The 68974-nt window shown below is 39.4% G+C and overlaps 7 protein-coding genes and 1 pseudogene across 21 annotated transcripts; 3 read left to right on the top strand and 5 right to left on the bottom strand.

Annotated features, from left to right (window-relative positions):
• The first annotated feature begins 18102 nt into the window (after positions 1-18102).
• LOC115745719 (auxin transporter-like protein 4) lies at positions 18103-22367 on the top strand. 2 transcript variants are annotated; one of them, XM_030681283.2, is made up of 9 exons: positions 18103-18584; positions 18818-19053; positions 19165-19350; positions 19431-19543; positions 19643-19826; positions 19937-20034; positions 20481-20688; positions 20984-21241; positions 21816-22367. In XM_030681283.2, the coding sequence occupies exons 2-9, from the start codon at positions 18850-18852 to the stop codon at positions 22032-22034; spliced, it is 1470 nt and encodes a 489-aa protein (XP_030537143.2). In that variant the 5' UTR covers positions 18103-18584; positions 18818-18849; the 3' UTR covers positions 22035-22367. The 2 variants fall into 2 exon arrangements, with proteins under 2 accessions (XP_030537143.2, XP_030537142.2); XM_030681282.2 differs by having other exon boundaries at positions 18813-19053.
• A 4773-nt stretch (positions 22368-27140) lies between these two features.
• Positions 27141-28386, bottom strand: LOC115745720 (CASP-like protein 1B2). The gene is made up of 3 exons (XM_030681284.2): positions 28110-28386; positions 27760-27883; positions 27141-27554 (listed from the first exon to the last, which is right to left on the bottom strand). Exons 1-3 carry the CDS (start codon positions 28343-28345, stop codon positions 27315-27317), a joined length of 600 nt encoding a protein of 199 aa, XP_030537144.1. The 5' UTR covers positions 28346-28386; the 3' UTR covers positions 27141-27314.
• Positions 28387-29123: 737 nt separating this feature from the next.
• On the bottom strand, positions 29124-35784 carry LOC115745721 (protein LSD1). The gene is made up of 7 exons (XM_048271206.1): positions 35531-35784; positions 34245-34366; positions 33517-33638; positions 30137-30247; positions 29759-29836; positions 29572-29640; positions 29124-29461 (listed from the first exon to the last, which is right to left on the bottom strand). Exons 2-7 carry the CDS (start codon positions 34354-34356, stop codon positions 29420-29422), a joined length of 534 nt encoding a protein of 177 aa, XP_048127163.1. The 5' UTR covers positions 34357-34366; positions 35531-35784; the 3' UTR covers positions 29124-29419.
• A 5866-nt stretch (positions 35785-41650) lies between these two features.
• LOC115745791 (histone H4) lies at positions 41651-42264 on the top strand. Its single transcript, XM_030681395.2, has one exon. The coding sequence runs from the start codon at positions 41746-41748 to the stop codon at positions 42055-42057; it is 312 nt and encodes a 103-aa protein (XP_030537255.1). The 5' UTR covers positions 41651-41745; the 3' UTR covers positions 42058-42264.
• A 1391-nt stretch (positions 42265-43655) lies between these two features.
• LOC115745742 lies at positions 43656-46244 on the bottom strand (annotated as a pseudogene).
• Positions 46245-48576: 2332 nt separating this feature from the next.
• LOC115745787 (clathrin light chain 2-like) lies at positions 48577-51433 on the top strand. 2 transcript variants are annotated; one of them, XM_048271188.1, is made up of 4 exons: positions 48577-48996; positions 49298-49451; positions 50818-51204; positions 51246-51433. In XM_048271188.1, exons 1-3 carry the CDS (start codon positions 48584-48586, stop codon positions 51187-51189), a joined length of 939 nt encoding a protein of 312 aa, XP_048127145.1. In that variant the 5' UTR covers positions 48577-48583; the 3' UTR covers positions 51190-51204; positions 51246-51433. The 2 variants fall into 2 exon arrangements, with proteins under 2 accessions (XP_048127145.1, XP_030537243.2); XM_030681383.2 differs by having other exon boundaries at positions 50818-51433.
• A 792-nt stretch (positions 51434-52225) lies between these two features.
• Positions 52226-55984, bottom strand: LOC115745785 (putative serine/threonine-protein kinase). 3 transcript variants are annotated; one of them, XM_030681382.2, is made up of 7 exons: positions 55750-55984; positions 55502-55647; positions 54651-54763; positions 54356-54566; positions 53954-54191; positions 53377-53527; positions 52226-52891 (listed from the first exon to the last, which is right to left on the bottom strand). In XM_030681382.2, the coding sequence occupies exons 2-7, from the start codon at positions 55584-55586 to the stop codon at positions 52532-52534; spliced, it is 1158 nt and encodes a 385-aa protein (XP_030537242.1). In that variant the 5' UTR covers positions 55587-55647; positions 55750-55984; the 3' UTR covers positions 52226-52531. The 3 variants fall into 3 exon arrangements, with proteins under 3 accessions (XP_030537242.1, XP_048127143.1, XP_048127142.1); XM_048271186.1 differs by adding an exon at positions 54847-54935 and having other exon boundaries at positions 55502-55975; XM_048271185.1 differs by lacking the exons at positions 55502-55647; positions 55750-55984 and adding an exon at positions 54973-55492.
• Positions 55985-61523: 5539 nt separating this feature from the next.
• On the bottom strand, positions 61524-65338 carry LOC115745790 (mitochondrial inner membrane protease subunit 2). Of its 11 annotated transcripts, none has more exons than XM_048271207.1 (6): positions 65162-65338; positions 65006-65056; positions 63469-63717; positions 63249-63321; positions 62562-62724; positions 61524-61931 (listed from the first exon to the last, which is right to left on the bottom strand). In XM_048271207.1, exons 3-6 carry the CDS (start codon positions 63614-63616, stop codon positions 61806-61808), a joined length of 510 nt encoding a protein of 169 aa, XP_048127164.1. In that variant the 5' UTR covers positions 63617-63717; positions 65006-65056; positions 65162-65338; the 3' UTR covers positions 61524-61805. The 11 variants fall into 11 exon arrangements, with proteins under 11 accessions (XP_048127164.1, XP_030537246.1, XP_030537251.1 ...); XM_030681386.2 differs by having other exon boundaries at positions 63469-63689; XM_030681391.2 differs by having other exon boundaries at positions 63469-63625.
• Between the last annotated feature and the right edge of the window lie 3636 nt (positions 65339-68974).

Below are 68974 nucleotides of genomic sequence, written 5' to 3'. Positions count from 1 at the left end.
AACAAAAACTAATTTCAAGCAACATAAAGGCTCCGTTTGTTTAGCGAAAAATGAATAATTTGGAGAACATTTTTCTATAAATGATCGCTTGAATCGTTTAAAATAATTAGCAAATAAAAATTATTTTACTATCAACAACAATTTATCTCCAAATATTTTCATAGACACTGAAAATATTTTTCGTTCATTTATTTTTTTAAGCGATATAAGAGATCATTTTCAAAAAAATATTTTTCAAATAATTTATTTTACACGAAGCAAATAGAGCTGTGTTAGCATGATAGCCTCTCTTAGACTCGCCGCCGGACCAATATCCCCCTTTTCATCGAGATCATTTACGATGCATGGCTTTTCAAATGGATCGTACTAACTCAGGATCAGTTAGGTCAAATTGATCTACTTTCTAATCAAGCCCCTTCAACACTAAACTTGGCTAAATTCAGTTGGCATGGCTGTCGTTCCGACGCCAAAGTACAGTGTGGATAACATTTAGCCAACGCATGGATCCCCACGTGAAAAAGTTCAGCCAATGTAGATAACATCGGTGTATGATTCGGATAAAATTGCACCAATGCGGATGCCCACGTGGATGTCTGTATTGGAAAAACTTTATCCACGTCACACTCAGACCTTGATCGATGGCCACATCACTTACATGTGATCGGATTTGGTGTATGAGAGGATCTTGATTACAAAACTTATGAAAGTAGAAGGCTTTACTTAGATAAATTGAAAACACAAGTCAATTAGAAATAAGAACATGAAAGTAATGGTATGAACATAGACTGAAAATGGCTGCAAAGTTTGACCAGATGGCTCATAAAAAAACCGATGGGAACATGAAAATATTTCTTGGGGAGATAAAAATGAATGGAAAATCTGAATGCTCGAGATTGCATTCCAAAGACCAAGACATGGGACTCTGCGAACTCCTGAAATCCAAACCAACGACGCAAGCAAAGCGTGACGGGTTACAACATCGAGGGAGAACATTAATTTTAGAGATAATTTTTGAATTTTGAATCAACGTGTGATATGATGTATATATTTATAACATATTCAATATAATTTATAATTTATAATTATTATTTAATCTAGTCCCTAAACTATATGAAAATATTTAATATTATCTTTTCATTTAAATATTTAATATTATTCCTGAATTCGAATTAATGAAAAAATAATATATTGAAAATTTTCATATAATTTAGGGACTAAATTAAACATGTACTAAAATTTCAGGGATCGTATTGAACAAATTAAAAGTTTAGAGATTATATTGTACATTAATTCATAATTTAAGAATAAATTCAGAGGTTATATTACATGTGATGACAAAGTTCACAATTTAAAAAAAAAAAAAAACTAAAACCAGCAAAAGTCAAAAAGGTGTATGTATCTGGATTCTGCATGGGTGAAAAGCTGCAAAATAGTTTCGACACTGCACAAAACAAAACAAAAAAAACAAAACAAAAAATCGAAACCCACTTTTTGTCGGCTTAAATTTCATTTTTTCCGTTTTTTTTAATTGTAAGTGTCGGCTAATTTTGCATGGGGAGCTTCGCCGTGGTGACAAAACCGGTGCCATTGCCGCCGCAAATGGTCTGGGGACAAAGCACAAAAGCATCATGGTCACAAGTCGTTGTAATGAGAATTTTGCAAAAAAAAAGAAATATATCCATGACAAAGACAATCATTTGATTAATGAATCGATTTTATATAGTGATATATTACAGTAATTAGCGGTTCAAATTCTATCATATTATTTTTAAGGGATAATATCACCGGCTGTCTTTACAAAATCTCTATAAAATGAAAACTGTTGATGTATTGCTTGTTCAAAAAAAAAAAAATTATGAGTTTGCTATTATTAGTCCTTCGGTTAAGTTGCTAAAAGTCAAAATACTAACGTGAACTCTATCGGCAATGCCTGCCAAGAGAATAGGCTAGGGTCACCGGCTCTCGTCCAACACCAATGAGATGCAAATCGTGATGGTAGTATGTGGCGAGAATAAATTGCTGGCACGATCAAGGACGTGAAACCTAAATCTCGACGAGTTGGTTTTTGAAACATGAATTAGTTGCGATTAGGACTTTAAAAACCTAAATGGTGCGTGGAACTTTCGAATTTAGTCTTTTTGGGAGCATTTTGAAAATTTTTTCTTATAAGAAAAAAATTTCAACGGTAAATTAAGGATGTCCCCATCACCAAACTCCTATACCGAAAATGTTCCAACAACGAACGCATACCTTTCCTAAAAGTGCATGGATTAGCATGAACAAAAGAGCATATAGACTACTTTAAATTTTGAGCAAAAAGTACAAAAATGGCCTTTGCGCTATTGTTCGTGTTTGTTTTCAGTCCTCGGACTTTATTTTGTGACCAATTTGATCCCTAAACTGATCACCATCGCGATTTGAGGATAAATTTCATATTGCCGTCCAAATATAGACAAATCGTTACTAAATTCGAGAGATTAACATGAAGCATCGACCTTCAAAAAATAATAAAAAGTTGGTGATCTAAGACTACTATTGTGATTTCATAAAGTTTAATACTTCACATTCGAGATCCGAGTTCAGTACCTTCGATTGGGCTTCAAATCTCATACCTTGCAACTAAGGTAATAGACACCCACCATTACCGCCCTTCCATCCTCAACGCACAAGCTGCCACGTACGCCGTATCCGATTGCAGTCAAGAGATATTAATAGCAAGAATGTCTATTGCGCCACATACGTCGTCCATGCGGTATGACCAAAAGGTTTAGGATTGAATCAGCACCAATGCGATAGGTTTAAGACTATCTTTAGTACTTTTCCCCGACATTTTTCCCCCCCTTGAAATCAATTATCTTACCCTTCAACTAAATTCTAGTTGTAAATCATTAATTCCCATGGCAGATCCACTACATACACCCACCCTAATGTTGGGCATAATAATCAAGTGGTATCAACCACGATCGAACCTTTTAATATTTCATCTTCTCGACAAAATAATGTCATAGGGTTCTCCTCATCCCCCTCCAACCAAAGGGATATCTTAAAAGGAAGCTCCGAAAAAGATGAGCAAGAGACGCACACTTTCGACTTCTTTACTCATCCGAAAGTTAATCATTTCATACGAAACCGAGGGTCGAACCCTTCCTTCTTAAACGAAACAACTTTGCCAACTTTTACGCACTTTGGAAAGCCACAAGTAGGGTTTTTCAACTTTTTCCAATCCCACCGAGCAGCCATGTATATCTCCTCGGTGGTGGCATAAAAATTAGGGTTTCGGTTGCCCTCGCAATCATGACAGTTTCGCAGCTAATTGTGATGTTACTATGGATGGTCCGACGTTGGTGAATCGTCATGCTGATGGATGCATGCAATTGGGGAAGAGTTTTTAGGGTTTTTGCTTTGGAAGTGGATAGCAGTGGATCGATCACATGGCCTTGTTTTGATTAACTCTCGAGAAGTCTGGGGCCCCATTAGATGGCCATGGTCGATTGACTAAGAGATGAAGGACATAGACGTATCCCCGTCTAACAGTTTAAATTTTTAGAAGGAAAAAGAAAACGGTTCAACACTGCCCTACTTTAAGTTGGCATCAAAGTTGGAGATCTCTATATAAAGTTCGATAGCCACAGACTACCTTTCGCTCGTATATCGATTTCCCTTTCATCATGCACATTGTTTTCCAAAAACAATCTTTCATTTGCATGCATCGTCTATGCATACTTAAAAGCTTCTTCTCGAATCGGCTTTCGTGTGAGGAGAGCGTTGAAAACTAAAGGATACGATATTGACTATCCTCTAATAGCTTAAATGTTTAGAATGAACGATTGATTGCTCGGGGTGATGTTGTTACGGAGAACACTTCATTATAAAGGAAAATCCTTTTCAGAACGTCATTTTCTAAGAAGATTTTTTTCCCCTCTTTTAGGTTAGGGAATTCATTTTTCTAACTTTACGCATGCATATTTTCTTTGACTACCAGTGATCTTTCATTGATTGGTCATTTTCAACAAACCAAATGAGTAAGAGTCCAGAAAATTAATTCGAGAAAAATTCTTTCGCTCAAACAAGCACACCCTCCATTTCAATATGTTGAAGCATGGCAATGAAATGGAATCCCATCGAGCAGGAAGCAACAGTCTAACATAGACACATAATGATGCAAAGCATGAAGTTGTCCTATTGACATAACAACAAAGGAAAAAGAATTGGGGAAATCAAAAGGACAAAACTTGGTGGAAAGATGAATAATGATTGGCTCAACCCTCATGAAAACAAGCATACGCTTTTATAAAAACAAGACAAACTCTATCCTTATCCAGAAAATTGAACTTCTCAACACTTAGTGTCATTGTGTTTATTAATCGCTAATTACATACAACTTAGTTAATTGCTTTAAGTCAAAAATTACTTAATGTGATAAGTAAGAAGAACTTACTTAATTGGTGAAGTGATAAAATAGACGGTGAAAAGTAAAATCTTACTAATTATATTGTTAAAACATTCCAATAATGCTTGCTTATCGACGTCAAGAGTTTGAGTTTGAGTTTGAGTGAAACTTTGATTGAGTACTCCCAGCATACGTTATCTCGCTCCACATAAACCAATAGATCACGTGAGTCTCGAGTGATAGTCATTATTAGGCGCTATATTTCCGAAAAGAATAAACATAATATAGTCATAAGCCATTGTCATACAATTTAACATGACATCGAATTGTGGGCTAATAGGAGGTCCCACATGATAGTTTGCTGCTTGTAATATATGCCGGGCCTCGACAGACATCAATTTTCCCAGGGTCCATGCATTAAACATCCAACTTATCCAAATTGCTATCCTAATCCTTTCCCATTTGGAGTCCAATTGAGCTCTAAAGGACATCAAGACCTCCCGACTCCGAAAGCTACTTATCCTCCATGCTCCATTAAGAAAAATGGATCTATGTAGGGTTTAATGATTTGAAATTGAGTCTGCATCCGTTTAAGTTATTATGAAGAAACACACAGCACACTATATAAGGAAAATTATCCAAAAGATCCTAAAAATATTGTACGGCAGACAATTTAGTATTACACATTTCAATTGTGCCAATTTAATTTTAAACATTTAGATAGCTTCCTTAGTCAGTCCTATAGTCCTAACCATTTTGATGATTTACCAATTTAGTTCTAAACATTTTAAAGATTTGTCAATGTGTTTGTTTCGTAATTTCTCCAAAAATTGTCGATGTGGCAATTTAGTCAACGTTGTCCATCCTAGTTAATACGGCCAGCACTAACATGTTAATTCTTTTTTTAATTTTTATGGATTCCTATGAGTTGTTTGAATTTTTTTTCTTTTTTTTTAAATTTCCTCTTCCTTTGGCGGTTGCCGAACCTCGGTGATAGCTAGCTACAGGCAAGGCTCAACCTCACCATCGATAGGCGAGGCTCACCCTCGTCGAATGTGGTGAGGGTCGGGCCTTGCTAGTGGCAGAGCAAGGTCGACCTTGTCTGCCTAGCCAAGTGTGGGCTAGGTTCGCCCTCGCCGGTGGCCGGCAAGGGCGAGCCCGCACGAGGCCACAACAGACCAAAGGAAGAAGGAAAGAAAAAAGAAAGAAAAGAAAAGAAAAGAAAAAAATAAAAAAATATTATAAAACATTCAAAGAAATATATTTAAAAATGTAATAAATTGTCCATGTCGGTGGCGATTGTGCCATATAGGACGGTTGGCATTAACTATACCACCATATCAACAATTTCAGGTAAAAAATGACCGGAATAACTAAATTAGCAAATCGTTAAAAGGTATAAGACTAAAGTGGTGCAATTAAAAGGTTTACAACTGAATTGGCTATCATACAATAAGTTAGGACTCCAAACAATTATCTTATTGATGTGTCTGATCTTGAAAGCAAAGCAGCCTAAATCCCATCTTGTAGCTGTTAGATGACTTGATGTCACCTAATTGATTGTCAAAATCAAATCATCTTACGCACTTCAAGCACTACCCTCTCTTTACCCTAACCCAATCAGGTCGTACATTTCTAATCCCTAAGATTGACCTATAACTAAAAATTGCCAATGTTAATCATAAGCATTTAATGACTTGATGTCACCCAATCAGTGGGGAGATCTCATCTAATTAAATATGACTTGGTGCATTCGATCAGATGCCACTTTGATATATGAGACATCAATCTCGATATGCCCATGTGTTTAGTAATGATCTGATAAAACGTGGTCCAATCATAATATATATTCGAATCGATCAGGATCCAAAGGTTCTTATCTAATATAAGTTTGGCTTGTTCGGATTGACCCACGATCTCTCCATTTGACCAAGTGTCGATAGGAAGGAATCCGGCTCCTTTTCCTTAAGGTAATTCTCTCTCATCACGTCTCTTGTCCATCTTTCTTTTAAAGCAAATAAAATGTCCATCATTTTCCATATTTACTAGGGATGAATACGGTTCCAGGACATGCAGGATATACTTTAAGCTCTAAAAACTGGAGAGCCGCTTTCGATGAGTAGATTCCAAGTAGGTGGAACTTAAAACAAGTTTTTATGTTTTTCATGGTATATATCTTCGTGCAATCCAGCGATATTCCATAGCGTTCGATGATGAGTGTGTAATTTGGATTATTAGTATGAGCTTCCTTTCTAGCAATATTTATGACTAAGATTTTTATTATGTTAATATTTCATATTTATTTGTATATCAAAACATGAGTTGATGTCGATGGATTGCAGCAGCAAATGGTGGTCATTAAAAGTGATGATTTACTGCAATCGTCCAATTAAGAATATGAGTGGAACCTGAGTAGACTCCGAAACTTGTGACATGGTAGGTTTCAAGTTCCATGGTATGCAAGATAGATTTCGAGTTTCAAAAAATGAGGAACATGTCTCGACGAGTAGGTTTTAAGTTCCTGTACGAAATCAGAAACCGCTCATCCTTAATATTTACTATATGAAATCTCATCTTAGGGTTACCTATGGTCAATGATGTGTATTTGTTAGGACTTGTAGCATGCATTCTGCTCTTTTTGTTTTATCTTTATTTTTTGGTCCAAAAAAGGAAAAATGATTAGATCTCATTTTAGGGCTACCCATAATTACGACTTGTGGCATGCATTTGGACATTGAATAATGCTTGTTACTACATGATTATTAGGCGTTCTTTACGTGGAAACGCATCTAAATTAGAGGCTAGGGTCTTCCTTGTGTCAACCCTCGTAGAGATATAAAAAGGCTCGCTTGAGAGTTCAGCTACATTTTGCTTCTTCACTCATTATAAGCTTGTTGATTAGGACCTAAATAATGATAATAATACATACAATAACCTCGCATAGACTTTTGACCTCCTACTCTAGGCAAAGTCAAAACCCTAAGAGATTATTTTGCAATGAATTTTATTGTGCTTTCTTTTCTTTTCTTTTCTTTTCTTTTTTTGTAGAAACTGAGTTCTATTTCAAGGGAACGTAATTTCTCTTATTACAGGCGAGAGAAGATTTGGTCGTGTCATGCGTTGATACTCGATGTGTGTTTACGTAATCTTGTCCCGATCGGAGCATAAATAAAGAAGCATTATTAGTTGCTCATTCCCTCAATTCTCCAATCTTACACGAGATTCAATCTCGTCACATATCTATTTATGTCGAGAAAAGTTATTAAACGTGCCTTATAACGTTTCATTTTCGAGTTTTTTTTAATCACTCACCTCACAAGAAAAATTAGTGGTATGAAAATGTAACATTCTTCTTTGTCGACTATCCGCGTGCACAAGTGAAGCTCATATCTCAAAAAAGGCACCAAAATTTGTGTTTAATTTTCCCAATTAATGGTCCTCAAATTGCAAATTCAAATGGGACTTGGAAACTAAGGTTACCTCCTTAAACAATAACATTTTTTTTTTCCAATTTCATGTGCATGGAATCGGGAAATAGGGAGAAGGGGACCCACGTGAGGAGGGGGCATGTAATGGGAACATAATTTCCAAAGTTTGTTCCTCGTGACAAAGAAGTGTGAAGAGAGTTAGTGGCGTCGAAATCCATTCGCTAATCATTACTTCCCCCACTAACTTAACCCCTAAAAAAAAGAGAAGAGAAAAGAAGCATAACATAATCTTTTCTCTTGTGATCATTCGTGGGGTTTGACAAAATCCGAACGGCTCTCTCTCTCTCTCGATTGATCCCAACTCACGTTTGTGTCCTCCCCCTTTATTGATAGTCAAAGTTGCCTAGTCACTCTCGCACAAAGGATCATCTACGGTTGGTAACAAAGATATCATCTGTTTGCGCTTTTCTCCAAAGATTTTCGTTTGGGAATTTCTATCTGTTCTGTCAAGGATTATGAAATATGGAGAATGGAGAGAACGGATAACTGTAGAATCAGTAAAATTAGGCGAAACAGCAGGTTCTACCAACATCATATCGCAGGCATGCCAAGTAGGGGTGTCAATGGATCGGATGATTGGGTCGGGTTTTTATTATATACCCGATCCGACCCAAAACGTTAGAGTATATGTTTGGCCCGACCCAAACACTATAAGCGGTTGGGTCGGGTTTCTTTTTTAACATTAACTATTTGCAAAATCTAATTTTACATAAAAATGAGATGGAGAATGGCCTATGAATTTAGTTGTTGGATGGCATGTGGGGGCAATTAAACTCACCGCTCATCTAATAAACTGAGAAATAAGCATTCAAAATTGAAGTACATAAAATTAAGTGCTGCGATTTTTTAATCTGGAAATGAAAATAAGGAATAATTCTGCAATAAATGAAACACGAACAACCAGACCCATTGACACCATTTTGATTTAAATAAATTAATTGTCTTTTAACAACAAAGAGTAAGTGTACCTTAAGGTTTCCACTTGCCGAATCAATTTTCTAAATTTTGTGTGGTTATGCCCCGAACCGAAACACGACCTTACCCGACCACAAATCTTTATAACACCCAAAATCTCCAAGTTATTAGCCGGCCCGAACTGAAAGTACTCGAAAATTCGACTCGGGTCGATTCATGTTTCGGTTCTAGCATATTGTTGGGTTTTGACACCCCTAGTGCCAAGGAAAAATGCGGGCGATGACTACATCACCACATTAGCATTTTCAGGCGAAATTGACCGGAAGAGCTATATTGATATTTTTCGAAAAAATTTAAGTCCATATCAATGAAATCGAAAAGTTTAGGGCTATATTAAAATCGGTACAATAAGTTTAGGCCCGAATCGGTAATTTTCTTCTCGTGATTATGCCGACACTCATTTTGATAAAAACCCCGCTTTTCAAGACCATTAGTTTTCATGGGGACAAAAGCTGGGTAGTGCTCGCCTCCAATTTGGTGATTTTCCGACATAAGGTTATGATGATAATTATCCTCAAGGCATTTTCGATAAATTTTATTCCTTTTTTTCCCCCCTCTACTTTTTTCGTTTTCATATTGACAAATTCTAAAGTGGAGGAGAAATAGAAGTGGGAAAGAGAAGTGCGTGCGTGTCTAGCCGACAAATCCCGTTCGCAAAGGGGTCAAGGCGAGGGCTTTTGTGGGGTGCACGAGCAACACGTCTTTCCTCTATTCTCTTTCATCCTTCTTTTCTGTGTTTTGTTTTGACCTCCGACCACGGTGGCTCCGCCATCTGCGCCGCCTCGGAACGGCCACCGCCGGCGCCACTGCTGCCATTGGGTTTTTAGTGGGAGCAGTCGGGTTGTCGTTTTTTGACTATAAGATGAAAATGAAGTCCAGCTAGGTTTCATCGGACGTACGTTATATTCCATGCATGTCATGAGATGGAACTTTAACTTTTTTATTTTTTTTTCACGCCTTTTGTTTTTACCTTTGGCTTTAATTTGAAAAGCAATGATCATCGGCGGCGATTCCTGCCCTTTTCTTCGTCTTGCCTGGCGTGGACTTCAACTTCTTAGTCATACTATTCGCGAGGGAGAACTCCAAGGGATATCCCCATTTGGGAAATTCACTGATGAACTAATGGAGTGAGAAATAGAATCAGATTTTAAGGCGTAAAATCACTTTTTCAAGAAATTATTTGCCCTATAATAATGTTAATGATTATCGACAAAAATAGTTCAAGATACAACAAAATCTCAAGCGAGAATATTAATAGCAATTCTAATATTTATTCAAAAACTCTCAAAGGGAAATAATCGCAAAAGGTGGTTGCTTTTAAAAAAGAAAAAAGAAACGAAAATGGAAGTTGTTCCAAAACATTGAACATAACATAATGTATATTTATTAGCGAATAGAACACAACTATTCGTTTTGAAAACTGTAAATTCGGACATAACTCTTTACATCCAAAACTGGTTAATTCGAACATAAATCTTCATGTCCGAATAACTGTACATTCGGATACATCTATTCATGTCCGAATAACTATAAATTTAGACACACTCTTTCGGAAGTTGTAAGAGCTCATAATAACCATTAAACATAATTAAAAAATTAACAATTTGAATCTAAAATCAACGGAAAAAAAATAACAGCAACTCTTACATGAACAACCGCATTGTTTCGTTGGGACACAACAATGAAGTTGTTACAATAATTTCGAAAATAAAATAAAAAAATAACAATTATTGACTAGTGCCAATTCTGATCCGCGATCACGCAAGCGTGCGAAGTGCACGAGTGAGGTCTAGCCCACTTGCTCATTTCACTGATAAAGTATCTTGCACTTTCCCATCTTCTTACACGGGACACACACAAAAAAAAAAGGGCACCATTTTGTTTGTTTCACAAACAAACATCAACAATCCCACATTGTTTTCATTCATCTAATATTTATATTTTTTGTATTTCACCAATGCCAACTAATTTCCATCACAATTCCATAGATTTCCAATTCAAGACTATGCTCTCCCCCACCCCCTTTTCTTTTTGGCAGAACACAAAATTACGATCATTAGAAAAAAAAAAAAACGTATTCCGTGAAATTTTGTAGTCTAAGCAAGCAAATTCAATCGAGCCCTTTTTAAGTTATATGACTGCCTAATTCCTAAGTATATATGTTAGGACTCAAATAAGACATGTTCGTATTGGATTGCGTTAAATGTGATAATACAAGAAGATGATTAGATAAGATAAAGGACATATTCACTATACGCCCTAAAATTTGTCACGAAAGTGCAATTGAGTTTTAAAACTTGCAAGAAGTGCAATCGAGTCATTTCAGTAATTCCGTCCAATTTGGCTAACGAAAATATTGTTGTGGCTTTTCTTAACATTTTTTCTCTCTTATGTGATGATTACGTGGTTAAAAAGACGTTGTTTTAGTTCAAATCTAATTTTTAATTTAATTTTATAAAAATAAAAGTAAAAAAACCAGCACATCATTGCAACCCCACCACATCCGAGAAGGGCCGGCGATGGTGGGGAAGTGGTTGGCGGCATTGCGGGCCCTTGCCCAACTCCGGCCGAGTGCCGCCACCGGCGGGGGATATGATAATATTAGAAGATGACTAGATAATATTGGGAGATGATTAGACAAGATATTTCATATTTATGTGGACTATGGCATGTTTTAATTTCTCAAAAAAATTTCCCCGTTTGAATGACGCACGAGTGGAGGGATGTGAAAAAAAAAAAAAAAAAAAAAGAAGGAAAAAGGGATAAATCGTTTTTATTGTCTTTTGGGGAGTGGGAGTGGGGCCCACCCGGCTCCGCTTGATGCAGACCGAATCAAAGCCGTTTGATTGGGAGGCACCAACGGCGTGGGATGCTAGGGGAGGATGATGAGCTTTTATTGCGCGCGTGTATTTTGGCGCTTTTCGAGCGTGCGAGACGTGGAGAGCCGCTAGCTCTCGGCTCAGTTAGGCGGCGCGACCCCATTGCTTTCGGGCTTGACTCGAGCCGTCGTGGTAGTCAAAAAGGCGCGTACATGTTAGGTAGCGCCGCGCCAATTTTTTGACCCTCGGCGCCGCGGCCTCTTTTTTTCTCTTTTTTTATCATTAGATTGTAGAGTCAAATGGAAAAAAGAAAAGAAGAAAAAAAGAATTTAGGCTTTGCTTATTTAACGGAAAATTTATTTTTCTGAAAACTATTTTTGAAAGAACTTACTTCCGAGGAAGATAATTTCATTTTTCCACGTTAGCCTCTATTTTGCAAATAGCGTGGAATTTTTTTATTTTTTATTTTTTTACATTTGTTTGGGAAAAACTATGAAACACGTGTGGGAGAAAAAGCCTTGAACATAACCCTAATTCTCGTTCGAGCAACAGGGTTCTCGGGGGCAGGCACCGGGTTCCTAGCCTCGGCCATCGAGGTCCAAGACATGGGCATCGGGGATCCGAGCCCAAACTCGCCGATCCTTAGCCACGGCATAGAGTCCCTAATCCGTGCTCAAGAAATTTGAAGGTAAGCGCATGAGATCAGATATATATTATTATGATTTTTTAAAAGAAGATGTCGTTGTTGAGAATTTTATGATAGGCTTTCTACTTACATGAAGAGGCTAGGAAGGGATGATCAACGGTAGGGACCCCTCCCTAACTACGAAATGGTCAATTTGAGTCTTTTAAGTACTTTCTCAATCTCTCTCAATGCTAGAAGTCGTCCTCAGTTTGTCTAGTCTTGGGTTGGATGGCACAAAAGCCACTTAACTAGTTTTCTAGCAAACTAAAAAAGTTATACCTTAACTCCATATGTTGGTGCAGTTAGTTGGGACATGATTTAAAAACAAAAACAAAATCAGTCTCCCCCCATTTGTTGAACTTATGAAAGAAATACTCATTCTTTTCAACAAAAATTTCAAATAAGGACATAAAGTGTCTTCATTTTCTCGAATAAGGGCCTGAAGTAGATAATATTTCAAATAAGGGCCCGAAGTGAGCTTATTATTTCTAAGAAGGGACTCGCCTAAAGACATTTTCATCCTTTACTTTTTTAAAAATTTGTTTCATTTTTTTTTCTTTTTCTATTTTCCTTTCCTTTTCTTTTTCCTTTTTTCTTTTTTCTTTTTTTTTTTTTCTTTTTCTTTTTCTCTCCCCTCCCCCAGCCATCGTCGGCATTGGGTGAGGGTCGCCCTCGCTTGCGTTGGGCGTGCGAGGCCAGATCCGGCGAGGGCGGCTCTCGACAGCCTAGCCCAAACGCAGGCGAGGGCGGCCCTCGCTTGAGTTCTGCGATCTCTACCGATGGCCCGGGGAGGGAAGAGGAAAAATGAAAAGAAAAGAAAAGGAAAGGAAAGGAAAAAAATTAATAAGGGCATTTCACGCCCTTATTTGGAACAAAATTCATTTCGGGCTCTTATTTAAGAAAACGAGAACACTTCAAATCCTTACATGAAATTTTCCTTTCTTTTGATGTGACATGAATAATGAACGTACTAACACATGACATGACGTACTTTACTTGGATAAAAGTACTTCAATTTTTAAACTTATTTCATATATGTTCTCTATCCAATTAATGATTTAACATGTCAATAATCCTACATGTGCCTAAAAATATAAATATTTCATTTCATATTTACATAAATAAATCCAATATCCTTGTGATTTCTCATTAGATGGCACGGATTAATTACAGTTATTTGATAAGAATTTTCTGTGAAATCTTGTAATATAAACAGTCCTATAATAATAATAATAAGCAAGCTCTTCTTGTTTGTATCATCACCTTATGAGTCTACGCTATGGTAACACCGATTTGCTTAATGGTTTTTACCGAATGATCATATGTGGTAAAACTCTGCTTTTCATAAGTTGCAAAGCACACTTGCTATTTTCTTTTTTCAAAAAAAGTTATATGAAAACGGCGATCACTTGCCGCAACTCGGTTCCGGAGTGGGCCCAAGTTATTCTTTTTTTATTTCTTTTTGGCAAAGATTAGAAAATGTATCGAAGATTTCATTCTTTTAAACACGAAATTTGGTCAAGTGATTATGTGGGTGCATGTCGACGGTGAAGCCTGCGCTTCAAATCTTTGCTAAGTTCAAAACTTGTTCTTTTTTCCCTTTAAATAATTTGTTTTGTTGGGAACCAACCGGTCAAAAATAGTTGGCATGAGAATTGATTACGTAATGGTCTTTGGGTGACTGTTATGCTAACAGTCTATTTTTTGCCACAAAAAATAAATAGAAATTGATTAAAAATTACTGTGAGGTCCACTCTCTTAAGTATTCGTGGTTCACAATGTACTGTTATTCCAACGATTACCCAAAGATTGCTATGCCGGCAAAAGTCCGGATGACATTCGGTTGAGTACGTCCGTTTTGCTTCACCTAATAAAGGAGGAATTTACCAAAAGAATGATTCTAAAGAATAATTGCTAAGCGATTAAGCTCAAAGCATCGGTATCTCTCATGATACGTAATGAACATGCCAAACATCAAATTATTCCCCTACTTTGTACGTTTAATAAAATGTTCCTCCTAAAGTAATTATGAACACGACCCAACAAGCAATCAAGGCCTTCCAACCTATTGCGGTGCTAACCATACTTGTGGAAAAGAAGAATTCTACTTCTAGTCAATAATGGTGGCGTGCAAGTTCTTCTTAATGGTGAAGGGACACGAAGAATTAATGAGCTCTTTTTTTCCTCTGGCCAACAATGAGTAAAATGGAATCGGGAACGCCCGAATTGTTCGCCCGCCGATCTACAAGATAGTTAACGCATTCGACGTTAAGAGGATCGAAAAGGATAAGGAATGCGTTTAATACGGGGCGATGGGCCTAGGCTCTGTTTTGCTTTCGTGGAAACGGCGTGATTTTGAAAGAATTTTCCTCGTAAAATGGTTATTTATATTGCTTGAAGTAATTAATCAATGAAAAACATCGTAAAGATTTTCGCGGACGATCGAAATAAATTTTGATTTTTCAAGAAACAAATGCGCCATTGATATTAATCATTTTTATGTTTTTTTTTTTACCTCAGTGTTTTTCCTTTTTTTTTTTTATAGTAGTGTTTTCTTTCGTTATCCCTCTTTTCCACCTTTTTTTTGTAACCCCCATTATTAGTTTCCACTTGCTTTTTCTTTCCGGCGATCAAAGTGGGGGAAAAAAAGGAGAGAGAGGGAGGGATAATCCATCGTTTCTTAATTGGGCCTCCAGCGATTGGTTCAATAGGGCGGCCCGCTACTCAGTTTCGCTATGGCGACACGCTACTGAGGCGCGTGATCTCACGCTCTCTTCTGTTTTCTAGTTTACTTCCTTTTCTTTGGCCGATTTTCAGAGAGTATTATTTTTCATGAAAGTGTCTAGTTAAGGGTTCGTTTGGTTCGGCTTTCTCAAAGATCCCTGAAGCCCAAAGCCTCTTGGGGGATTATGTGAGGCGTTTGGGAACCAACTTAGGAAGGCTGAAAGCTCAATGTTGGTCTGTATGCTGGGGCTAGGATTTTTGCTTCCAAAATTACCCTCACTTGTTCTTTCAAATTTCGATTTTTCCACTCATCATTTTTGCTACATTACTTTTTATTAAAAAAAAAAAAAAGGAAATATCAAACTCTAGGGCTAAGGCCATTGATGAACTAGATTTGGCGTCGACAACCGTCGATTGAGGCCGCCAAGAGTCATGAGACCACCGGCACCGGTTGCTCGAGGTCATGTAGCCCTCGAAGATGGTCGCTTGGGCTATGCGACCCCAGGCAACCGCGACCTCGGGCGGCCTCAGCTGCTAGCACCGGATCTAGTTTACCAGCGGCCTTAGCCATGGGGTTTGATTTTTCTTTATTTTTATTTATAAATAAATAATATAGGGAAGACCCTTTGCAATTTTTTTTTTTTTGCCAAACACTTGTTAGCCCAAAATTTCTTTTCAAAAGCATTTTTTACCGAACGCCATTTGTATTCTCCCAAAGTCCCTAAGAGTGCCTTCAACGTGCTTATTGAATATATTTAATTTGGTGTAAATTCGAGTTTTAGAGCATTGATTCGGCATGACACTAGAACATTCAGTACAATGAAACCGTAATTTTTTTTTCAATTAATTGCTTCAAAGTTTTTGACACAATACCAAGTACATACAATTATTTACCCACAAGAGGACTTTAGCTTACAAATCATTAAGGGTGAGCATGGTAACACTTATGCTTCAAAAATCAACTTTTGATTGGAAGTTAATTTCTAATCGGAGAAATTCATTTGGTAACGATTGAAAATTGCTACTTTTGAAACATTATTAGCATGGAATTTTCTATGAAAAATTATTATCGGCGGTTGAAAAATTTGTACTTCATTTTTATATTATTTAATTTTTTTTAAAAAATAATTTTTTATTAAAAATATATTATTTACTTTTTAAAATCAAAAAAATATTATTTATTTTCTACTTCGGCAGTAGGGGACAGCGACTTGGTGGCAGCGGCCGATGGAGGGCCGTGGTTGGTGAAGGTCGGCGGTGGGCGATGGTCGCGAGTGGCGATGGTTGGGTGAGAAATACTTCTTGAGTTTTATTTATTTTTATTTTTTTTGTTCCAAGAAGTACTTCTTGAGTTGAGAAGCAATTTTTTCTAACTTTTCAAATTGGGGAAAAAACGACTTCATAAGTGAAAATTCACTTCAGAAATAAAAAGTTTTACCAAACAGATTTTTGCTTCGGAAGTTATATTACCAAACGAATTTACGCTTCAAAATGTTTTTACTCCAGAAGCACTTCCGGAGCAGAAATTCACTTACGAAAGTGTTACCATGCGCTCTCTAAATGACATAAATGTTGCTTCTAGATCCCTCCATGTGAAAATTAATTTATACCCTTATCAATTGATAGTAAACATCTGCATCGGGGAGACGTTACCTAAGCAAATCCTATGTGTATTTAGCTCAAGAACTGCATATTTATGTCCGAGATTTATTAACAGAGTTGCCATAGACTACTAATTACGGCAACTAGAAATGGCGATAGCATAAGTTAGGGCATCACGAAAGTCCGAAAAGAAAACACATATTTAAAAGCTGCCCATATCATATAGAAAAAGCGTAATTACGAAGTAATTAGTGGCTCTAAGTCACTTGTTAAGTGTACTTTATACCAAAAGTTTAAATTTTTGAAACGTTGATAACACATTTTATTAAAAGGATTTTTCTAGTGAGTGCCCTCGGAACACTTATTAATCATATTTGATAAAAGAACACTTTACATTTCAGTGCATGGGTTATGCACACAACCCAAGAAAAATAATCATTCGGAATGACAAAAAATTTCTTATGTGCATATGTTTAACAAGTGTTTCGGAGTACTCGTTAATGAAGCCTAATTTCTTTTCGGATCTTTTTAACAGGAGCTCGGTACACTTGCTAAGTACGATCAACATAAGATAATTCGATTTCTAAAGAGCTCATCACACACAGTACAAGGAAAAAATTGTGCGAAAAATTGCAAAGTCACTTTAAACGACCTGTATTAACAAATACCCACAAGACACTTTTTGAAAAATTTATTCCAAAGTATAGTTAATGGACATCCTAATAAATGTTCTAGGAACAAACCTCTCAGCACTATAAATTTTCTGCAGTCGAGGTTAGTTAATGGTGGGGATTCCCCACTAGTGGTGGGGCGGGGACAGGAGGGGAGCTGATGAAACCTCGGTGAACACAAAACCTCAATATTAAACAAAAATGGAGATAAAAGAATTAAAGAACAAAATTCAGGAACTAATTGAGAAATTCAATTCCTGGAATTATTGACTGAGATTTGGATCGGAGCTGCGTTTTAACCGCTGCTCAATCCACCCCCCCAAATCTCCTGTCTTCCATACCAGTACCAACCCTTTCACTCACCATTGAAACTATGCAGAGTTCATCGAATTTTCTCCAAACGAAAAAATCACCGCGCACGATCGACGAAGATCGAAGGCCATTTTCCGATCGGGTAATCGGGTTTTTCTTTCGCGATCCGACGGTTAAGAAAGAGGCCTCCGGAGAGGAGGGCATCAACAGCAACAGGCTCTGCAACAGTAGCATGGCTCGTGATGTTGCTGATGACCAAAACCGAAAAATAATCCCAGTCAAATTAAGCATTGATTAAAACCGAATTAAAAAGATCTGGTCTTGAACCGTTGAAGCAGTTTAAAATGCTATAAAAACGGGAATCGGCCAGTGTTCTGAGCTCAGTCCTTAAATCGGCCATCGACCCCCAAAGCGCCTCTCTCTCTCTCTCTCTCTCTCTCTCTCATTTCACGCTGTTCCTGTGGTGAGCTGCGTATATAAAAAAGGGTGGGAGGGACTGCTTTTCCCTGAACAACTGCGAAGACCATTGAATTCGATTGAAACGTCCCAGATTTTCGCTGCTTTTGAGACCTCTCTCTCTCTCTCTCTCTCTGTTTCTGTGAGTCTCTCTCTGAGCCGCCGTCTTTCGGGGCTGCTTTTGGCGGAGCGAATTGGTGGCGCATTAAAACGAAAGTTGAAGTCCCCCTCCCACCAACGCCACCGAGCGCAGCAGAGATCTTTTGCTGTCTCTTGTCTTCAATTCTTTCGACCATTTTAAGTCCTCTCCAATCTCTCTCTCTCTCTCTCTGCAACACCCACCCATCTGCCTTTCTTTTCTTCTAAAACCCAACGAGGTCGAAAGAGGAGGAAAGCAAGAAACAGAGTCAGTGAGTGGCCCCTTTTGCTCGCAGGTCAAGAAGGCGACATTTCGGAGACGAGGTACGATTTGGATGTTTTCTGGTTTGAAGGGATTGACGGTGTTTCCGATCTGGGGTTGGGGGGTCTAGAAAAAAGCTGTGATTTTTCAGTAGCATTTTTCTTGGGGCTCGCTGTTTTCTTTTTGTTTTTTGGGTAATTTGTCTGATCGAGAGTCCTTTTTTTTTTCGGTGGGGGGGTTATATATAATCGTGGGTGTTTGTTCGAGATCTCATGCTCATGCTAGCGCAGGACAGACAGAGACGTGGGAGCGTGAGAAACGAAGGAAATGTTGGGTCCGAAGCAAGCAGAATCAGAAGCCATCGTCTCCAACGCGACCGAGGCAGAGCTCAACCACGCCAAGGACGGCCGCGACGGGGCACTCGAAGATGGCGGAGGAGCAGACGAAGCCTCCCCCGTGCTCAGCGTCAAGAGCTTACTCTGGCACGGCGGCTCCGCCTGGGACGCCTGGTTCAGCTGCGCCTCCAACCAAGTAAATAAAAGAAAAAATCAAGAAGAAAAACAACCCATCTTTCCGCTCGGATTCGATCTGACCTGCCCAGAGAAATCTCACATATTTCTCCCTTTTCTCGATCGGTTTCAGGTGGCGCAAGTGCTGTTGACGCTGCCGTACTCGTTCTCGCAGCTGGGGATGCTGTCGGGGATCATCTTCCAGGTGTTCTACGGCATCCTGGGGAGCTGGACCGCTTATCTCATCAGCGTCCTCTACATTGAGTACCGAACCAGGAAGGAGAAGGAGAACGTCAGCTTCAAGAACCACGTCATTCAGGTCCTCCTCTTCTCTTTTAAACTCGAAGATCAAACCCAAAAAACGGAAGAAACTAACGAATCGATGGATCGAGACTGCAGTGGTTCGAAGTGCTGGACGGGTTGCTCGGGCCGTACTGGAAGGCGGCGGGGCTCGCCTTCAACTGCACTTTCCTCCTCTTCGGCTCCGTCATTCAGCTCATCGCCTGCGCAAGGTTCTTGCTTCTTGCTTGCTCTTGAGCATTTGAGAATCTGCAGATGAAGGATCACCCATCTTGAGAAAGATTCTGTTACTGATCATCCTCCTCTTGCAGCAACATATACTACATCAACGACCACCTGGACAAGCGGACGTGGACCTACATCTTCGGCGCCTGCTGCGCGACGACGGTGTTCATCCCCTCCTTCCACAACTACCGGATTTGGTCCTTCCTCGGCCTCGGCATGACCACCTACACCGCCTGGTACCTGACCATCGCCGCCCTCGCCCACGGCCAGGTAACTCTCCTCCCGCTCCCGCCGCCGCCGCCGCCGCCGCCCCCCCTCTCTCGGGGATTCGTTTCATTGTTTCGCTGCTAAGTGGAGAGATTGGTCGAATCCGTTGGCAGGTGGAGGGGGTGAAGCATACGGGGCCGAACAAGCTGGTGCTGTACTTCACCGGAGCCACCAACATCCTCTACACCTTCGGCGGCCACGCCGTGACTGTGTAAAAAGATCTCCCTCTTCACTTTTCACCGTTCTTGATTGCCCTTTTGGAATCATTCCTTTACGATGGGAAAAAAAAAAAAAAACAGAGGAAAATTAATATTTTTCCTTCGATCGGTTCGATCCAGTTCCGAACTCAAACGAGCACCAGCTCAGCTTCCCCGTGCGCTGCTTTTCGCCGGCGAATTCGGAGTCCGAGACGCTGGACGAAGATCATGCAAAAGATTGCATTTTTATTTTCACTCTTTTAAGCTCGAAAGGCAAAACAAATTTCAGAATTATTTTCTCAGTAAAAGACTACAGTGAAAATTTTATTAAAAAATTATATTTTTTTAAAATGGTTTCTTGAATTTCAGAAAATCTATATATTTTGAAAGTTTTCATCGCCTTATTTAAAAAAAAAATTGGTAATATATAATTTTTTTTTTTTGGGTGGTTTTGGTATAGGGAGATCATGCATGCAATGTGGAAGCCCCAGAAATTCAAGTACATCTACTTGATGGCCACACTGTATGTGTTCACGCTGACGATACCGTCGGCCTCCGCCGTCTACTGGGCCTTCGGCGACCAGCTCCTCAACCACTCCAACGCCTTCTCCCTCCTCCCCAAGTCGGGATTCCGCGACGCCGCCGTCATCTTGATGCTCATTCATCAGGTAAATATCTCATCCACCCTCTCTTTTTCTTCTTTTTTTTTGTTTGGGCCGCCGCCCCCGCCCCCGCCGTTAGGGTAAGTATGTACTAATGTCTATATTTTATAAGGTACACACCAAAAGGGTCATTCATATAGTTATTAAGTGGATTCCTCGGTTTGAGATCATGACATATCGCCTAACAATGTATAGAGATCGCGAACAACTAATCGAGTTTGAGTACCGAAAAGTGTATACAGTCCTGTGACTCGTGCTTAATTGCTCGATTTTGATTATCTCGAGTCTGCGCGGTTTGCAGTTCATAACGTTCGGGTTCGCGTGTACACCTCTGTACTTCGTGTGGGAGAAGGTGATAGGGATGCACGACACGAAGAGCATCTGCACGAGGGCGCTGGTGAGGCTGCCGGTGGTGATCCCCATCTGGTTCCTGGCCATCATCTTCCCCTTCTTCGGCCCCATCAACTCCGCCGTCGGCGCCCTCCTCGTCAGCTTCACGGTCTACATCATCCCCGCCCTCGCCCACATGCTCACCTATCGAAAGGCCTCCGCTCGTCAGGTAAACTCTAATTACCCCCCGATCGACCAATCGGCGACGGGAATCAAATTATCATTTGCCTGTCATTAATTATGTTGCACACGATGTGTGATCTTTCATGTAAACTAATCAGAAATTAGTGAAGAGGTCTAAGGTTACAGAAATTGAAATTACCAAAGAGAGGGAGGGAGAGAAAGTGGGCATTTAAGAGATTGGATTTGGCAAGATCTTGGCCAGATGAGAAGACATGGATGGGCATGTCCCTTTCGATTAGTTATATGGTGCAATTGGATTGTTGTACCATGTCTGGCGTGAGCTGTCTTGAGTTGACCCAATGTCTCATCTCATGTGAAAAAAAAACCCCCACCGAAATTTTACCATGAGTAAATAGTCAAAAAAATAAAATTAACCATACTTGCTATTTATTCGATTGCGAAATCTATCCAGACTTTAGAAATTCCCTTTCAATGATTGGCATCAAGAGTGGTTGGTGACTTGGTGGCATCCTAAGTGGAATAAGATTCAAACTTAGGCCGAATTAGATCTTGACATTGACTCCTGCTTCGTTTTTCCCTCTCTCGATCGATCCTTGCAGAACGCGGCGGAGAAGCCGCCGTCGTTCCTACGGAGCTGGACCGTGATGTACGTGTTCAACGCCTTCGTGGTGGGATGGGTCCTTGTCGTGGGCTTCGGGTTCGGTGGCTGGGCCAGCATGACCAACTTCATCAGGCAAGTGGACACCTTCGGCCTCTTCGCCAAGTGCTACCAATGCAAGCCACCGCAACCGCCCGCCGCCGCAGCGCCGCACCACTGAGCCGCCCGCCCGCCCGCCTCCCCGATCGATTTTCCGCCAATCTTTTTCCTTTCCTAATTTCCCCAAGTGGATTGTGTAACATATACATGGGGATAGTGGCAATGATTCTCTTCCCCTCCCCCTGCCTACATGTGATGTGTGCTGGAATTTCCTTCTTTTTTCCCCACCCTTCAATTTTTCTTTTTTTTCTGCTTTATAAAATTTTAATTTCCCTCTCTTTTGGCTAGAGAATTAGCTGGTGATACTACTATATAGTGTGTGAAGATTCCCTTGCTATTATTAAAGCATAGGCTATAACATATATATTAAAAAAAATGAAAAAATTTGAATTTCCCTTCTTGCTTTCTGATAGGATACTATAGAGATACGGTTGGTCCGTCCTCTAGTTGTTGTTGGCGCAATGTCATTATTACAAGCATGTTCCAATTTTAAAAAAAAAGTTAAATTTAAATTTTAGGGCATGGGTGTAATAAATATTGAAATTTTCTTTTTTTATGAAATTGTCCTAAAAGGGTGTATGTATGTGGACATGTTTCCTTTTGGTCTGCCTTCCAATCGCATGGGTCACACGCCCGTCAGCTCCTTGTCACGTGCCGCACCCTTTGCTCCTCAATATATTCTCTCTCTCTCTCTCTCTCTATTATTATCATCTCTCACCTTAAAATTCACATGTGAGCCTACGTGGACCGACCCATCTCTTGACTTTGATTGGACCATGAATTTTTTCCCCATGATTTGTTTTGGGATTTCTCCCCCGTGATTAAAAGTTTAAATTTATTTCTTCTTTTGGTGGGATTAAATTAGGGTTTCTCACTGACCGATTGACTAAAGTTGAGGGGTCGGGTCGGGTCGAGTGCATCCCAAATTTTCAGATTGTCAGATTGATGTCTCTCGATGAGGTCGGGGGGGAAAAAGGGGTTGGGTGTCCTCATTTGAAGTGCCCCCCCACTTGACCAATGAGAAGTTCTAGAGAATGGAGAAGTAAAAATATTGGTTTGAAGAAGAAAGTCATCGCTTGCGCCAATTACTTTACTTCGAGTTGGTTGGTCAATGACTTGTGATTTCATTTTCATGCTCTTCTAGAGAAGGTTACAAGAAGAACGAAATGAACGGGGGGGGAAGCCATTTGGCGAGTTCAATAAAAAGGATTCACTCGGCATACCGCGCGAAACTTGGATCCAAATCATTACGTGCTTGGGCTCGATTTTCCGCATCGACGAAGGCTTCAATGTTCTCTGATTGACTCATACGATGTCGAATTCGGATTCCTTAATCCCACATAAGTTGATATGTCGTTAGTCAAGTCGAAAATATGGACGTAGTTCGATAGGGAAAATATAATCTAAGCACTATCAATTATGCATGCGCGGGCAGTAACATATATATAACCCCATTTTGATGTTATGGATCGGATAGTAGTCAAGCAAATAGAGGAGGAAGTAGTTTCAATTATTTGGCAAATTTAACTTTCTTTTAGGGACTTATAATTGGTAATAAAAATAAGGGTTAATACTACGAAAAACTCCGAATCGATACATCTATGATAAATTTACTCGAGTTGATTTTTTTACCACCAAATACCCTAAACTGGTATACCTATGATAAATTTACCCTTCGTTAAATTTTGCCATTAAAGTACTAAGTTGGATGACACGTGACGCTTGATGGATGTACCAACTTAGAGTTTTTACCCTCCATTTGTCACGTATGCACCTGTTTGGAGTTCTTGGTGGTACCAATCCAATTTAACGAAACCGAATGAATGGTAAATTTGTCATAGGTATACTAGTTCGGAGGATTTTGATGGTCAAAAAGTTAATTTGGGGTAATTTTATCGCATGTGTACCATTTTGGGCGTTTTTTGTGGTCAAAAAATTAGTTTGAGATAATTTGTCACATGCGTGTTGATTTAAGGTTTTTTGTAGTACTAACCCTAAAATCAAATCAATCGACGAGGCTAACTCACATACATGAAGAATAGAGGTAGAGCGTACGGAGCTCATGAAAGCAAAATCTTCCCAAATTTTTTTAAATTTTTTTATGGGACTTGGGTATGTGCAAGCAATATGGTGAGCACATTAGAAGCAATGCATTAGGCCATAAAAGTAATTATTCTCGGATTAACAATACTTAAAGCTAATAATCTATTTATTATACTGATCAAGTGGACCATATGGCTTGCATACTTTTTCCCATGTAAATATACTTAAGAATCAAGGGACCCTAGGATGTGGAAAATTATATGAAAAAAAAGATTTAAATTTGCAATATAAGAGGGGAAAGTCTTAGATCTATACTCAAAAGAACATGCAAATGCATGTGCAAACTTCAAATTTCCTTTTTTTTTTTTACTTTTTAATTGAAAAAAATGGGAAGTGACATGTGGGCCGTTGATTCTCTGATCAATAGTTAATCATGTTTAAGCTGTTCCTTTACCGGTAATCATTGGGGGGGACAAAGAGATTATAATCCCGAGCCAAAGATGACTTTCGATTTGCCATGTGAAATGGTGTCCGAGGATGGTGTCGCTAACGTTATCTAATCTCCCACGGGAACGTTAATCTCCTGTTTTTTGAAGAAAAAATAGACAAATAAATCGAAGTGCACATGACCAAAATTCAAAAAACAAAAATTCATTAAGTCCATAAATATTGGTCAGTAGAAGTAAGCACAGACCAATGTGACTTGACAACAATCGGGAGGGAGAAGCTGACGTGTCATAGCGTGTGCCACGTCGCGAGGATTGCCACGTCCTCGTAAATGCCACGTCATCATAACTTAAGTTGTTGCACGTGTCATTATGGCCGACATAATTTTACCGATGCGTTAATTCACCGTGCATTAGGATTAGGTCTCGATGCTGATCAAACACTTCCCATCATCATTCATTTGATGTTCTAAAATTCGTGCGCGCCCATGTACACATAGAGTCACTCCCATTGCGCGAATGACGGTATTAAAATTGTTAACGTTTTTGAAGTATGGATTTACGGCGAATAATTAGAAACAAAAGCACCATGAATGTGCTTAAAAGATCGAATAATCGGTGAATCAAGAAGTTTAATGGAAGGGACGGGATGCATAAATATCTGTAGGACCTCCGAATATACTATGTCATGAAAGAAATCTGCAAAGTATGAAGTAAATTTGTGATGCATTTCAGTAAAATTGTTCAAAAAGTCATAAATTTTTTGCACTTTTGCAAATTTAGTCCTAAACCTTTTAATTTTTCCAATTGACTCTTAAACCTTTTCATTTTTTGCCAATTCACTCCATCCAATTAATTTTTGTCAAAAATTGCTGACGTAGACTCCGGCCGTCCTACATGACATGGCAAACGTACAGTGGACAATTTTAATTGGAGCCTCCCGTTCTGGAACAAATGCTTCGTTTTCCTTTTTTTCCTTTTCTTTCATTTTCTTTGTTATTTTGGCTTGTGTACTCAAATGCCCACGAATTGCCTGGTAAATTGTTCTCACATAATAACTCCAAGCTTTTTTGCAAGCACTCGAAATGAATTTGGACGAGCCTCACTGAGAGGTCAACCTCCCAACCCGGCGAGGGCGAGCCTTGTCCCCCACGCCCCCATCCTCCCCGGCGAGGCTCGACGTCACCATCGTTGGCCAAGGGTCGGCCTTGCCATCCCGGGTGAGGCTCGACCTCACCGGCTAGAGAAAGAAGGAAATAAAAAGAGAAAGAAAAGAAAGACAAAATCCATAATAAAAAAAAAAGAAAGTTAATAAGAAATTCGACTGATTTTCTCATTCAATCAGATTGAGATGGAGATGAGATGAGATGAATGTTTTTTAATCATATGAGAAGTGGGCATCAATTACTAGGCTTTACGTTAAAAAAAATGTTTGTTTGTTTGTGATAGGTCCATATGTATTGCGGGCTTAATTGCCATAATCCTGAAATTCATAGGGCTTGATCCAACTCAATTTTATAATGTTGATAAAGTTTTAGCAATCTATGTATCTCGTGGGGTGCAAATGCAATCAACGAATGTCCCCGCGATTTGGTAAATGACTTACTTTCGTCAGTCGAATTAGTAAGGCTCCATTTTTTTTTTTTACGGAAATTGAATGATTTGAAGAATACTTTTCGAAGAACGATGGCTTGTGTAGCGTACGAAAATGATATTTCGTTGTCTATGAAAATGTTAGATATAAATTGCTGTCAACAATGGAAATGTTTTTCATTGACTAATCATTTCAAGTGAAGCAAACGATCATTTCTTAAAAATTATTTTTTAAATCGATTATCTTTTGCAAAACGAATGGAGCCCGGATTTTATTTTTAGAAAATAAAAAAATCAAGAGCCTCGAGCCGATAAAGACTGAGAAAATTAACTCAAGAACAAATTTCATGAGGGACTCCATCATAGAATTCAAACCTAACCATTAATGGCGAAGCGATAGGAACGATGTAACCAATGAATACGTAAGATTCTATTGAAAAATGAATCATGGTGGATCGCTGAACGAATCAAAGGCTAATTCATTTATTCCGAGGATTCATGAGCTAACCCTACGACTAAAATAGATGTAGCGGCCAACGAATTGACTATCTTCGTTTTTCAGAATGATGCCTTTGGGAGCAGAATCCGACTGATTTCTAGTTAGGAAAGGACGTGAGCTACACGTGGCATGCCATCTCGACGCCACGTCACTGTCCCTCGGCTTCGCATCTGCGTTTCGCCACCAAATTTGATCGGATTCTCTAGTCCAAGTGCATCAACCATGAAGAAGGATGAAAATTTAGTTTTACGGATGATTGAAATGCTAGTTAGGTTTACCTAATTGTTAAATTCATCAAGTTTAAATGACGACGAGTTCCGACCAAAAAAAAATGACGACGAGTCGAATTTACCCGTTTGCTTGTTTAAACGTCCAGATTTGTGGAACTTTGGGTAGTTTGTACATCCGAGTTATCTCTAAGTGTTTTTTTTTCCCGAATTCGGCCCCCCTCATCGGGGCCCCGACCTTCTCAGTTCTCGCCTACTCCATGACATGCGTGAAACTCATATCGATCGGGTCCGGACGCAACTCTTTTGCTGAGCCCTAGCACTAATTGCACATTACTCTATTCACAAAGACTATTGAAGAAAAGAAAAGCATATTAATAGAACACAAAACCATGTTATTACAACACAAGAAAAGGGTAGAACATCGAAAAGGATCCAAGGTAGGACATGACACTCAAAACGGAGGCCGTCCACACACCAAAGGGAGACAAGTGATCCGAGGAAAAAGATCGATCCACGGTTTACCCAAATCTCTATACAGGGGAGAGAGTGGCGGGTCTTGGCTTCGCCAGCCTGCCGATGGACATCGCGGTGATGATCACCAGGAGGAGCAGGCCGGCGAAGGAAGAGATTATGGCGCCGCTGCCGTGGTCGCAGAAGGACCCGAACTTGTCGCAGATCTTGTTCCACCTCGCGTGGGAGTTCCCGTTCTTCCCTAACTCCGCCATGAACGTGGCTGCGCCGTCGCCTCCGGAGGCTAAAGCCACTGTCATCTGCTCCATAGCCATAGTTTTTCCTCCAATAAATATCGAATTCTAGCTACCCAATGTCAACTGAAAATAATGCATGCTCTCTAATTATAATCTCCCCTCTCAGATGAACATGAATTCTATGTGGGTGTGAATGAAACAAAACACATATGGGACCTAAGAAGAGGACGGTTGATCATAAGATTGGCCAAACATGTATCACGCATACCATGTCAAGAATGGCAATTATCACAAGACGCAATCCCTTGTAATCGAACTTATCACCCCAAATTTCAACGACTATCATAAGCAAGTTATGTAGACTGGCCATTCCATTCGCTATCACGAAGTACCTGCAACGTATGTTTCACTGATAGTGAGAAACACATTGTGTAAAATTAGTCTAACAAATTAAGTCAATCACGTGTAAAGAAACAAACGGGTCTACAGTTCGTCTGTCGCGAAGTCTGCAGATCACTTCACCGTTAGCTTCTGCCGATATTCATAATCATTCTCAGCCGTTTCGCTGTAGCCTCTTTATGTAAAAGAAGGTTTTTTTTAATGGGAGAGACAACTTACACAAACGCCGGGGTGTGTTGGAACTTGGCACTGAGGGTGGCCTTTATCGGCGTACTCCCAATGGTCGCGACTACCATCGTCTTGGTCTGCTTGTTGAGTGCCATGACAACCGTCGCCGCCGCCGTTGCGAAGAAGGCGACCAGCCTCAGTGCCAATAGGACCTGATTTCTTGGCGCCTTGGATATCGGCGTGGAGCCATGCATGGCCTCGGGCTTCGCTTCATTGTCGAGAGCCATGGATGAGAGAGAGAGAGAGAGACAGAGAGAGAGACAGAGAGAGAGAGAGAGAGAGAGAGAGAGAGGTGTTGATGCTTGATGGGAGAGATGGCGAAGTATTTATATAGGAGGGTGAGGAAGACAGGAAAGAGATCACTCAAGAACTTTTGCTTGTGTTCGTGGACCTAAAGCAAAAGCAGAATGTTTCGTGTTCAATGGTAGTCTAACCATTTCCAACTTTAGTTTCTCGTATTGTTGATGGCAGTTGAGAATAAACTCCGCCATCCCTTAGACATCTTTGTGCAACTCCATCACGTTTTCCATTAAGGGACATCTAAACCACGTACAGTCCACAGGAACTCGCCTCGTACATGCTCGGTGCAACCGCTCGGGATAATACCAAAGGGTTAGTCAACTCGTTGGATTTGACTTCTATGAACCAAAGGCCTGAGTAATTAGCATTTGCATCAACAAAATCAAGGCCAGTGTATAGCTCTCCCGATGGGTCTCGGTACTTCAGTGACTAATGAAAGTTAAGCGACTCCGTTAGTATACCAAAATATCGTTTAGATGAATAATAAAGCAAAGACCGACGGTCAGGATCAACTTCTAGCATACATCTCCCCGAAGAGATGACGTGGAAATAATACTTCAGATTCATCAACAAGCGCCTTCGAAGCAGTTTGTGACTAATTAAGGCGAAATCACCATTTTCTAGTCATTAAGCCCTAGTGAAGAACGTAAACTTTCATTCACCCTACAAGTGCATATCTGTGCCAACCAATGTCCCTCCATGAAGTGACTGAATGAGCTTGAAGTGCAGATATAAATGGTATTATCCACATAATGTACAAACCAACATCCATGTCCATATCCAACTGATAAAAGTAGATTACCTTTTTTCCAAGCTCATGCAGGAATATCAAGACTTTTATTCACTCTATAAGTATTATAGGGCCAAACAAATGAGACAAGTTTTTACAAGATCCTCAATACAGTGACAGGAATCTGAATGCACTGGAAGTACTAATGTCAATGTCCTTCTCACATCATATACACAACCAATAATGTCCATATTCGACGGATGGAAATGGATCACCGTTTCTCTGTCGTGACGCCGACAACAACATTAGTCACCTGAGACATCCAGAGTGACCGTTCATTTCGTTTCATCCATAACAAAGAGGAACTCATGCGCTAGGAGTACCAAAATGGGGTCTATGAAATAAGTAGATTTGCACAATTACCAGTTTGCCACTCTCATCAACAGACATGGGGTTCTCAACCACTACAGTTTGAGTAGATTGGGGCATTGACTGGTTGAACCACAAAGAAAATGGGGAATAGTGGTGTCAACAGATCGAAGCTCAATACGTTGCAACTGCAAGATCACACGATTATCTAACCAGAAAGGAAATGGAAGAAAAACCATACCGTTGAAGTAGACGGCGTTGTCCCTGACTGTGGTCCATCGGGTCTTTGTGATGGAACATAAACCCTCGGATTGCTCGCCTGCCAAAATATACGAAAGTGTCAGGGAGCGGGAATTAGGAGAATAAATTGTTTTAACCCTCAAAATGCCCAAAACGACTTATTATTCCACAGTGAAGGTTCAATAGCCCATGGGCAAACAGTTTAATCAATGATACAGTGTCAAATATTAGGTTCACATTAATGAGGAAAATCTCATGCAATTGGTTCCACACTAAAGGGAAGGCAAGAACTCCAATAAACAGAATTCACAGAATAAAGTGAACAATTTGGGACACTATAGAGGCCAGAAACTACTACAAGAAGACTGATGATACTTACGCCAACATTAGTAATGTAGTTACAGATTGCACACTTCACAGATGGAGCTCCATATGGGTACATCAGCATCGTCCGGCAGTTTCCACAATTTATATGAGAAGCTTTTTTGCAGTCACCATGACAATAGAAAACAAAGTAAGTTGCTGAGCAAGAGACAAACTGAGGAAACAGCATCAAACAAAATAATTGCAGTCGGGTCACACAACCATGATAACAAGGCCATTAACATCTTTAAGTGTTATTTAGGGTACAAATCAGCACATAACAACAATGGGGTCTTTGAGAATAGAAGCTCACAGGAAACAAATATTTGTACATCGCTGACAATCGAAAACAAAAGTCAAATATCGTAGCCCAAAACTTCAGTTTTTTATTGTACAAACATCTAACTCGTGATTGCATATTTCAACCTTGTTCACCTACCTTAATTGCTTCTCTCGTATATCTTAATAATAAAAAGAACCCACATACTTTGATAGAACCTAGTAATAAAATATGACTGGAGAAGATGATCCACTCTCAGCAGCAGCCTTATAGAATGTAATTCCTTGCAAAAGTTTGTGCAAACACCAGTTAGGAATGATCTCTGGGTAACTAAAGTACTCATTGATGACTCCAGTGAAAAGGAAAGACCAATGGAGGGAAACAAGGTTGAATACAGGTGAAGCCAAGTGCATAAAAACCGTATATTATTGGATGACCATCTGAAAACCGCAAGTTCACCAAGCTCTAGCATATCTATCATAATTTCCAGTCGTATAACATACTCAAACACTCCAGGGTACTTCCAATATGTACTGTAAAATGACCAACTACAAGCATGGAGACTCCAAGACATTTCACTGTGTCATACATGTCAAATTTAATATTTCTTAACTACCATGATATCTAAGCTAAATATCTCATGAAGCCAGATGGATAAAACAGAAACAAACTAATATCTGGACTAACTCTTAGAGACTTGAGCGATACTTAAGTTATCAGGGAACAAACTTATTTGATAACGACATGTCTCGCTACTCTCCCTGCCACATAAAACATAGATTGATAAACATATCAAACAGCACAAGGACAAAAAAGATCAACAGACATAATGACATCAAGAAGGAGTGCAAACATTAGAATTCTTGACCTAAAACTCTGATACCATGCCTAAGTTGTCAGGGAACAAGCCCATGACGAATATCAAGCATCTGTCTTAACAAGACTGAACAGGGATTAGTCTAGTCCACTTTTCTAAGTAGTATGTCTAAGGTCAACTGGATCGAACAGTGTCTGATCTCAAGCTGTAAAACGTCAACCTGTTAGAGCCATCGATATCTTAAAGACATGCCCATGGTAAAAGAAAAAGCAAAAACCCAACTGAAATCCACTAGAAAGTTTACACAAAGCAGGTGCAGTTTGAGGCTAAAAGCTACATGTACAGAGTCGTGGAGATGGACATGGCCAACGGTCTTGAAAAGAGAAGGAGGAGAAATTAGAAATGTCAGAGGGAATTGAAGGCGGAAGAGATCTAAAACTTGATGAGCAACCGTAGGATGCGATTCGTGTCAAAATGGAAGTCTTTCAGATAGGGTTTGGTGGAGAAGACATTTAATATAAGTGTAACTCAGTAAAAACAATTTCTTATTAGGTCTCTTAAATTGTCAGCCTAGGAAGGAATGTTCAATCCACGGTCAAGATGAGGAATTGTATTTTTGGGAGAGAGCAGGAATCTCAGTTCCTTCAGAATGGGGATTCAAGAATCAATGCACCCCTACCAAATGAAACAGGTGTCAGATCAGAATCATTATACCATTCTAGGTCTGATTCTTTTCAGAAAACAAGGCCTTAGAGTACCTGAATAATTCCATGCTACGGACACCAGAATGTAGTTGATAGTGTCTATCAAATGAATGAAAAAATTATCGTGTGAGGATACGAAAACACCCTGATCTTACTTCTAATAGATCAATGTATGATGCCAAAGGAAGTATTTTTCTCCTTATACTGCCGTTATAATGTCAAGATCTTAATAAACACCTCTTTCATCAGCAGAATATCCAATTTCAAAAACTCAAATCAGCAGCTATACAGAGACTGGTCAGTTCTGCTTGTCTATGTCAGGTTCTGACAATGATCCGATGTGAACTCAACAGGCATAGCGTCCCCTGAATTTCTAAAGCAAAGATATTAAGATGGAGTCATCCTAAAATGTTACCGCTACTAGTCCAATTTCAGTACTACGAAGCTTGTTTTCATCATCTTGCCAAATGTCTATAACAGGTAAAAATGGTTTGTAAATTGTCAAAGAAAATACACAAGCTCAGCACCTAAGCATGTGGCAGGCATGGGGAGTAAAGAGCCCCACAAATTTTAAGCTTGTAAAAATGTTAAAACTAATCCTCCAATTCCAGTACCACAAAGCTCGTTTTCATCATCTTGGAAAACGTTGATAGTACGCTTTATCCGTTGACAAAGAAAATACACTAGCTTAGCACCTACACAGGTGACAGGCATGGGAAGTAAAGAGCCCCACAAATTTGAGTGAAACCCACGTTCCAAATGTTCCAAATGCATTTCGATCTCCAATAATATCTCTCCCTACAACCCCCCCACCACAAAACAAAAAATAAAAGGTGGAAAAAAGTAAGTAGGCACTACTTCCGGAACCAAAAAGATTCTAAAGCAAAGATGAAGAAACTGAAAGGATTCTGAGCATATCTCAACAAACGACAACCCATAGTATCTCGATGCAGAGAGATTACTGAAAGCCTGCACTTCTAATTAGCTTGCCAAAGAAAGCATGAGTGCAAAATCTGAAAAACCATTAGACTCTTTCATAAGATCTCAAAAATCCCGAGCAGATCACTAAAGTTCGTTCTTCATGGTTCCTACTCTTTCTTCAACCAATACAACATCTTGCGCCACAAGAAGAAAACACTTCTCATGTCCGCTTCTTTTCACCAAAATGAATCAAAAGTTTTTCCACTCCAACAAGAAATGGTTCAAGAAGCAAAGTCAAGCATAATCCAGATATCAGATCCAAAAGTAGATGTTGTTATTCAACCTCTTCCAGCAAAATACTAGGATAGGACTCTTGACTTCCAAAAGGCCACTCAAGAGCCAACATTTTATCATCTGAAAATTAGTCATGCAGAATGATATCAGTATTTAAGGTGCAAAACTACTCAAAAGCCCCTTTTGATGGGACCAATAATGTGGCTAAGGAGCTAATAAAACAAAAGAATTAGCTTCTACTCCAAACCAACATCACTATTAGCTTTATATTTGATACTTAGGGAAATTGAACTGTTCAGCATTACAAACAATGATGTGAAGAAAGAAACTCTCAACAGTATTGTTAGAGGAAGTTAATTGTTATTTGGTGGAAAAGTACCAGGTGGTGTGACTGGTGCAAGGTTCACAGTGTGACAGCAGGAGCATCTCACGCTGGAAGCCCCACGGGAGTACATAAGCAGTGTCCTGCAACCTGCACATATAAGCTGGGCCATTTCTGAACCTGAAAAGGCAATATGCAGTCAGCCAAACACAACCACATATAGAATCTAATGAAATCCTTTAGAGAATTGAGAGTTAAACGTCATAATTGGCATTCTCATAAGCACATTAACACAAGTTATGGGACAAATGGGAACGCCACTACAACAATTATTTAGTCTCTATATGCAACCAAGCAGAAAAAAGTTCGGTTTCAGTTGCAGAAAGTGTCAATTCAATATTTCATAAATGATGTCCCAGAAGAATTAAGATAATCAGTCTTACCATCCAAACTTGCGGTCCTTTGTGTCTAGCACCTCTCAAAACACCAGGAGCTCTGGCTTTTACTCAATATGTAAGTGATGAAGACAAAATAGGAGGCTAGGGTGAATTGTAGTATCTTTAAAAGTGTAGTAGACTGAAAAGAAAAATAAATATTGGGAGGTTGAAAAAGGTTGCAGAAATCACGAAGGTCAAAAAGAAGAACATTGGAGAAGGATGTCGCAGACCATTCACAAGGAGATTGACCATGTTTATAAACAACAAAAATAGGTATGTGCTTATGCAATCAATACTAATTAAAACATCAAAGGAGTAAGCTGGAGACAATATAGATCACGAAAGTTACCAGGAGGAGGAACAGAGGTTATTGTGCTACATAATGCACAGCAAACATTTGAAGCCCCTCTTGGATAAAGAAGAAGGCTTCGACAGCCACTACAGACGAGTTGACTCTGCATAGCTGCAAAGTTGAGGACCTAGAATTGACATAAGCAAGCATTAGAAGCTTCTAAACAATTTCAAGATGCACATATGTGATTTAATGACAACAACTGCCTTCCCACTAATGCTTTAGATCAGGGAATCAATAAGAAAATGCCCCCAATTTCCCAAACTTTTACACTTTACGCATAACAATAGAAATGAACTTCATCCGCGTAAATATGAAAATGTCATAATTCATACTTGTATGCGGTTTACTACTTGGCCTAGTGAAGAGAAAACCTACAAAGAAAAAAAAGAATTGCAGACAAATATCAGGACACAGGAAGAAAGAAGCAAAATCTTCTCATACACCGTTAGTTTCCTAAGTCAAAAGGCCAAGTTTCTTTCACACTTAACATCAACAACTACAACCATCCGTGTACAGCAGACACCGTCCTAAGGTGATGATCCTGAGGTACAGACAATAATGGGGTAAAACACATTTTGGCCAGAAAAAGGATAGAGATACATTCATCTCGCATCATCAGTGCAAGTCACGAAATAGTCATCTGGTTTGTTTCAATAAGTGACTAAGAAATTAAACATTCTTGGAAGGGAAAGCTAAAAACCGGCAGCAAAAACAAGCATAATACGATCACATTGCAGCAATTTTCATGTCCTATGCTTGGCTACACTCCTAGTCCCATTTCTTTATGAGCTAGTTCGTACAGGAATCAGTTCAGATTGACCAATTCAAATGATATTTGTATCAATGACTCCTGCTATGCCATGCTTTCCCCAGCAAAACCCACAACCATTTGGCACTACTTTTGACATGAACTACAAGTAGCAGGCTGACAGAGGCCGTATCGGTCACTGCCTTCCTCCGCAACCTCTATCGGCTGTGATCGCAGCAAGATCCAAATTCGAGCCTATGGCAGCCAACACAGGCTCTGCAGCTGCCATCGCGATCGCCTCTATACCTTCGAACCATGAAGATAAACATTGCAAGAATATAAAACTGAATTCCGAGAGCTCACGCAAGGAACCTCGACGGCCTTCTCCAGAAATAACTCTCTAAAATCCAACAACTCTTCAGCCTTTCATAAGCGTAAATTCCAAAATCCACACAATCCTCCAAACCCAAACAACCTTCTACTAGCTTTCAACATTGCAATCGACAAATCACACCGGATATCTCAGGCTTACCTATCGATGCAATTCTTCGCCTCGAGTCTCAGCGACCAAGCCTCGAAATCGGGGTCGAGGATACTCCGGACGCGGACGGCGCCCAAGGTGCCGGGGAGGGGCACCGGAGACGTCGGTTGTCGGCCGCGGGCGCGGCGGTTGGCCTCTGAATCGGGGATGCCCGTTGGCCCGATCGCGTCTCTGTTCGCCTTGCGCGTTATGGTTTTTGTCTCTCGATGGATCGATTGTTGGACTTGGACCAAGGAGTTTAAGGAAATCGGAGGTTTTTGTTTTATTTTATTTTATTTTATTTGCTTATTTTATTAATTTATTCTGCAATTGGTGGGTTTTGAGATTTTTGATTTTTTTTTTTTGTGTGGGCCTTAATGGCTTGGATCGGATTGGGCTTAACATTTCGATTTGATTTCGCAAGTTCTAACTCGACTCGACTCGATTCGGCGATCACTCGAGATTGATTCGCCCGAGTTTTTTTATCGGGATTCAGCTCGAGCTACTATAATCTCTTATCGAGTTTGAGTTTGCCAATACTTAACTTGAGAGATCAACCAAGGTAATCGAAGTTTTTATTTTGATTTGTATATTTTTATTCTTATCATTAAGATAGAAATATCCACATAATTTTTTTAAAATTTTATGTATATGAACCCCACATGGACAAATACAAGGATAATTGTTCGAGCTTATTGAGTTTCAGTTTCTTTACAAATTGTCATTGTTGAATTGAATCAAGATCGAATAATATAAGTTTTTTTAATCAAGTTGAGCTCAAACGAGAGTTGAATTCCAAGCATTGAGCATGTGAGTCCGGTTGAGCTCGAAATTCTCATAGTATCGCCTCAACTTGACTTGATTAAACTCAATCTAATCCTTTCGATCGAAAAAAAAAACACTCAATTTAATTCGATGTGAATTTTAACAGGATAAAGTGTCCGTTCTAATAAGATGGACCAAAAATAGAAATAATAAAGCTGGAGCTAGACATAGCCGATTCCTCGGAACCGCCGGTTGCAGTTCGAGAACCGGCCCTTGAAGGGGCCGGTTCCAGTTCCGTTTTTTAATTTTAATTTTTAAAATAATAAATAATAAAATAAACATAATAAATTATAATCAAATTGTACATTGTAATAAAATATGGAAAAAAAAGAGAGAGAGGAGAAATGGGTTTGAACTTAATGAATTACCATTAAACGCCTACATATCTTTTTGATGATAAAAGAATCAAAGCCCATATAGTTCTTTTACCTTTGATAACCCCAACTTACCTTATCGTCAATCGTCGCTACCCGTTGTGGTATCCGTGACGGTGATATCTCCATAATCCTCATTAAAAAATTCATGTTCTCGATCCAGCTCTTGGTGTCGAAATCTACCCTTCATCCAATTGTTGACACAAGCTTGAGCTTCCACGGACTTCGAACTTAATCTTGAACGGCGAGAGTCCAAAACTAATCATCCAATGCTAAATGCTTGTTCAACTGCAACTTTTGAAGAAGAGATTGCTAATATCTAGGGAGAGATGAGAGCGGAACTAGGTAATCTATTGAGTGACTCTTCCACCACTCTAGGATTTGAAAATCTGTACTATGTTCTACATCACGAAACTCAAATTAAGTGGTTAAATATTTTTTAAATTCAGAAATACTACATGTTGCCCTTTTTTATTAATATTTTTTGTCTACTATTGAGCATATTGTACCATCTACTAAGTGAACTACCAACTTCGCTTTGTGAGGCAGTATATTCTAAAGATCCACAATCACTTAAATCATATCTAGTACAAAATTCTCCATATAATACTACTATAGATTCTTTAACATGTTCTTGTATATTTGAAATATCTATTAAATCTTTCAAATGTAAACAATCATGATAATACACATTCGAGATAAAAAAAATACTAACTAAATAGACAAGATGAATTTTGAAATAATAATGCAATCATTTTTTTCGTATTACTAAAATAATCCGATCTAATTCAGTATCTTTTTCATATTCACTAAAAACACTACCAATATTAACACACTTTATTAAAAATAAATGCATAGTAGGATAATAAATACCAGATAAAGTATTAGTAGCATCATTAAAAATTTTCAAAAAATCTAATTTTTTTTGCAAACGTCCTAATGTTATGGAAGTAAAGTAATTTCAGGAATATTTTGCCAAATAAACATATATAATAAATTTTTTTAATCAAAAGTTTAACGAATCAACTCGTAAGTAGAATTCCAACGAGTTGGAATATCTTTTGAAAACCTTTTTGCCCTTCTTCCATGTTGTTTACAAAATTTTCCCCCTGCTTTCATAAAATGGGCACGACTTCATAAAAATTTAATTGCACCATTTATTAAGGAGAGAGAAGTATCAAGAGTTCATAAACCATCTTATACACATAAGTTTAAAACATGGTAAACACATTTAATGTGAAAAAATTGTCCGTCAAAAGAGGATTTGCAAATATTTTCTAATTCGAGAATGGAAGCGGTATTCGCGGCGGTATTATCAAAACCAATTGAAAATACTTTATTTATCAAATTATATTCTTCTAAAACTTGCATAACTATTCTATAAATATTATGAGCCGAATGTTTTTCATCAAAAACTCGAAATGCAATAAGTCTTTTTTGAATGGTCTAGTCGTCACCTATCCAATGACACGTGACACTCATATAAGAATGAATTTGCCAAGGATCACTCCAAATATCCGTACCTAAATGCACACGTCTATTGAATTCAGCAAAAAATTTTGCTAAAGATTTTTTTTAATTTTTTATAAAGATGCAAAAGTTCGCGTTTAAAAGTACTTTTTGGAATAGTTAGTGCTTGGAGAACCAACGCGGTATTTATTAAATATTTCAAATTAAAATTTTCACAAGTAGTAAATGGAGTATGAACAAGGGCAACATATTCAGTTAATGTTTGTTTATAAAGTGCATTAGTGTAACGGAATAAAGGATAATAATTAGGATTGGCGTACTCGAAAATTTGTTGTTGCGTAGTGTCAATTCCCGCTTGCATTGGATGTTTTTTCGTCGGATGTCGATGGAATGTTCCGTAGCCATCTCCTTTCGTAAATTTATATGTTTGTGAACAATATTTACAATTTATATTATACTTACCTTCGCTTTCATCACGTACCTTATCAAAGTGCAACCACAAGTCGGATGTACTCTCTCGGCCCTTCCGTTCCGGCTTATTTGCCGTCGACGTTTCTTCGACACAAGTAAGATGATGAAGACTTTTTTGTGTTGGGACGTGCTCGACGTTTGGAATGGGAACAACGTTGATATTATCGTCGTCGTCTTCCCAACATGCATACTCACGAGGATCATATCCAGGAATAGGATATTTGGAATCTCTCATCGCCATCTTGGCATTTCCAGTATTTCCGCTTCTACTTGCCATTTTTGAGAGAATTGATCGGAAATCCAATTGAGAGAATTGAGGCGGGATCGATAGAATTGAGCAGATTGAGAGAATTTGGGAGAATTGAGAAAATTTAAGAGAATTGTTGAGAGAATTTGTGAGAAAGATGAAAGGAGGAGGATAGGTATTTATAGAGAAGGGGAGAGTTATTTAACTAAAAAAAATCAAATTTTTTTAAAGTGTGCAACGGCTCTTTGGGGGGAGGGGGGACAAAGAGCCGTTGGGCTCTTTCCCCACCAGGCCCACCCCCCATTTTAAAAAAAAAAAAACAAACGGGTCGGAACCGTGGGCCCGGTCAACGATCCGGTTCAAGGCCGGTCAACGGGCCGGTTACGGGCCTCGATTCCATTTTGGCCGTGTCTAGCTGGAGCAATATTTTCATTTTCATTTAGACTGTGCCAACACGTGTCCAATTATCATTTGCCAAATTTCACGTGAAAAGGACAAAATGACAATTATCATTTAAACAAATGCATAATAAACCAATTTATTAACTATATATTCATAAATACATTATACCTAATTTAATCAAGCATATAATAAAATCAAGTATTGGTGTCGAACATACATTAAATGAAAACTCACATTGTCGAGCTAAATATCTAAACAAGTTTTCAAACATGTACAAAATACACATCGACATAGCCAAGAAAAGAAATGAGCCAAACATTAAGTCATCAAATGGAAGAAATCGCAACTATATTCAACCGTATATTCAAAGCAAAGTTATATCAAATTTTATTGCGGAAAATAAGTAGAGATTAAATTGAATAAGAAAAGCGACGCCATGTAAAATAGAATTTTATCATCACAATTAAAATAAACTAATTTTACAAGACAAGTGTGTTTATAAAATTTCTCTTAAGTTGGCGAATGCGAATGTTCGAGTGGAGTCGAGTTTAATCGAGCGAGAGAAAATCAGGCATGTTGAGGTTTATATACTTAAAAAACGAGTTGATCTTGAGAATGTTGAGTTTTTAGCGAATTGAGTTCGAGCGTAGGAAAAAAAAAAGCACTTGGCCAAGTTTGAGTCGAAAATGTTTAAAAAAAATTTGAGGGTAAAATGGTCATAAAAAAATTGATAGTTGTTAAAAAAAAAAAATCACTCAGAATTTCATTTGCCATAGGTATCTTTTCAAACTACCCACCGGCCCATAGACTAGGTCATCTCCCTCCTAATTGGCTTTAGGGGTGAGCAAACTGGATCGGACAGGTAGGGTTGGTCCGGTCCTTGAGGGAGGCGGTCCGATCCCCGAGCCCAATAAATGGGACCGGTGACCGTGCCGTCTAGTCCTTGGTTCTAGGTGGATGGGACCCGCCCAAGCCGCACGGACCGAACCACCTCTATATATATAATTAAAAAAAATGAGGCTTTCATTTATTTTCAATGTTCATTTCTCGAGTCATTTTTATTGGTAGGCTATACATTCTTGACAAGGTGTCTCCAGAACATTCTGCATATATGTCATGTCCTTTCCCCGTCAACAATAATAGAAATCGTAAAAGAATTGAGTAACAGTTTAGTTGGAACCATGAAAGCATGTCCGAGTTGAACACAAGTGAAACCACTTTACAAGAATGGTTAATATCAATTTCTTTTTGAAATTCGGATAGCCCCTCAATGTTATGAATGTAGTCTATCTTTTTTATTATGGTGTTTTCTAGTGCATTGTGTGGTGAGTGTACACCGATATGTTCTTTCGTGAAGGAAATGATTCGGTTGATTCATTTAATATAGTGAGAGCAATTTTTTACTGTTCATGTGTTTCGGTTGTTCATTTCAATGAGTAGTCTTGTATTTTGTTTCGCACACTTGTTTGGATGTGGAATCCGTTTAGTGAACAACATCACTATTAGTATGTCTTCACCACCAGGTTTTTTCGATTCTCATCCTTTATACATATATATTATGTCGGCGGTTAGACCAATGTCATTGTTATGTCTACCATTCCGTGAAGACACGCATTTATTATGAAGGTGATCAAATTGGACTAGCATGCTTTTTTTTATTCAATCGGGGGTATATATTATAAATTAACATGCAATCGAAACATATTGTATTTCAAGGGTTAGATTTCTATAAGCAACTGGTATTAGCGGTCCCACTAGGCCGGGATCGGGACCTACCCGGACCGCCGATCCTGGGCCCGGTCCAATCCGATCCCGATTCGGTTCTTAGTCCCGAAAATTTGGGAACCGGGATTACCGATCCGATCCCCAATTCCATACGGGGACAGGGCCGGCTCGGACCATGCACACCTCTACTTTCCATGCCCCTCAATCTCTTTAGAATTTACTTTGTCTAGATGTTAGCTCCGTTTGTTTTTTTGGTACCGAAAGTTAAATGATAGTAAGTTCTTTTTCGAAAAAAAAAAAAAATACCCACCGGCGGAGTCTGACAAAAATAAAAAAAAAATAGAAAAACAACCCGCCGGCGAGAAATCCGCCATGTCATCGATCCGTGTTCACCCAACCAAAACGCAAGCCGTTCACCTACCTTCATCGCACCGTCCGTTGACGAGCCATCTACGGTCCGTAATCACCAAAATCCCGCCACGCGGATCGCGACGTTCGTCCGTCGATGGCACGCAATCCAACGGCCGTGCAAACCAGCTCGAGAAGCACACAAAAAAGAAAAACTCATTATCTCTCCCCCGCCATTATAAAACGCGCGCAGCGTCTCTCCTTGTCACCTCCACAGTTTAAATCCACAGCAGAGGACGGTTTTCCATTCAAGCGCATTTTCCGTCTTCAAAAATTTTCCCTCACTTTCTCGAGAACAAGAGAAGATGTCGGGCCGCGGGAAGGGTGGCAAGGGGCTGGGCAAGGGCGGGGCGAAGCGCCACCGCAAGGTCCTCCGGGACAACATCCAGGGCATCACCAAGCCGGCCATCCGCCGCCTGGCCCGCCGCGGCGGCGTGAAGCGCATCAGCGGCCTGATCTACGAGGAGACCCGCGGGGTCCTCAAGATCTTCCTCGAGAACGTCATCCGCGACGCCGTCACCTACACCGAGCACGCCCGCCGCAAGACCGTCACCGCCATGGACGTCGTCTACGCCCTCAAGAGGCAGGGCAGGACCCTGTACGGCTTCGGCGGCTGATCCCCCCCGTCAGCTAGGTTTTCGCTTAGACAGGTGCTGGGGAATTTGGGGCTGTATATGGAAGTCTAGGGTTTCTTCTGCCTTGTTGTCTTTAAGGTAATTTTTAGCTTGGATTGGGCGAGTCGAAGTGGATTTTGATGGTCCTTCTCTCGTGTAGATCGTGTTTCTTTCGATTTCCAGTCGAATTAATGAAGATTAGTTTCCCAATTTTCCCGCGACCCATCTCGTTTCTGCGCATTTCAGTTTCGTCTTCTGCTGAATTGATTGGTTTTCGTTGGTGTTCTTGGGGGGGTTAATCTGAGCTTTCGGATCTGGAATTGAAAATTCGGCAGTAGAAAAAGGGTAAAGTTGGTAGGAAAAAATAACTCATTGATCAAGTCCAAACAAATTCACGTGGGATGACTCGATTTATCTAATCAAGTCCTTCTACTTTCACAAATTCCATAATCAAGTCCTCCGTTGCCAAGATTCGACCAAATCTGATTGGGTAATCCAAATTGACACAATCCTTGGACAACGTCGTAGTGTGACATTGGATGTCCGTTCGCTGTGTGTTTTAATGTTGGGAAGATTTTCTGTACCATGGGTTTTGTTTTGGCATCGTTTTGATGACCTCGTCAGTTGAATTTGATTGGATTTGCTGCCAAAGAGATTAGAAAATTCGTGGAAATTAATGGACTGGGTTAAACAATTTAGAAGTACATGGGCTTGATTTGAAAAAAACACACAAAGTACCAAGGACAAAAAGCTGAGTTCCCCTGAACTTTAATTTGAGAAGCACTAGTTGTATAATGAGCTATGCTAGGCAAAATCAAACTGATTACAAAGTCGTTATGCTTTTCTACGGTAGCAGAACATCTGTTCCCCCTTTTGTATTAACCACCATATTAAAGCTGCATTTCTTCCATTTATTGGAATGTACAGATCAAAAGGACCACAACCATATATACAATGGCTAGGAGATATTTAAAGAAAGTAGGAAAAGTGTTAGAAATTTATTATATTTGTGCTAATTTAGTCTTAAAATTTTTATTGATGCCAATTCAGTAATAAACCTTTTGACTTAAAGTCGATTGAGTTATTCCGACTAATTTTGGTATGATATTACTGACGTGAATGATGGTTTATGTTGCACAACTGACGTTAGCATGGATGTTTTTTAATAGTATTTTAATAATTTTGGATTTATTTTTTCTTTATGTTTTCCCTTTTTTTTTTTCCTTGTCTCTTTTTTTGGGTTCCTTCGATGGTTGGCAAGGATTGGCCTTGCCAGTGTTTGCCCTCTCCCCAGTGAGGTTGACTATCGCCCGTGGTGGTGTGGGCCACAAAAAGAAATAACAAAGAAAAAAATTTTGAAAAATGTCGACGTTAGTGCTGATCGTGTCATGCAAGCTGTCCGTCTTTCACGTAAGCAATATTCAGTTAAAATTTGCCGGAAGGACCAAATTGGTTATAGGTTTAAAGATTTATGACTAAATTGGCATAAATAAAAAGGTTTATGATTAAATTGGCACTAATATAATATATTTATGAATTTTTTGACACTTTTCCCTAAAGTAAATACACAATTATTGACAACTTATGAAGAACAAAAATGATTAACACAATGGTCCTTTGACTGGATTTTTTTTTTCCCTAATCGTGTATCTTTCACAAATTACACAATGATCTTCGATTAATCTTCCTGTTACACTTCCCTCTTCCATCTTCAGTCGCCTGCTCTGCTTATTCCATATATGCACCCCATATGTCCCCTCACTCAGCTGCGCTATCTTTGCCACCGCCCATTTCGCCTCGGTCCAAGTCTCCGGCCGCCTGAACAGCCCTCCGTTCCTCGTCCAATCCACCGGATAAAAAGCCGTCGGCGGCAAGACGTCAAATTCGAAACCCCTTTTACCATTCGCTCTCTCAATCACTCTAGACACCAAATAAGGTCCGTTGTGTCCCCATCCATTACCGTCGAAGGTCAAGGCCAACTCCGTCATGAACTTCAGTAAGAGCGGGTGGTTCTTGTTGAATGCCGTCACCGCGTTGTTTAGTCTCGCCCATCTCCTCGACATGGCTTCCATGCTTTGAGCACCAATCGAGTTTCGCAACCCCGCAAAGTCCTTGAGTACTATGACGTCGGTATCTAGATACAACGCGCCTTATTTGAACAAGACGGCGGTTCTTATCAAGTTTGAGAGATTCTGAGCTAATGGAACCTCGCCCGGATCCTTTGTTCCGATCTTCATACCGTCGAACCAGTCCTTTGACGGCGTGTTCTTGAACAAGAAGGGCAAATCCAGAGCTACTGCGATCACCTTGAAGCCATGACCAAGAATGGGCTTGAATCTCTTGAACCATAGTTTCAAATCCATGGTTCTCGATAACATGACTAAGCAACCATATGGGTTTGATTTGACGAGGCTCTCCAAGGCCGAGAACTCTCTCCTCCCTAACGGCCTCGCTGGCGAGATCCACGTAATGAAGAACTGTACCGGGCAATTATTCTTCCGGCCGAAAAAACCAGTCAACCGGCCGTGAAAACGCCACGTCAAGCTGTCCGACTTGAATATATCGAGTTCCGGCAAGACTCTCCGGAACCACGAGACTCTCTCTTCTCCCGTGCCGTTAACTGGAGCAACAAGAGGTCTCACGCCCTCGTCGTCATCGCCGTCTGCTTCCACTTCTCGGATTTCGATAGCCTCCTCGTGCACGGGACGAAGCTGCAAGCGCCTGAACGACGGCTCAAGAATTCTTGCTTCCGTCTCGCGAGTTGCTCCGTGAATTACTTAGAGGAGTTCCTCCATTGGAGCTCAAAGAACGTAGAGAATGGCCCGAAAAGACAAAATTACCCGCAGAAAGAGCGACCAAAGTAGCTCCAAACGCCAATGCAGAGAAGACAAGTGATCTTGCTCCAGCCCGACCAAGGACCCGACAGCAGCTCAGCACTCTCTTATAAATTCTCTGCAGTGCCGCGAAGATTTTAGGGCAGAGAAAGAGAGAAGGTTTGAGTGTAGGAGTTGCTCATTAAATGGTTGTTTAAAAAAAAAAAAGTTTGATTATCTGGTTTAAATAGGCCAAATGGCTCGTGAACCTCAGTGTCTTTTTAGAAAATGATAATAATTAGTTGCATCTTTTTCATATGAAAAAGAAAGAAGGAATTGTTTATGGACGATAAGGGTGAGCTGCCAAAGATGCTGAGCAAAGACTTATTTTGTGATTTTGCACCAGTTGATCAAACTTGAAAGAGTGATGGTAACTACTTATGACCTTCAATTTCATTTCCTATAATCAGAAGAGTGGCGTGCGACACGTCGATGGAGCGGAAATTAAATAATGTCAAATTCCAGAAATGACATGCGTACCCATGTCATATTGCACTTGTCAAATTAACGCGATCGAGTCTTTCTTGTATCACCGTTAATTTATGTAATTTAAAGAACAAATAGCATGTTCTCCTTGAATGTTCGTCTATATTCCGTTTATTTTTAAAACAAATACTTCTTCAAGGTGGGGGGAGAAGAGATTTCGAATAAGGGCCTAAAGTGAATCTTTTTTCAAAGAATGGCCTGAAATAGCCATGACTAATTCAAATAATGGCCCGACCTCGTCGGTTGGTCAAGGGCATGTTGCCACCCCTCCGATGATGGGCGGCAGCCACATGTAGAGGGCTTGGTTTTTTCTTTTTGTGTTTTTCTTTTTTAAGTTTTATCCATTTTTTTAATCTTTTGTTGAGTTTAACAACAGAACAAAGGGAAAAAGGAAGAAAAAAAAAAGGTTAAGGACGAAAATGCCCTTAACCAGTCGGTGATGACACTTGAGACCGATATAACCATTTCAAGTATTTATTTGAAATAAGGTCCATTTCATACATTTATTTGAGAAAACGAATCCACTTTCAATACTTATTTGAAACAAAGTCCACTTAAGTCCTTTATTTGAAATTTTCTCTATTGTGGGATACTTGCAACCAAGGAAAGTTTTCCCCGACAAGATCGTCGGATACGGTAAATCTCAACCGTAGATGCACACACCATCATCGCTTATTTTGCATAAAGCATTCATTGATTGAGAGATCGTTTGGTTAGAAATAATTGACAAGATTGTCAGATCATCAAATTAGCAACTTCCTTGCAATTATCACCAATTTGCCATGTTCCCAGCTTGACAGATGTGTCCCTCTCACGTACCAGAAACGTCATGTCCACTTCTCAATTAGATCTTCCATATGATTGGCTTCCAAGTGAATTAAAACAAAAGAAAATCTAGATTCTTTATTGATTACATTAATTGGACCGTCTTATTATTAATTACATCGATTGATTTAATCACCATGTTTATCGAAAAAGAATCTTGGGGTTAGGGGATCATGTCCCCACCCCCACAAACCATCACCATGCACGTAATCATTTAATTAGCTAAGACAACTTAGGCTGGAATCAATCTAACTTGCACGTAATCAATTTGAGGAACATCCAAAGCAGAGCTGGCTCAGTTCGACAATGTCGTGAACTCTGAACTTGCAGGGAAAATAACACTAGGGTGACGCAATTTCGTCTCGGTGCTCTCGAAGTGTCACGGGACGGTCCATTGAATTAAACTTTGGTACTCCGTGATTGTTAGATAGTGGGAGAAGTATTAAAAAAAATCATCTATCTATTATGTTGGTATCAATTCAATCTTAAACTTTTCAATTGAACTAATTTAGTCCTACAACTTTTCAAATTGGCACAAATTTGGTTCGTCTAGTCAATTTTAATTGGAAATCGCCGACGTGGAGATTTTTAACAATATATATTTTTTTTAGTTTTCGAGCGGGCTAACGACAAAAAGAAAAAATATAAAAGAAAAATAGGACAAAAACATAAAAATATAAAAATGAAATTACTAAAAAAATCTTTAAAATGTCCACATCAATACCGACCATGTCACGTTGGACGACCGGCGTCACGCCGGTGATTTTCGGCCTATATTGGCTAGATGTACGGAATTGATACTAATGTAAAAAGATTTAAGATTAAATTGGTCCCATTGAAAGTTTTAGCATTACACAAGTACGATGCAATGCGTTTAGGAATTTTTTTTTTTTGGTACTTTTCTTGCTAGACAAAGCATTCACGTGATCCTTTGGGAGCAATTCGATAATTTCTTCTCTTCTTATGGTGCGCGTTCGATGTTAACAAGAGTTTTTTTTTTTTTTTTTATATCCATGATCCGTCAGCCGTAATCGAGCCAACTCACCAGCCACCCTTTGGGCGGGGCGAAGGCCCTTTCCGACGGCGACTATACCCGAAGGGAGGCCGGCCCCATGGCCTACTAGCGGGGGCCCCCCACTTAAGTTCGAGAAACGTAATTGGAGAGTTTCAAACCCCTAACTACCGAAAGGGGTTCGATTCTCACCAAACACGCCATGCCCGCGGTGGGTGATGATAATAAGAGTTTATTTCTTTCTTTCTCTCTATTTTTACTAATTTTACCGGCAGCCATTTAAATCGACATAGAATCTTAACATGGCATGGCTTGATCCTTTGGTTAGTCTAAACTAATGTATTGTCTAGCTCTTTAATTTGTAGGCTGAATTTCGACAGAATAAAATTTGTAGGCTAAATAGTACAAGGGGTAGCAATAAACATATTTGCTTAAATGTCGACATAACCTATTGATGTGTCGAATTTTCACGTTTTCGTAATTTAATAAGCAACTTTTCCAAATTAACAAAATTAAAATTAAACTCGAGTAATATTATCGCCTTAAGTATTGAATTGAGAACATTTTCACTTTTCTAACTTTTGTTGTATATCTATCGTACACGTGATCAACGCCTCTATCTCGTTTCATTTGCGCGAATGCAAACTCAATTCTTCGAATTTGGTTACCACCTCTTAAATGACCATAGTTACCTCACATCTAAAAGTTAATCCTAGCTTAGTGAAGTAGTTAAGGGAGATGACGACTTTGGCAGTTTCGCAATCACGACTCCATAATTCGGGGACAGTCTAAGATTCGGAAAAGAACGAGAGACATCAGAAACACTTTCTTTTCGGATCTCATTAAATTTGGTTAAAAAGTGGAATATACAAAACGTCGTAACCGCAAATTTAAAAATATTTATGTGCTAAGTAAGACACCTTACGTATAGAAGCCACGTCTAATATGTAAACTTAAATTTCGAGGATTACCTCCATAACATGAACAAATAATACGATAGAATTGGCCAATCAAATGAGGACACGTGGCGCATTCCAGTGACGCTCGAGAAGTTCGTAGCCACGCTCTGCTTTTTTTTGGCGTTTGGAGTGGCGCGGACAGTCAACCGAAAAGGTGGCGCTGTCTGCAGAGGAACCTGTGATCACCTGCACTAAGCTCCACGCTGCACTCCCTCAAAATCCCCCAGTCAAGAGGTCATCACTCGTGCTTGTGTTTGACTTTCCAAAGCTTTAGCCAATAATAAACCGCCACGTGTCCCGCGTCAGTTCGCGAGACTGCACCGGATAACCACGAGCGCCCACCGCTCGAACCGATTAACTGGCGAGCACCAAGCATGATTATCTCTCCGCTAATCCCCGGAACCTTTCCGTCGCGTGAGGGGAAATCAGCGATGACCTCCTTAGCCGGCGAAGAGTCGCCCACCGCCGGGTCGGCCCGGCCCTTCGACGGCGACGGCTACGTCGGGTACGACCCTCGCCTTCCTTCGCAGCGGTTCGGCTACGAAGCCGACCCGCCGCCGGAGTTCAATGCCCCGTCGTACGGGTCGGCCGAGGATGTGTTCGGGTCTCAGGCGGCCGCGGCGGATTCTCCTCCTCCGGCTCCGATGTACGCCGGGAGCGGCGGGTTCTCTCCGGAGCGGGGCGGCGAGGGTTTCCAGGGGGGTTTTGGTGAGCCGGACGGGCCGATCCTGCCGCCTCCGGCGAACATGCAGCCGGAGGAAGGGTTTGCTCTGAGAGAGTGGAGGAGGTGGGTGAACTCTTTTTGTGGTGTTTGATAGCGTTTCAATTCATCAGTTGTGAGAGAGAGAGAGAGAGAGAAATTGATGAACTTGAGCTTTTGATCAGTGTTAATAGATTGACTATAGTACAGCTCGAACTGCGTAGAATCAAAACTATAGATGCTTCTCAGTCTTTGTTTTGGGTGTTAAGCAGATGATGATAATTTAGGAGCACCAAAACGACTCGCTTTTCAGAGTAATCATTGAATAGAAATGAATGGATAACTTCATGTTTATGTGATTGATGAAGACTTGGGATGCAATTTTCAGGCAAAATGCGATCAGGTTGGAGGAGAAGGAGAAGAGGGAGAAAGAGTTGCTGGTGCAGATCATCGAGGAGGCGGAGCAATACAAGATAGAATTCTACCAGAAGAGCAGCATATCAGTGGAGAACAGCAAGTCTTCCAATAGAGAAAGGGAGAAGGTAGTGAATTCGTATGAAGTTTCTTGTTTCGGCTAAAAATATGATCCTGTGGTAGAACAGATCAGTTAATTGACATATGAATCTGAGCTCATGTGGAAAAGACAGCTCTTTTCTTCTCTTTTTTGCTCGGGTATGCTCGGTCGGATCTTGCAAGTGTTTTATGCGATTTAGTGAATCGGAAGGTTGTATATACTAATAAGATCAGAGGCTTAGATTCCTTTCAGTCGAACCCAGGATTTATTCCCTTTGTTTCAAATTATGAGAGATCACAAAACCTTGGAAGTTTTACCTATTCTGGACAAATAGATCTTTCTGTGGAGAACTCTCTTTCTTAAGGACTCTGTTTGCATGATAGACTTGACCTATGGAAAACTTCGCTGTTGACTAATGTCAGACTGTTGGGTTTGATCGGACTTAATATTGAATTTTGATTGTTTCGAGATGTTTGCGAGAGATCGTAGCAGCCACAAACATCCTGTAGGTCTGTAAAACTTGGTGGACTGTACATCATCTATGGATCAGCCTTTTTTAAGTTTTTATAAGTCCTTTCCAATTGATCCTTGGTTGCATATTCGATAGAGTTTGAGGAGAGCTAAGCATTTAAATACCTATTTTATTTGCTTCTCGTACTTGAAAATAGAAATGGTAAAAGCTCATGACACTATCTTTAAATCTACATTCTTTTTGCAAAAGGTCGTGTAGAGCCAAACATAAGTACTGAAGCTCTAGTGTTCCACTTCCTTGACTCTTTCACGGTTTTATCCATTAATGGCATGATTTCTGTATGCTCCTTTCTCTTTGTATCGATCTCTCAGTGGATGGCAAGCTTAAAATTTTCTGATGTAAGAAATGTTTTTGGTATAGTCTTCTACCTACTGGATAGATAGGACTCCGGGAAGCAGAAGGAATGGAAAATAAAAACACTGCATAAGTCTCCCTTTCTTTGTGTTAGTGATTCTGACAAAAAAGACTTAAAAAGTTATCAGGTTGAGGAAGCTACATGTCTATTTGGCACAAGTATCGTGTTTAAGCAATGTAGGATATACTTTAGCACCCCTCACGGGCAACCCCAAATGAAATGATTGGGGAGTATAAGAACAGGAAATGAGATAAACAGGAAGCATGCGCAAAATAAATGATAATCCTAATCGGGGCATGAATGCGGGACTGGACTCTGATACGTTATTAAAAAGTTCGACCCAAAAGCTTAAACTATTAGTCGGATTGAGACTACTTGAACATGAGGCTCCCCACCACCACATATTTAAGTGACATTGGATATACTCGTAACACTTTGGAACTAGAATCTTCTATTTAGCTGCTGTGCAGTCAATTCTGTTTTTTTGCCTTATATTTGTGTTGCCAGTTATTCGTGGCCAACCAGCAGAAGTTCCATGCCGAAGCTGAGAAGGACTATTGGAAGTCAATTGCAGACCTCATACCCCGTGAAGTTCCGACAATTGAGAAAAGGGGTAAGAAGGAGAAGGAGAAGAAGCCCTCCATCATGGTTATGCAGGGGCCAAAACCAGGGAAGCCCACAGATCTCTCGAGGATGCGTCAGCTACTTATCAAGCTTAAGCACAGTACTCCTCCCCACATGAAACCTATCCCACCAGAAGCAACAGAATCTAAAAAAGATGCTAAAGCAGGTGCACTGGCTGCTGGTGCAGCCCCGACTGCTCAAGCTCCCTCTAATGCTACTGCTGCAGCTGCTCGCAAGGTTTCATCTACTGCTTGAGCGCTCTTGGTGCAGACGTGCAATTTGTGGTTGCTAGTATTGCAGTGTTATAGATCAAGGTCAGGGATGTTAAGTTCAAGTGTAGTAAATCATAGAACGTCAGTTTATGTGCATGTCGTGTAGATTCAGTCTTTTTCTGTTCAGAATTTAGAAAAGAACTCTAGCCCTTGCACTTTTAGTATCAGTTTTGTCAGGCTTAATGTTCTGGTGTGTTTTTGTGTTTATATAGTCTCTGGCTTTAAGATTTCTTGTCCAGTACCATGCTGTTTCAGTTTTTTAGAGTTCTCCGACGGGCAAGGTTTGTGAAACATAAAACTACCAAGTCCATTACAAAATAACACGAATATGCTTCGTCCAAGGCGTGGTTCTGATATCTTCACTTCAACAAGGGCTGTGTGGTACATGGTTGCTTTATCTGTGAAAACTTGTCCATAAGCATTTCTTTGCGAATTAGACGGCACAACCCTCCTAGCAGAACGGCAGTTATTGTTGGCGAAGGCGCTTTCGGTGGTGAGGGATGGTTCTCAGATTGCTGATTTGGAAATCTAGCGCCTTGTGTTTGGAACCGAATGTGGTGTCAACGTGCATTTAATTCGTTTCTAGTTTCAAATGGTTCTTATAGCCGATGGCTCATCTATGATAACTAGCATCAAGGTTTTCATAGGAGGACAAGCTAACCATAGAAAACCAAACCAATGTAGTCATAGACATACTTGAAGAATCCTCTTTGTTCCTCGTTGCCTTTCTTTCTTTTACGGCCATCCGGTTAGTTTCTGGTGTCTGGATTCCTATTACCAGAACTCCATTCCCTATCGAAACAGAGATACAGGACAAGCATCGTAGATGTCAACAGCTGAATCGATATATGGTGTCGCTTTCCTACCGATATTTGTTTCCGTCCCTGTTAGAGAAGGGCATCTAGAAAGGTACCTAAGAAAACCTCGCTCTTGCCGTATGTCAATTCTTCGCCTTTTCACGCAATGCAAACGCGAAGAGCAATTTAGGTGATCGACACAAACGAAAAGAGAGCAGTCGATATCACGAAACTGACTTTTGTTTTATTGGTGAACCATTTCTTGAAGTCGTATACAGATGAATGAATCAACAATGCCTGTACAGAGGTTCTAAAAGAGTGTTATTCACCAAAATGAAAAATCTTATCTAGTTATCCTCAATCCATATGCACTCTGGTACCTACTCACTCAGAAACCGATTCTTATCGAGAGCATCATTAGGATGAAGAAATACTAAGGAGTATGAACAATTGCCAAGTCAAGGCCGGGGGAAAATTCGGGTACTTGGGTTTCGGAGCTGCGCATGTTCATTTGGTAACAAGTAATCATCATCTCGGAAGTATTAGGCTCTCACTGTGGAAGCTAGTTTGAGTCAAGGCGCCCTGTGGATTGCGTGCCTGTTTACCCTTATGGGCCTGAGAAGACGATGAAGAAGAGGCGCCACCGCCGGCTAACTGCCTAGAATAGTTCCTCCTATATACGCCGGGCTCCGTCAGCAACTCCTCTTTCAGGTTGACAGTTTTTGAAAGCATCTCCAACACTTGCTTCATTGTTGGTCTTTGGTTCGAAACTGCTTGAGTACAAAAGAGCGCGACCTTGATGTAGCGCAACACCTCATCTTCCGGAAATTCCGCCAGCTCTGGGTCGACAATGTCTAGAAGTCTCTGTTCCTCTTTTAGTTTCCATGTCTGCTCAGTGATAAGCATTGGTCAGCATATGCACAGACCAATCTATGCAGGGTCTGAGGTAGGGATGTTTATACCCATATCATAAGCCATTCCAATCCATAAAAATTGAAAAACCAATACACGGGACTAGCTAAAATAACATACGTGCAATCTTGTCATTCCAATTAAAAACATTAGAACAAATCTCAATGCACGGCTTCTTCCCAGACACAAACTAGATGATTATTAACTACTCAATTATCGACCATATGTCAGCATATACCAGAATCATACTACTATTGTACTCGTAACAAACTTGTACACTGCTGTGGCTAGCACAACCTCAAGCCTAAAAGATGCAAAACAGCTATTGTAAGTAAGGACACTTCAATTAAGAGTCTCGAGTTGCTATAGAGTATCATCCATGCTCCAGATAAAAAATGCATAAGAAACACAGGTAAATCATCTGAATTGTGAACTTTTCTGTACTTACTCCAGAAACATACCCATTCCACCAAAATCATGAGTTCCTCCCCAAAGGCGGCTTTGCTACTACTTCTGCCGCTAACTATTTCGAGCACGAGTATCCCAAAACTGAACACATCGGCCTTCCTGGTCAGCTGGCCTAAGAGTGCATATTCTGGAGCCAGATAACCTCTGTGAGAAACCAAGAGAGACAAATCACATAGCCATAAAGCCATGAGGTTAACAGAACAAAGTTTAGCCGGATGTGTTTGGGTTAACTCAATAGTGATCTCACGTAAGGATATGTGGTCAAAGGCAAGAGACATGTATATCAGAGAGAAGGATACTATTTCTGGTGAGTTCATTCTTTCCCTGAAAACATCCCAAATGATAAAAAGGAGATAACCACATTTGTTGCGAGTGCTAACTACACATCCGGTTCAATCTACTTTTAAACAAAAAAGAACAGAGGGAAATGAGAAAAACCACCCATCTCGGTTAATAATAGCCACCTTAGTAGATTCTGAGAAAACCTACACTACAAGTATGAACTGTGAAAAAGTTCCGAGCGAGAGGCATGCCATGAGGGATGTGAAGCACAATAATAATTACTCTTACTCTGTTCCTGCTACTCGAGTGCTCACATGGGTGACGTTGTCTGGGAATAGCTTTGCCAGCCCAAAATCTCCGATTTTTGGATGAAAGTCTCCGTCAAGAAGTACATTGCTGGCTTTAATGTCTCTGTGGACGATGGGCGGTTTGGCTTCTTCATGAAGAAAGGCAAGGCCTGATGCCGTACCCAGACAAATTGCAGCCCTCTGAGGCCAATTCAGAATGACATGCTTGCTTTTTGAACCTGCATTACAAAACTGGGAATTGATACAAGTTGAATAGTTGAATTTTTGTGCTGAAAATGTACTTAGGAAATTATAGTTCAAGTCAAGAAAAGATGTCTGCTCAATCACATATAAGGATCACAGACTTTGAAGTATGCACCAAATTCAGATATATGAGAATCACCGAGTAAGACACTAGCGAGGCTGTTGTTCTCCAGGTACTCGTACACCAACATTCGATTCTTGCCCTCCACACAACAGCCAATGAGTTCAACGAGGTTTGGATGATGAATATTCGATATCATGTTGATCTCTGTTAGGAATTCCTTCGTTCCTTGCTTAGATTCTGCTGAAAGGGACTTAATCGCAACTTGAGTACCATCTCTCAGAGCTCCCTGTGACACCGTGCAAAATAACTATCAGCACCTAAGGACATCCTTTGCTGTCCCATGATTCAACAGATACTTCAATCGGCTCACCTTATAGACAACTCCAAAACCACCTCCTCCAATTCTATTTGACGGATGGAAGTTCCTGGTTGCCGATCGTAATGAATGATAAGAGAAAAGCCTCACGTTGTTGGTCGGAATCTCTGTAAAAGGTAAAACGAATTACAGAGGAACAGTAGAAAATGATCAGCTCCGTGGTATAATTTATGATACAGTTAAAAAAAACCAAAATTTGCATTCATGGGTATCTTGATTCAGCTGGCAGACTCCTCTACAAGCATGGGTTGTTATTTGAGCTTTGCTAAGCATAGAATGCTGCAAATCGAAAGTCGAACTAAGTAATCTGAATTACTTTTGCAGCCAGCCCCGTTCATGCATCAAAAGGAAACATGCCATTAATTTTGGCCAGTAACTCGACTTAGATACACTTATACCAACTCGAAACCTGTAAGTGAAGCCACAATCATAAAGACTACAGCTTTTGACCAAGCTTGCCTTTCGATATAATGAACTCAGAACCAGGATCGTGATTATTAAGCAAGACCACACTAGTTGCATAAAGTGCCCTCAAGAAACATCAGAACGGATACTTGTGATGACGTAAGGATGTGCAGAAAATTTCTTTCTTTGCCCGAAAATTCTCCCATAAACCAATTTTTCATATCCTCGGAAGCTCTTAGAGATGATGATGATGATGATGATGCCAATTAGGCATCATACGGACATCAATCAGCTTTGATTCAAAGTCTTTGCTCAAGAAACCCCATGTTAAAGAAATAGAGAGAGAAAGAAACAGCCCAAGATGTTAAAGAAGGAAAAGAGTGAGATTTTATCATCCTGCATTTGAAAATTGGAAGCACAAGAACTTTTGGCATGCTTACCATCTCCCTCGGCCTGAGCCGGGCTGCTATTTCGTTTACAGATATTGAACCCACCAAAGCAACCACAACTCATTGCTTCGCTCATCTCTCTACGTGCAGTGCCCAGCCACCTCCATTTTTCACCTCATCTCCTTGTCCTCTCCACCCTGAACAGACCCAAAATACAACCGGACAGCTTTCAAAATTCAGCGAATCCAACCTCAAAACTTGAACGGAAAAGAAAAAGGGCAAACGTCAGTTGCTCTGACCTGACTTCCAAACTGCTGAAGAAACAGAGCCAGACGTTGGAAGAATTTGCAGGACAAATTGCAGAGAGAAAGGGTGAACAGAAGAATCTGTATCTTGGAAAAACAAGAAAGAACCATGTGAATACCCTCCTTTCTTTTCTGCTGGTATAAATGGGAAAGAATACGTGCAAAAGAGAGATTGCCCCCCAAAAACATTTGACAACGATGAGAGAGAGAGAGAGAGAGACAGAGAGAGAGGATAGTTCTATTGTTTACCCAGGACAGATCTTCTGGTCTTTTGGACTCTCTCGTACCAAACCTCATATTACAACGATTAACGGGTGAGTTTTATTCATCCTCTTCCTCCCGGCCATCAAGAAATTTACAGAGTTCCCTTTACGAAGCACCCGTGGAAACACCCCAGTAGAAAGGGGCCGGCTTAAAAATCAAAGCTTTTGGACTCCATCGGAAGACCCCCATTGATGGTGACCTCGTCCTGGTGCTTTTCAGCTGTGCTCTTGAGGAAAGTGTTGGGCAGACGGCAGAACCCTTTTCACATGACAGGTGCAGATATCGGTTAATCGATTCCGTGGAGACATAACCGAATGGTGCCTCGGCTACTTGAGGGAGTGACCCACCACCGCTTTCTTCAACCAACCCAGTTCAACCACCTCCCGCGGTTAGCCTCTGCAAGACAATGACACTTGTACCACACCCATTTCTCGTTCATGGAAGAATGGTTTTAGGATTGTATGAGTAGACTCCATCATCTCATCAGTGATTTTTCTAACTTGGTGTAATCATAAAATTGTGGAATTGGTCACCCCAAAGTAATCTATAACGAAAAAAAAAAAAATCGGACTCAGTCTTTTGGACGAGGACAGTTTTTTCAAGTGAATTTCCAGACGCGTCTCGATTGAATTAAGCAAAAGTTCAAAATTTACCCAGGTTAATAGAAGTATAATAATAGAATGATTATAACTTGTCTTCAAAGGTGACTACCGATCTGTCACCTTACGAGATTTTCCGGGCGATACTTGAAATCCATATTGTGATTGGGAAGTTGATCATAACCCTACATGACATGGGTGGTTCGAGAATTTCGAATTGACACAAAAAGCCTTTGATTTTCCAAATCTGATCGCATTTGAAAAGCGGAGGTTGGAACAAAATAGTGATTCCGCATCTCATTTCCTTCCCCAAATGTTTGATATTGGCATTCCTCGTCAAGATCAAAAGGAATGCATATTCCATAAAAATAAAAAATAATTCTCATTCTAAAAAGGCAACTCTGGATCTATGTCTCTTTTTTTTTTTTTACATTTTTTTTGTCCGATTTTTTTTTTCAATTTATTCACTGTGTTTTCAGCTTGTGACGTTTTCACACGTAGCCTTCGACAGCAGTGACGTCAGCAAACACTGGCCATGCTGACACGTGGATGCGCACTGTCTCTTTTTGATCTTTTGACCAATGTAAGAGTACCATGACAACGAAAATAATTGGAAGTCAACTCTTCTCTGACGTGGCTTTTGATGACAATTACACATCAATGTGCATTGACTAGCAACAGCAAAAATTTGGCTCATATTAAAGTACAATTTCTCACTTCTTACTTTCCCTCCAAAAAATTCGAAAATGGAAAAAACATATTAAAATTATGTTTGGCAACGATTCTAATTCGAAAACATAATTTTGATTAGAATCATATTTTTTTATTATATTTCTTAGATGATTTTTAAAGAATCGGAGCGCGTTTGATAACTATACAAAATTTCTTCTCTTAAGAACAATCGGGTAGCGATAATTCTTTTTTAAATTTTTAAATCTTTTTAAATTTTGTGTAATTTTTTAATTTTTTTAATTCCCCCTTTCTAAAATTTTCAACCTTTTTTCGTTAAATTTTAAAACTTATTTTTGAACTAAAGTCTTTTTTGGCCATACGGGTTGAGCGCCCATGCAGTGGAATGAAGATCACTAAGAAGAAATATGCTCTTGATCTTCTAAAAATATTTGGTTTAAATGACTACAAACCGGCACGAACCCCGATGGTTCTTAGGACAGCAATTCTCACAAAAAGATAGTAACCTTGTCAAAAAATGTCCTTCTCTCTCTTTATTCCATCCTTCCGCTCCTAACTTTGGCAAGAAAAGAAAGCTCTTAGCGAGCAAAGCAAGCAGCGAAAGAACTTAAAAAAATGTATTTAAAAAAACTAATTGTTAGTAAATTTTCAAATTTAATTAATCTTTTTTTAAAGTTTAGAAGTCCACGTGAAAGCCAACGTGGACATAATCTTTTTAAAAGATTTGAACATTTATTCTTTTTTGTGATTCTCAAAAAGGATTCTTTTTTTCAGAATCAATTTTTTTAATTATTTTTTCGCTCCAAAACTGTTTCCGATAATAGAATTAGAATCGGAATTTTTATGTTACCAAAACATGTTTCTCATAGTTTTTTTTTGTTTCAAGAAACAGAACCATTATCATTGTCAAACAATCCTTAAAACTCCATAGATTATAAGACAGCTATATATAATTTCACTTCTTAGTATTTCTACAGTTTGGTGGAATTTACGGTGTTTTTTTTTTTTTTTTTTTGCATTCAATAATAGCCGAACTCTAGAGAAAAAAAAAGGTAAAAGACGTCCCGAACGGACTCCACGATTACGTTGAGGAGAATTGGGAGGCATAATGGTGTCGTCCTATGCCTGAAAAAAATTTGCAAAATGAGTAAAATTTAGTGGTTCATTGTTAAGTGTAGCTAAAGAACTTTTTGTGAGGAAAAATGATGGAAGAGATGATGTATCGTGATTCGGTCGAGGAGGATAGTTATATAAGCTATTGTTTTTAGGAAAATACTCTCTAAATCAATCATTTTTCTGCAAAACAAACAGAGCATTAATTATTATTTTCTTTCACGTTTTGCGTACGGTCGAGGTTGATGTTTGAGGAGATCTAAGCTCCCCCTATAAAGAAAAAACGACGACTGCGGATGGTGACATGGAATAAAAAGAAATAGATCTCGCTTTTTCAATGATGGAAAAAAAAAAACGCCTTTGGTAAATGTATTTTTCCTTGCTCCCTCGAGCCTATGATCTTAGAAAATAATCTAATAAATCGTAAATCTATTATATCAATATCAATTCAGTAATGCAACTTAGCCCTCAATTTTTGCGCGAAGTTTCAATATAGTGATTCCGATCAATTTTCGTCGGAAGCTGCCGACGTGATAGTCCAGTCATCGCGAGCTGTCCTACGTGGAACATTGTCACGTCGACAAAGTTAGAAATTTTATAATTGAATTGACATTTTAACAATAAATTTAGGATCGATTAGACAATTTCCTCGAAGCATGACCTGTGATCATAGTTGTTATTTCAAATTTTTCATGTCGGTGACAACAGAGAAGACTCCACTTTTCTCTCTCCCTTTTTTTTTTTTAATATTTTTTTCGTTTATGTGGTTTGGTCGGAAAGGAACGACCGGACTTGAAAGTCCTTTTCGCTTCGATGTGTTCAAACCTATTCATTAACAAGTCTCATTGTACTCCAAAACACTTTTTAATCCATCTAATGAGGAAATTCTCAATTTTTTAAGTAGTGGTTAAGAACATCTCGGGATAATTAAATTATTGTAGCACCGCCTTATTTGATTATTCAATAACCACCCAAATAATTTCCAATTAAAAAAGCCTTATTTAAGGAATGCCAAAAAAAAATATATATATATTCTGGTGGGGTCCCATGAAGCTGGACACCGACAGGCCTTTCTTGTCGTTTCAGACAATCGAAATTCTTCTTGCCGGCACCCGCAAATTAGAAAGTCAACGCATGGGAAACTCAATAAGTTCGACGATGTTAAGATTCCTTTTTCCAGGTCTTAATCATTCGACGTTCTTCAGCCGGAGAAGAATTTTTACTGGGAATTATGCATTTTTCCATACTTGCGCAATGCTTTCATTCTCTGTCCAAAAAAAAGAAAAGAAAATGCTTTCATTTAAGTTCTTGGTCTTGCTAGTACTCGGAACACACGAGAGTCGGTACGACATTTTGCGATCATCATAACATTTTCCGTCACAAGGAAGAAGAACGGACAAAGTATGCATTTGAACTTTGAGGGCATGTCTAGCGTAGGAGACGGGGCGGGGATTAGATTGTACTCAATTCGATAACATAGGCATTGCACGAGGAGAATTACCAAAAAAATTCTAAACCTATTGTAATTGTATCAACTCAATCCTAATTTTATTTTTGCTGATTGAATCTTAAAATTTTTGCAATTGTGCTAATTCAATTCACTTGGCCGATCGGTGTTGACGTGGTAATTTTTTAAATAATTTTTGAATTTTTAATTGTTTTCAAAAAACTATGTCTTTTTTTATTTTTCTTTTTTAAGGGTTTGGATCGACAACCTCCGTTAACCCCCGGGCGAGGGTCCCGATCCCTTGTCAGCTGCGGCCCTCGCTAGAAGCGAGCGAGGGCTCACGGCCGTCGCCCAAATTTGGGCGACGGCTGCAAACCCTTGCCCAAGGTTTGGCGAAGGTCGCCGGCCCTTGGCCAATGGTCGGCAGGGCTACCAAAGCAAATCCTAAATAAATAAATAAAATATTGAAAAAATATTAAAATACTATTAAAAAATTGTCACATCAATGTCGACCAACCAAATGAACTAAATCAACACGATTACAAAATGTTTAAGAATGAATCAATAAAAAAAAAATTGAAGACTAAATTTGCACAATTGCAATAGATTTAGGACATTTTGGATAATTTTCCTACATTGGGCGTTAAAGCTCAGACAGGCTCTACCCAGCTTTTTTGTGCACTTGAAATTGATCCACTTGATCCAATCTCGGACTGGGCTCGAACGGGGCGGGTTCGATGCCATTCGGACCAATATGATTTCAAGCGGACTCGATTTTGCCGATTCGAACAAACGGAACCAAATGGGAAGCAAAGACAAAGCAGAGAGCTAACACAAAGTCCGGACTTCCCAACTCCACAAGCACAGAACCCAGCAACTTACATGAACACCAGCCATTCCTCTCACACAAGGGAAATTCTATGTTTGAAACACATCAACCCAACTGCCTCGATTTTGCCTGTTTGGTTCGCGGACTCGAGGCCGAGGGATGCGGAAACAGCGGTCGAATTCAGACGAACGAGACACCATGCTTGGGTGTAACAAGTTCACAACCAAGCAAAACCAAAAGTTAATCGAGTACCGTCGCGGGTTTGTTCTATTGAGCCCGACCAAAGATTTTTAAGTCGAGAAGTTCACTCCGTAATCATACTGAAGGTATGACCCTGAATGTTGGTCAACAAGCTTGAAAGAAACTTAATCTAAAATTTCACTGTGTCATGCACGAGAATTTCAGCCAAAACCAAAAGGAAAAGCACAAAAGATCAGGTTTCAACACCATATCCACTTTGCTCTTAATGTCGTTGTTTTGGCTTGGGAACTTCAAATCTGCAGAGGAGAATCATCGTTCGCTTGAAGCTGTTCAATCAAAGTTGAAACTTGAAAGCCCAAATCCTCTTTTTTTGAGCAACTAAAGACCAAAAGATTCTTAACCCAAATCTGATTTCAGCAAAACATACAAAATGTGTCAGACCCTATATATATATATATATATATATATATATATATATATATGTGTGTGTGTGTGTGTGTGTGTGTGAATCAAATGACTTTGTATATATGTGAATCAAATGCACAAAGTCAGTCTTCAAGGCATGACAAGAATTGGAGGAGCAAAACACTGACGATGAGCGAGCACTTGTCTTTTAGAAATTGAATGAATCAACAGATGCCTAACATGAACATTAAAAAAATTTCCTCCTGTTTCTCCAAAAATATTGACTAATCTCTTGAAGTAGAAAATTGGTGATATGAAACAGAAGAAAGAAACTTACAATAGCCTGTTTTACACCAGAGAACTTCAAAAACTGATAAAGGAAGTTGAGAATCACAGAACGAAGCCAAAATTGAATGGTTGACTCATGAAAAAGAACTGCGTATAAAATCGGGTTGATGCTTAGAAGAGAACCCATAAGACAATCAACAGAATAACTCCAGCCTCAGTAGAATTTGGGCCTATCTTGTATGGGGGAAAGACGCTGATTAGTTTCTCTTTCAACGCGATCCATTCTCTTAGGTGGCCACACAATGTGGGTCACTCTTCCACGAATCAAACCTAGAGGGATCTGCCAATGGAAATGAATCAAATTCATTCAATAAAATGAAAGATTTCATCAAGACCACATTTAGATGGCATGAACCACATGCAACTAAGCCTCCACACTTCATCAGAAGCATGTTGACATTATCTACAGAGAAGAATCAACAGAACAAAATTGTAAACTTCAAACCAAGGAAAAGACAAGTTGCACAAATAAAACTCCTACAGATTACTACAAAAAGATCGCATCTAAGGAAAGGGATCAATGCAAGCACAAAAAGTCTTTGAAGTAAATAAAAGCTACACATGTAAGGTACTAGTTATCTGTAGCATTTCTAATCTCGTTCAGCTCGCAAATTGAAAACTCCAGCCACTAGTTGTTCCAAAGACATGGAGTCCCATCATGCAGAACTTTCTACACAGTTTTTGGAGTAACTGTTTGATTAGCTTAAAAGATAATAAACTTTTTCTTTTAGCATCCATGGTGAAGACTTGTGTACAACTGCTCCATACTATTAAGAAAAGAAAGACTAGAAGATCATTGAGACAGGACATTTATCTTGTCATTTACTGAATCACAGCTAGTGGTTAGTCAATATGAATCAGATAAACCATGATATGGAAGTTTAAATGTAAGAAACGACTGCCAACTCACCGGGCCAAAGGATCTTGAATCCAGACTAGAAACTGAATTATCTCCCTCAACCCAAAAGTGTCCTTCCGGAACTTTCAACACATCCAAATTAGGTGTTTCTATCCAGTCACCTGGCAATGCTCTTATCCTCTTTATGTGTTTCTCCTTGTGATTGTTAGGCGAGCTGCAAGACTTCATAATCAGATTACAGAAGCAAAATTGACACTAAATAGAGTAGTCACACAGATGATCACCATATTTCAATGCATTTAAAATTTGCAACGACCTTGATAGAAGACGAAATTTGCCAAAAGAAAAAAAGAAGATCCAATGATGAGCTCCCCTGCTATTTCCAAGGAAATCGACGACAACGTCAGATATTTGAGACCCTACACCAAAACCATTTTTGGCAACAATCTAAGACAGCTAATGAACTAATACTAGATTCTAATAGTTTGATGACGTCTTTAACTCTAGCCCGTTCTAGCTTGAGTCTTGAATCTGAGAGCTTAGTCAAGGGTCCTCAGGTGCATAATGTCAACAGTGGTTTATGGTATCGATATTTCACATATCATATCTGCAGCATGTTTTGGTCCATGGATCTTGTAATTGTGAGATAACCAGATCAGATAGCACAGATCCTAAGCAGTAAGGTACATTGATTTTGAAATACAAATTAAGCAACAACAAAAGGAAAGAGAGAGCTACCTGAAGACTACAACATCACCATCTGAAAATCTGTACTTATCAAGACAGAATTTCTCCAACAACACATAGTCATCTGCACTGGGAGCGACCATCAGTCAGCATCATAAACACAGAGACGCATAAAGATAATAAATCAGCTCACCAAAATTTGAGCGACCCTGAGCTCATAATGTTTCAAATAATCAATCTGTAGAAACATCAGAGGACACTGGTACCTAACTGGTGTCACTTCCGGGATTAAATGCAGGAGACATAGAGGAGCCACGAATAGACACTATACTTGCATATCGATCTGAAATAGTAAGCCCAACCAAACCAACTGTAAGATACTTTTTTGTGATATCCCATAAGAGGCTTCGTGTTCCCATAGCAAAGTACTGTTGTAAATTGGACAACCTTCATTAACTACTCCCAGCCATCTATATCATGCAGTATGATCAACTGCAAGCACCACATGAACAAGAAGTGCCTATCAGAAACACATTGGCATTCCTTGATAGTGAAAGCAATAATCCCTAGAAGGACGTTAAAATTTACAAAGGCATACAGAAAAGGCCGTGAATTAGACTCGCACATTCTTGGTGACTTCCAGAATCAAGTTCAAGCTAAGAGAATGGATGAGCACAAAGACAAGAATTTGTCATCTAGAATAGACCTAACTATGGAACAAAATGAAAATAAAGGACACTCAAGATGGAGAGACGATCGCTCAACTGAATATTATAGGCCAGCGAGAATTTTCCATATGCAGCCAGTTCAGAATCCTGCATCATCAAATATCTACCACCAACGCCCCAGAAGAAAGAGATCTTTTTGGTGACATAAAATTTGTGAAAACCTGAACTCATTTGATCTAGAAACCTTGATCTCCAAGATAGCGAAATTTTTGCGCTTTTTGAATTCAAAATTGAGGGCACAAGTGTGAGTTTTCTAATTGTTCTTCTACAAGGTTGTACCTAGCTTCTGAGTAAGTTATGTTAGCTCTCAGATAGAGTGGTTAGCGCATGCTTTTTAATTCACATTGGGTGGCGTAATAGCTTGCGCAAGTGGGAGCTTGTTGTATGTTCAATGTGTGGTTGAACCTCATGTTTTTTTATTGAAGTTGATTAGTAGATTCCGACGTTCCACATTGATTTCGGTGTTGCTACTCTTTTTGAATCCTCTCTTACAGCTTGTGTTATCTGATTGTGGCCATCGGTGGTTGCATTGGTTGGGTTGATTTCATATCTCACCTAGGTGTAAAAGATTCTTGCTTCCTGGAAAAAGCAATAGCTGGCGAAAACGCGAGTCAAACTGCTCTTGACTCGCAGTAGAACAACCAAAGAAGAAATGCATCACAGGCGAGATATCGGACAAGGAGGGCAAAGAAAATTCAACAGTAATCTAGGATTCTTGTGCGTGAAATTTGACCCATGTAACCATTACTCAAAGTCGAATACACTAAAACCGAGCCAAATATCTCTATGACATATCTCACCATACTCAGAAATACAGAGGAGACGAGCTACATATCCATAAAGCATCGCCGACCGAGAAACCAAGCCACATTTCCCCAACGAACCCGTAACATCACCACCATTTCACGTCAAAATAGGCCAGACAGGCCTTGCCTAGTCAAATCCCAAAGCATATACAATCGAATCGCCATTTACTGGAAATTGCACAAGCAAGAAGACTACAGGAAAGCTCAATCAAATCAACGCAATGATCAGAGAAGAACAAAAGCTGGAAACCCAGTAGAGAAGAGGTCGAAATACCAATCGTCGTCAAATACCCACGTTCGAGAACCAACCAGATACCAAAAGTTTCTACGAAAGAAGCGAAATTTCAGAGCATCTGCGGCTGATATGCTAAAATCTTGCGACGCGGCCAACGCAGAGAAACTGCCAAAGGAAGTGATGAAAGAAACTCACCGAATTAGGCTGTGCTGCCAAAGACGATGGACTTGACGGATTGGACACGGTGGCAATGAATCTTGAAAACTGTCACGAGAGAGAGAGAGAGGACTATACAGCTCCTCACTGACCAGAGCTGCGCGGCGGCGGGGCTACAGCAACAAACTGGAGACGAAGCGTAAGAAGTTCGCCACCATTTTTCTTTTTCGCCTCTATACTATAGATTAATTGCGGAATGTCCCTCCTTTTCTCAATTAAAAAAAAATAATTTTCAAATAAAGATATGAAATACTCTTATTTTCTCAAATAAGGGACCTAAAATAGACTCATTTTCTTAAACGAGGGCATGAAGTGCTCCCTTTATTTAAAAAAAAGATCTAACAAAGGGTATTTTAGTCCTTTACATTTTTTTAAATATTTTTCTTTTTTCCTTTCTTTTTTTTTTCTCCCCCCTCCCCTCAAGGAATGGAAACGCTAGCGGCAAGGGCTGGGCGGCCTTGTCTACGGCCGACGAGGGCGGTCCTCGCTTGCGGCCATCAAGGGAGGCCTTGCCTTGCCCGGACGAGGTCGCCCAGCCCTCGCCGATGGCCTTTCCCTTCTTTAGAGGGGAAAAAGGAAAAAAAAAAAGTACATAGAAAATATAAATGATTGAAATACTTTTGATAATGTTATTCTTTGAAATAAAGAGGGCACAAGTCTTTTTTGAAATAGTCTACTTGAAGCTCTTATTTGAAAAAATAAAGATATTTCAGGCTTTTATTTGAAATTTGAAAAAAAAAACATGTTTGTTGATTTTTTTCACAAGGTAAAGAGCAATTTATCCTTTTTCCTCTGGTTTTTTAATATTATAATAGTTGTGAGAAAATTATAGATCAACTGATGTGTCGGTATTTATATGAGAAAGTTTCATTTCTTGGAATATGTTTGTATTCATAAGCTGAATTATGGGCACTATGGTTAGAACTTACCATTGCAAAAGAATATGGTTTCCAATAATTCATCATCGAGATGGACTCCAAAACTATCATTGAACTTGTTAATTAGGAGAGTATGACGGATACTACTAGACCGCCACTTCTTAAAGATATTAGAAGATTCTTGGACTCTCTTTCTGAGTTTAAAATTTGTCATATTTTTTAGGAAGGTAATCGATCCGTTGATATGTTTGCCAATATTGATATAGCGAAGCAATTGGAAACTACGTTCTACTTGCAGTCTACTAGGGAACTATCCCATGTTTAGTTTAGTGATAAAGTTAGGATTGTAGATTTTAGACTGTAATTTATATAGTTTGACCCTTATGTTTACAAAAAAAAGAAGAAAAAATCGCATCTTTTGGATAAAAAAAATGTTAAAATGTGGTTGCCACAAGATTTAGATTAGATAAAAGATAAATAGCAAAAATTTATCCAAGCATGTCTGACTTTTCTGTACTATTTCATAGGCATTGTACAAAAAAAATATAAGAGAATACCAAAAATGTACATTACTTTTCACCTAATGAATACTTACATACCTCTACTTTTGAAAATACCAAACACATACCTCAATTTTACCTTTAGAGACTATTTTGCACCTTGAGATCAATTATCTTAGTGTCCCTATTTGCGAAAATGAATGTCTATCCCAAAACCTAATTTCTCACATCAAACAAAAACCCTTAAAACCATTTAAAACTCAATTATCCAAACCTGGGTGAACTACCATTTCAGTCCTAAACTTATAGTATAAATACCAATTTAGTCTTCAATTTTTCAATTTTGTCGATGTAATCCCAAATTTTGTGTGAAATATCAATATAATCCTTTTGGTCAATTCTCGCCGCAAATCGCTGACTTGGCGATCCACGTAACATGTGGTTTTGAGTAAAGCAATCCATCGACAATTGAAGGCAATGTTACCAATTTCCGACTGCTATTGGTTGGAAGAATTAAATTGAAAATACAGGTAAAGGTATAAGCTTACATTGACAAAATCGAAAACATATGAGTGAATCGATTTCCATACAATATTTTTAAAAATAATCGGGTAACTACCCTCCCAAACCCTGATCAATATGTGAATGATATTTACCAAAAGAGATCCAAGAAAGCGGTCAAGAGATCAAATGAGTGGTACACTTCTTTTTCACATTTTCCCCCATAAAAATCTAACAAAGAGTATCATCCCTTTTTGAAAATTCTTCAAAATAGGATTATATTGTGGCATCTTAGGCTGAAATTAACATCAAATTGTTATGATCGCATTGCAATCAAAAAGCCGTTGTCCGTGTGCGGAGAAAGGATCTGCACCGTTAGTAAGGCAAACATGTTTCCTTAACTGGAAGAGAACTTAATTTAGCGGCTCTTTCAAAAGACATGAATGCAAATAAGGGTATCTTCCAGATAAGCATCTGCGATCGAGTGATTTTCATCATAGAAGAGACATTTGGTGATAAACGTACACCGTGTTGGAGAGATCATCATAAATTACTAAAGTGTGTCGTTCACCAAGCATAAAATATTCGACGTGAGGTGCTTCCGTATAAGGAGGGATGAAATGTAAGCTCGTACATGCTGGCGAAATCTTGATGCCACAAGTCGAAATCTTTTGTTCGCCGATAAAGGAGGGAATTGTTACCTTATTGCATAGACAACCTAAAGTTAAGGTATTAAATCGAACTCCTACGTAATTAATTATTTAATTGTACGTTTGTTCATTGCCGGAAAGCAACGCACAACCTTCCTCGTTTTCTCGACTTGTATGAGATTGACATTTACAATCATCACTTGTTTTAATAACCAAACCATTACCAACTAAGCACCAAATACAAGACTATATGCTTCAAATTTTTTTTTTTTGGTCTAAGACTATATGCTTCAATTCAATCGTGTGGAATCATGAGGAATAGGATAATTGAGAAAATCGTACCCCAAGTCCAAACTTTTCAATTGCGTCATTTAAATCTTAAAATATTTATGTAAAAATACAATTCAATAATAAATCTTTCAATTTATTTAATTGGGTCCTCAACCTTTATCCGGAAATGCAATTAAATCCAAAAGTGATATTGGAGAGGCAACTTTTTTTTTTTTTTTCGATCGGAAAGAAACTTTCATTTCACATAAAAGAAAGGTAATGACATCAAGACCAAACGAATCATAAAGTGTTACAATCAAGTGTAAATCCGAAAAATAAATCAACTTGGTATAGCCTGCAACATCTCCCTCTTTCCACAAGAGCAAATTTGTCATAACAAGATAGCACAATCGGCGGCCTATCATCAAAACTAGTATTATAATTGATGATGGGCACACTCTGAAATCTTCATCTATTGTAACGGTTTTGCCAAAAGGCGGTACATATCCAGATTCGGCGTCCCCAGCGCCATCGCCATACGGGGACAACAACACTAATATGTTGAAAAAGCACAAATAACGCCTTATAAACTCCGGATCTATATCTAAATCGGATACAAGAACTCTCAAATTTAGATCTAAATTTAAATGGGAAGAGAAGAGCTACAAAATAATAACAATTGATCTAAATACTTTCATATAGATGGCAGCCTTAATTTGCCTCTCCAATGCCGAAGGCAGCATTGTTGAGAAGCAACTTTCGTGTCGAACCATGGAAATTAAATCCATTCGTGATTTCTTTCTTTTTACATGACTCGATATTTTCGTCAAGACATTTCGGGTCTACGGCGTCGGAGCCGACGTCGGGTTTACAGAATCCGCCGCCGGCCGAACATTCTCGAGGCGGGCGCGAGCAACCCCGACACGTGCCGTCCCCGTGGGAGCGTCCACAAATATCCTCCACCTGTCGCCCCATGTATCGAGACAACTAACG

This window comes from Rhodamnia argentea, chromosome 10, assembly GCF_020921035.1.
Source record: "Rhodamnia argentea isolate NSW1041297 chromosome 10, ASM2092103v1, whole genome shotgun sequence".
Classification (NCBI taxonomy): Eukaryota; Viridiplantae; Streptophyta; class Magnoliopsida; order Myrtales; family Myrtaceae; genus Rhodamnia; species Rhodamnia argentea.
The sequence above is the reverse complement of the archived record's forward strand: the minus strand, read 5'-3'. Positions and strand labels throughout refer to the sequence as shown.

What these genes read in the sequence shown, in the direction of transcription:
- LOC115745785 (XM_030681382.2), bottom strand. Translation starts at nt 55,586, where the DNA reads ATGAGCGAAGCAATGAGTTGTGGTTGCTTTGGTGGGTTCAATATCTGT. An exon ending in GGCTCAGGCCGAGGGAGATG is followed by an intron (nt 54,764 to 55,501) that starts GTAAGCATGCCA and finishes TACCTTTTACAG; the next exon opens with AGATTCCGACCAACAACGTG. An exon ending in ACTCGAGTAGCAGGAACAGA is followed by an intron (nt 53,528 to 53,953) that starts GTAAGAGTAATT and finishes GGTTTCTCACAG; the next exon opens with AGGTTATCTGGCTCCAGAAT.
- LOC115745721 (XM_048271206.1), bottom strand. Translation starts at nt 34,356, where the DNA reads ATGCAGAGTCAACTCGTCTGTAGTGGCTGTCGAAGCCTTCTTCTTTAT. An exon ending in ACTACATTACTAATGTTGGC is followed by an intron (nt 29,837 to 30,136) that starts GTAAGTATCATC and finishes ATATTTTGGCAG; the next exon opens with GCGAGCAATCCGAGGGTTTA. An exon ending in CAACGCCGTCTACTTCAACG is followed by an intron (nt 29,641 to 29,758) that starts GTATGGTTTTTC and finishes TGGTTCAACCAG; the next exon opens with TCAATGCCCCAATCTACTCA.
- LOC115745787 (XM_048271188.1), top strand. Translation starts at nt 48,584, where the DNA reads ATGATTATCTCTCCGCTAATCCCCGGAACCTTTCCGTCGCGTGAGGGG. An exon ending in GCTCTGAGAGAGTGGAGGAG is followed by an intron (nt 48,997 to 49,297) that starts GTGGGTGAACTC and finishes TGCAATTTTCAG; the next exon opens with GCAAAATGCGATCAGGTTGG. An exon ending in CCAATAGAGAAAGGGAGAAG is followed by an intron (nt 49,452 to 50,817) that starts GTAGTGAATTCG and finishes TTGTGTTGCCAG; the next exon opens with TTATTCGTGGCCAACCAGCA.
- LOC115745791 (XM_030681395.2), top strand. Translation starts at nt 41,746, where the DNA reads ATGTCGGGCCGCGGGAAGGGTGGCAAGGGGCTGGGCAAGGGCGGGGCG.
- LOC115745719 (XM_030681283.2), top strand. Translation starts at nt 18,850, where the DNA reads ATGTTGGGTCCGAAGCAAGCAGAATCAGAAGCCATCGTCTCCAACGCG. An exon ending in GGCGGCCACGCCGTGACTGT is followed by an intron (nt 20,035 to 20,480) that starts GTAAAAAGATCT and finishes GTTTTGGTATAG; the next exon opens with GGAGATCATGCATGCAATGT. An exon ending in TCTTGATGCTCATTCATCAG is followed by an intron (nt 20,689 to 20,983) that starts GTAAATATCTCA and finishes CGCGGTTTGCAG; the next exon opens with TTCATAACGTTCGGGTTCGC.
- LOC115745720 (XM_030681284.2), bottom strand. Translation starts at nt 28,345, where the DNA reads ATGGCTCTCGACAATGAAGCGAAGCCCGAGGCCATGCATGGCTCCACG. An exon ending in CAACACACCCCGGCGTTTGT is followed by an intron (nt 27,884 to 28,109) that starts GTAAGTTGTCTC and finishes CATACGTTGCAG; the next exon opens with GTACTTCGTGATAGCGAATG. An exon ending in TAATTGCCATTCTTGACATG is followed by an intron (nt 27,555 to 27,759) that starts GTATGCGTGATA and finishes GCTATGGAGCAG; the next exon opens with ATGACAGTGGCTTTAGCCTC.
- LOC115745790 (XM_048271207.1), bottom strand. Translation starts at nt 63,616, where the DNA reads ATGGGAACACGAAGCCTCTTATGGGATATCACAAAAAAGTATCTTACA. An exon ending in TAATCCCGGAAGTGACACCA is followed by an intron (nt 63,322 to 63,468) that starts GTTAGGTACCAG and finishes CTCCCAGTGCAG; the next exon opens with ATGACTATGTGTTGTTGGAG. An exon ending in ATTCAAGATCCTTTGGCCCG is followed by an intron (nt 61,932 to 62,561) that starts GTGAGTTGGCAG and finishes TTCCATTGGCAG; the next exon opens with ATCCCTCTAGGTTTGATTCG.